The sequence below is a fragment of the Emys orbicularis genome, chromosome 9, assembly GCF_028017835.1.
Source record: "Emys orbicularis isolate rEmyOrb1 chromosome 9, rEmyOrb1.hap1, whole genome shotgun sequence".
Classification (NCBI taxonomy): Eukaryota; Metazoa; Chordata; order Testudines; family Emydidae; genus Emys; species Emys orbicularis.
This window is the reverse complement of record NC_088691.1, coordinates 13231521-13303609: the sequence shown is the minus strand read 5'-3', so window position 1 is coordinate 13303609 and position 72089 is coordinate 13231521. Positions and strand designations below refer to the sequence as shown.

At 44.0% G+C, this 72089-nt stretch overlaps 3 protein-coding genes across 3 annotated transcripts in view; 1 reads left to right on the top strand and 2 right to left on the bottom strand.

Moving 5' to 3' along the window:
• Positions 1-20776: 20776 nt before the first annotated feature.
• On the bottom strand, positions 20777-25024 carry SLC25A5 (solute carrier family 25 member 5). Its single transcript, XM_065410337.1, has 4 exons — positions 24843-25024; positions 22193-22679; positions 21919-22059; positions 20777-21174 (listed from the first exon to the last, which is right to left on the bottom strand). Exons 1-4 carry the CDS (start codon positions 24951-24953, stop codon positions 21017-21019), a joined length of 897 nt encoding a protein of 298 aa, XP_065266409.1. The 5' UTR covers positions 24954-25024; the 3' UTR covers positions 20777-21016.
• Positions 25025-28414: 3390 nt separating this feature from the next.
• On the bottom strand, positions 28415-52212 carry SLC25A43 (solute carrier family 25 member 43). Its single transcript, XM_065410904.1, has 5 exons — positions 51941-52212; positions 48169-48410; positions 46992-47164; positions 29865-29999; positions 28415-29093 (listed from the first exon to the last, which is right to left on the bottom strand). The coding sequence occupies exons 1-5, from the start codon at positions 52210-52212 to the stop codon at positions 28890-28892; spliced, it is 1026 nt and encodes a 341-aa protein (XP_065266976.1). The 3' UTR covers positions 28415-28889.
• Positions 52213-69099: 16887 nt separating this feature from the next.
• The window catches only part of LOC135883725 (A-kinase anchor protein 17B-like), a 14338-nt gene continuing 11348 nt past the window's right edge, over positions 69100-72089 (top strand). The window contains exon 1 of the mRNA XM_065410963.1: positions 69100-69867. Within this exon, the coding sequence (XP_065267035.1) occupies positions 69100-69867 (768 nt within the window). The remainder of the gene's footprint in view (positions 69868-72089) is intronic.

Below are 72089 nucleotides of genomic sequence, written 5' to 3'. Positions count from 1 at the left end.
AATCTGGTATCATTGCATGACAAAGCCTGGCAGCGTATGGTCCCGGTGTTTGCTGGCATTCAAGCAACATCCGTTCTTTATCTTGCTGTGTAATCCTCAGGAGAGTGATATCGCTCATTGTAACCTGGTTGAAATATGGGAATTTAATTAAGGGGACAGAGGTGGTCCTTCCTACTGGGCTGTTTGCCTGTGGCTGAAAAATCCTTCCCTGTAGTAAGCCAAGCGCGGGGGGGGGGGGGGGGGAGGGGGGAGTTTGGCGCCAAGCTTTTCACATGTGATCTCTAGCAGCAAAGCCACAGGCACTCAATAGTAAGAGGCAAAATGCGACCTTGCACAGAAATCACATGTGCTATGTAATGTGAATAGTGTTGTTCACCGTGAAAGAGTATAAGCATTGTTCTGTAAAATGTATCTTTTAAAAAAATTCTCCCCTTTTTTCCCTCCTTCCAGCAGCTGCAAATTTTTCAAGCCTCCCTCCTCCGTCCCGAAGGCTATCTCAGATAAGGGGTCGGAAAAAGAGGACGCGAGATGAGATGTTCGCAGAAATCATGGAATCCACCCGCAATGAAAGAGCTCATCTGAATGAGTGGAAGGACACGGTTTCAAAGTATAGGAAAGATGCCAGTGAACGTGAGGACAGGAGGGACCAACGTGAGGACAGGAGGGACCAACGTGAGAAGAGGAGAGATGCTCGAGATGAGAGGTGGCGGCAGGAAGATCAGAGGACGCAGGATGCAACGCTGGGGCTGCTGAGTGAGCAAACAGACATGCTCCAGCGTCTGGTGGAGCTTCAGGAACGGCAGCAGGATCACAGACTGGCGCTACAGCCCCTGTATAACCCCCCTCCCCCCTCAGCATGTTCCATAGCCTCCTCACCTAGACGTATAAGAACGCGGGGGGGCGGGGAGGCTCCGTGCACCCTCCCACTCCACCCCAGTGGACAGCCCAAGCAAAAGGCTGTCATTATTTTAACCTTTTTTTAGTGGCCTTTTCCTTCCCTCCGATCCTCCTCCCAACCCCCACCCGGGTTCTCTCCCTCTTTTTATAATCAATTAATAAAGAATAAATGATTTTTAAATGATAGTGACTTTATTTCCTTTGAAAGCAAGCTGTGATCAAAGGGGGAGGGTGGGTTCCTTACAGAGAATGAGTCAATAAAGGGGGCGAGTTTTCATGAAGGAGAAACAAACAGAAATTTCACACCATAGCCTGGCCAGTCATGAAACTGGTTTTCAAAGCTTCTCTGATGTGCAGCGCTTCCTGGTGTGCTCTTCTAATCGCCCTGGTGTCTGGCTGCACGTAATCAACAGCCAGGCGATTTGCCTCAGCCTCCCACCCCGCCATAAAGGTCTCCCCCTTACTTTCACAGAGATTGTGGAGCACACAGCAAGCAGAAATAACAATGGGGATATTGGTTTGGCTGAGGTCTGAGCGAGTCAGTAACGATCGCCAGCGACCTTTTAAACGGCCAAATGCACATTCTACCACCATTCTGCACTTGCTCAGCCTGTAGTTGAACAGCTCCTGACTCCTGTCCAGGCTGCCTGTGTATGGCTTCATGAGCCATGGCATTAAGGGGTAGGCTGGGTCCCCAAGGATAACTATTGGCATTTCAACATCCCCAACGGTTATTTTCTGGTCCGGGAAGTAAGTCCCTTGCTGCAACCGTTTAAACAGAGTAGTGTTCCTGAAGACGCGAGCGTCATGAACCCTTCCCGGCCAGCCCACGTTGATGTTGGTGAAACGTCCCCTGTGAGCCACCAGTGCTTGCAGCACCATTGAAAAGTAACCCTTGCGGTTTATGTACTGGGTACCCTGGTGCTCCGGTGCCAAGATAGGGATATGGGTTCCATCTATCGCCCCACCACAGTTAGGGAATCCCATTGCAGCAAAGCCATCCACTATGACTTGCACATTTCCCAGAGTCACTACCTTTCGTAGCAGCAGCTCAATGATTGCTTTGGCTACTTGCATGACAGCAGCCCCCACAGTAGATTTGCCCACTCCAAATTGATTCCCGACTGACCGGTAGCTGTCTGGCGTTGCAAGCTTCCACAGGGCTATCGCCACTCGCTTCTCAACTGTGAGGGCTGCTCTCATCCTGGTATTCAGGGCAGGGGAAAGCAAGTCACAAAGTTCCATGAAAGTGCCCTTACGCATGCGAAAGTTTCGCAGCCACTGGGAATCGTCCCACACCTGCAACACTATGCGGTCCCACCAGTCTGTGCTTGTTTCCCGGGCCCAGAATCGGCGTTCCACGGATAAAACCTGCCCCATCAACAACATGATCAAAATTCAAATTCTGTACATTCGGATTAATCCCGTAGTGTAGACATACCCCAACACAGGAAGGGAATAAGGCCTTGTCTACACTAGGATTTGTCTGGTATAGCTCATAGCATAACCTCTACAGCAGTGTAAGCGAAGTTATATCAGTATCACTGTCCCCACTAGGGGTTGTGCTGATGTAAGTGTGACGTTCCCCACACTAGTACAAAATGTGTGTCTGGACCAAGGAGAATCTGCCGGGGGGGGATCTAAGCTTATTGGCACCTCACCAAACAACCGCACGATCCCTCTCAATGAGCAGAGCCGCAGGGGACATTTCAGGTCAGGCATGTTTTAGGCAATGTCAGTGTAACTCCTCCTCCTGCCTGGCTGATCCAGGGACTTTCAGTGGAGGGGTTAAGGTTGTAATGCTGTTGGGAAGCCACTCCCCACTGGGGAGTCAGCATTCACAGCTGGGCGGAAGGAGGGGCCACTCCCTCCTCTTGCGTATGCAGCTCTGTTAATGTCCTCAGAGGAAGGATTTTGCAATGGGTGTTTCAATGAGACATTTGAAACGTCCCTGGTTGTCTCCAGCTGACAAGCCTGCCAAACCTCAGCTCAGACACAGGACAGCGACAGGGAGCCCTGAGCTCAGTCAGGACAGCTGCAGGTGTCTGAGAAAACTGTGGCTGAGCAAACCAACGCTTCTCATGCTTGTTAGTCTCTTTGTGCATGTTCAGGAGCCCCCAGGTGTGTGACATGTTGCAACGCCCACAAGAGGTCAGCAAGCCTTGCAAACACTGCGCCTGCGAGGAGTGGCTGAAATGACACACAGCTGACGGTGGAGCCCTAGCTAATATAGTGAACACTTCCTGACTTCACATATATCCCTAAAAGGAAATCCAGCTCTGCTAGCTCCCAGCTGTGACCTTCAGTCAGGTGACTTAGTAAAGATTGTGCTTTGCCTTTCCTGAAGGTCATTCCCAGAACATACAAGACAAATAGCTCCATTCTCCTTGCTCTGCACCTTTGATACATAATCAGCTCCGTCTATTGATAGAGTATATTTAGGGCCCTACCAAATTCACATTCCATTTTGGTCAATTTCACGGTCATAGGATTTTAAAAATCATAAATGTCATGATTTCAGCTATTTAAACCTGAATTTTCACGGTGTTGTAATTGTAGGGGTCCTGACCCAAACAGGAGTTGTAAGGGGGATTGCAGGGTTATTGTAGGGGAGGGTTGTGGTACTGATACCCTTACTTCTGTGCTGCTGCCGGCAGTGGCGGTGCTGTATTCAGAGCTGGGCAGCTGGAGAGCGGTGGCTGCTGGCCGGTCTCCCAGCTCTGAAGGCAGAGCCGCTGCCAGCAGCAGCACAGAAGTAAGGATGAGATGGGATGGTATTGCCACCTTTACTTCTGCACTGCTGCTGGCGGGGCGCTGCTCTCTGGCCGCCCAGCTCTGAAGGCAGCACAGAAGTAAGGGTGGCAATACCGCAACCCCCCTAAAATAATGTTGTGACCCCCCTCCCCCGCAACTCCCTTTTGGGTCAGGACCCCTAATTTGAGAAATTTCTCCTCCATTAAATCTATATAGTATAGGTTAAAAGCACACAAAAGATCAGATTTCATGGTGGGAGACCAGATTTCACAGTCCATGATGCGTTTTTCATGGCTGTGAATTAGTAGGGCCCTAAGTATATTGCTACTTTTATTTAAATCTCCAGGGTAAAATAATACACCTCTACCCCGATATAACACTGTCCTCGGGAGCCAAAAAATCTTATCGCATTCTATCGAACTTGCTTTGATCCGCCGGAGTGCGCAGTCCCACCCCCCGTAGCGCTGCTTTACCGCGTTATATCCGAATTCGTGTTATATCGGGTTGCGTTATATCGGGGTAGAGGTGTACTCCGCAACATAATAAATGCACAGTAACTCTTGGTGTATGCCAGTGTGAAAGGCTTTGAAACCAAACTGGAGCCATCAGCATATCAGACGTTACTTAATACTTTTTCCTCTAGAGAGACACCCGCTTACTGTGTCATGATGTGGCTTTATGCCTCCGGACCCCTATTTTAACTTGTCCATAGGAACATGGGAAGTGCCATATCAAATCAGACCAGTGGTCCATTTAATCCAATACTGTGGTCAGTAGCAGATGCCCCACATGAAGGTGCAAGAAACCTCAAAATCGTCAATTATGGAATAATCTGCCATAGTGCAAATTTCTTCTATTCCCCCCCCCACACCCACACCCACAGCCACACCCACACCTAGGAGTGGCGCCAGGGTTTTTGGCACCCTAGGCGGGGGTCCTTCCGCGTTCCCGGTCGTCGTCGGCAATTCTGCGGCAGGGGGGTCCTTCTGCGCTCCCGGTCTTCGGGGCACTTCGGCGGCGGGTCCCGGAGCGAGTGAAGGACCCGCTGCAGAATTGCCGCCGAAGACCCGGAGCGTGGAAGGACCCCCCGCCGCCGAATTGCCGCCAAGGGCGGCAAAATGCCGCTCCCCCCCCAAATCCTGGCGCCCTAGGCGGTCACCTAAATGGAAGCGCTGGCCCTGCTCACACCCACACCAGTTCCAGTTTGGTTTAATTCCTGAAGCTAGAGAGTTTGGATTGTTATTTGACCGACCTATCCATCTGTAGTTCTTAAAGAAAGGCCTACATGCCCGTTGAAAGGTAGGGTGAGATTTTCAAAAGGGCTCAGCCTAGGTTTAACTCTGCTCTCCCTGAAGCCAACACAAATTTTACCTTAACTTCAATGGAAGCACAGTTAGGCCCAGGCTGAGCTCTTAAAAATTCCACTGTATTGTTCAGGTGATCTTTAGTGATTAGCTTGTTCCTGGTAAGTTAAATCAGTCCTAGATAAAAAAAATTAAAAGTTATTTTAAAAATATATATATTTCAAAGAATACTTTCCCCAAAAATATTAATTTTAATTAATATATATGATTTTAAAGCTCTTTAATAATAAATATTAACGTCACTGTACAAGGAATTTCCCATTATGCCTCTACTTTCACGTTGTAAATGATAGATAATAGCTATTATTCACTATTAAGAATGTAAGTGTAGCCTCTGTTTAACGTCTGGATATGATTACATCCTACCCTGGAAAAGGAATACATTACATAATTGAATAGATCTTTTGACTCTCTATCTGCTATGAATGAGCCTAATACTTTTAATTGAGATGCAACCAAAAATCTGTCTTCTGACAAATGTCTGAGTTCCTAAATTTTTCTCAGAATGCAAAAAGGAGTGTGTGGGTCAGCCAAATTCCAGATTATTACAGTCCAGGAGATCATGTGCTTGCCTGATCATTTATTTTAATTGTACCCATTTGTATTTACACAAAGTATCACTTCTTTCTTTATATCAAACAGGGTTGGATTTAGGATAAACTGGTGATGTTACTTATTTTATCTTGTATTTCTGAGTATCACTGCTACCAGGAGAAGGCAATATTTATTTAGAAAAAATGTCTAGCTCCCTCAATATTATATCTGGACCAAGGCATTTGGACAGAGATCACTTTCTTCTCTGCTGGAAAGCTGGAGTGCACTTCGGGTAATATATTATTTACAAGTATGTGGCCTCATTAACTGAAGTAAGAGTTAATGCACTATAGACAGCACATTACTGCTTGTAAATCAAGATTGTTTGGACATAAGGTACTATGTAATTGGCTACCAAAGCTATGAGGTTTGTTCCAAGGTAATAATGGGCTATTCACATGATTTAAACAAAATAATGTATTGTAATAACTGGTGGTGCATGTATTCCACTGCCATCAACTGGATGGAATCAGAACCACGTTGCCATGTGTCATAGGCCCTTCTCTGCTAACAGATGATAAGAACTCCCCTTAGGGCCTTGTGTTTTAGGAACAGACAAGTCAGTGTTCCTTCCTGGTTTTGTTGTGAAGCTCCAAGCAGAGTGGATTGATTTAAATCAAAGCAATTTCAGTCACCAATGTTATCATGATTTTAATCAGCAAGCAGGAAACCTTGATTTTAAATCAATTTTAAACTTGTTTTGCCTTTGTACTTTTTAGTTGTTTTCCTAAAGAAAGGTTGACTCTCATTAGTTCGTAACTATTAAAACCTGGCCTTTAAACTAAATATACCTCCTACACTAAATTTGGTACTTCTTTTGCTAATCAGGAGAATACACATCAATACACATTTAAGTTATTATATAACTGACCTTACATTTATTCAGATTTTTAATTTTTATATTTTTAATTTACTATTGATATGTGTCAAGTTCTACCTGGATGGAAATTAAAATTAAATTTAAAAAGAGCATTTTACATTTTGTTTTATTTAAATAGAATTACCTTGAATGTGCTGAATACATAAGAAAAAATTATCAAAAAGTTTATCAAAACATGTTTTACATTTAAAATGATTTATTAAACAGAGGAAGTATTATGTGTAGTTAGTCACTTGTGAATTGACTGTTTCACCACGTCTGTCAGGATTTCAGAACTAGTAGATCTCATCCTCTCACACCCCATTTTTGTTTATAGACTGGAAGAGGAAAACAAGCTTTCCTGCTTTTTTAACACCCAATTGTTTTTTATTTTTAAACTCTGAATGAACTAGCCTTTGCACTGAACTAGTTGAATAAACTGAAAAGAAGAAAATATTCTCTCTGCGCCTGCCTGAGCGGCTACTGCTGTCAAAGTCTAGTTTAGCACATCAAACTCTGGTTCCAGTTGCTTAGCCAGTGATTTCGACCAGTTCAGTGGTTTGAGTTTCTTTAAAACGTCGCAGTGAACATGTATTGCTTAATATTATTTTTTAATTAATGTAATTATTTTAAACAGATTATAGTAAATGTAGGACTTACTTTAGGTTTTTCATAATTTAAAATTTTAATTTTAAATAAACCTGTATTTAAATTAAATTTAAAAAATCAATTTTAATTAAAAAAAACCTAAGATTTTTATCCACCCTGGTGTGATGTGCAACACAGGGATAAAATTGATGGCTATGGTTTGGTTACAATAACATTTGAATATTAGGGTCAGAAGCTTTCTACCAATCACATAAGATCAGGAAAGGCTTTAGATTGTTTTAATGTATTTGGTTTGAACTATGTGTATCTATACAAAACAGCTCCAGCTTTTTCATGGTGGGCTATCCTCGCTCACTGAGATGTTTAAACGTGCACCAGTATCCTCTTGCACAGGAAGGACTCTTCATTGTCTATAGCACAAATATGCAATGTTTGCTAAATCTTTGGGAAGTTCACATCCTGCTCCAACTCAAACAGTCATTTTGGGGAAAGCTCTGATCCTAAACAAAATCCCTGTGGATTAATCCTTTCTGGCAATATAGACATCTCCAGATTCCATCCCCAACCCCAAACACCCACACTTTCATCCATTCCCTGCTCTGACCACTGGAAATCATAAAGCTGAACCTGGTTTCCAGTTTAGGAATACAGGAATTGCCCTGCTGGATCTATCTAGGTGCATCCAGTCCAATACACGGTCTTTGGCAGTGACCAGCACCAGATGCTTCAGAGGAAAGTGTAAGTAACAACAGTAGCAGTTGTGGGGTAATCTGCCGTCCACATTAGGTCGCACCCTGATCTCTAATAGTCTGATATTGGCGTAAGTCTGAAGCATGAGATTTTATATCCCTGCCAACATTTCTATCATCATTAAGTATAACTCCAGTGACTTTTTTTATCCTTATAAATGTCCAATCTCTTTCTGAATCTTGCAAAATTCTTGGCCACAAATTTCCTGTGGCAATGAGTTCCACAGTCTTAGGGCTTATCTACATAGGGAAATTGACCGAAATAGCTATTTCAGAATAGCTTCCAGTGTGGACACTATTCCAGAGTAATTACTCCACTTTGGAAGTGCACTAATTATTCTGGAATAAAAGTGACTTTTATTGCAGAATGGGGTGTCTGCACAGGGAGCTATTCTGTAATTGCTATTCCAGTCAATTTCCTAAGGTAGACAATCCTGGAGTCTTAGGGCTGGTCTATACAAACATTTAGTGCACGGTAAACTGGGGTGTAAATCTATAGCACAATAGCCTGCATGCACTGTCTGGCCGTGTGGACCCTGCTACTATGCACTAAAAGTTCCATAGTGCCCTGTGATCAACTCTGCTTTGAAACAGGAGTCAATCAAAACAAACCACAGAACAGTTAGAGCACAGTAGCAGAGTCCACATGGCCAGTTAGTGTACAACAGGCTACTGCGCTGTAGATTTGCACCCCAGCCTACTGTGAATTCACTGGCCAAACCCTTAGCTTGCAGCACTTGTTTACATTTGTTACATTGTAACAAATAAAAAGTAAGGAGCCACATATGCTTAAGTCTTTGCACAGTCAGGGCCTATGTGTGAGTCACATGTGGAACAACTGTAGCTGTTTGATAGAGAGGGGATCTGATTACAACACAAAGAGAGGAGTGGGTCGCATTATGTTTGTGTGTGTGTTAATTTCTCTCATGGATTTCAGAGAAACATGATGTTGACTGATCTATCTTTGCCCAGCAGCATGGAAAATGCATCTAAAAGAATCTGACTACATTCGGTGCAGTAACCACTTCCTCTTAGACTTAATAGTGTCATATTTTAGATTGGCTACCTAAGCGGAAAAAAGCACCATTGTTAATATATTAATCAACCCCCTCTGCCCCCAAAGGGAACCTAATTACAAACACAAGGACCTGATGAGCCCTTTAAACTTCAACAAGAATCCTCAATGTTATGCAAATATGCCGACACCATACAGGCAGCAGGGACAGGGTACAGGACTCCCGACTGCTCAAGGACTGTGACACACCTGCTTTTTCTGGTCTAAACCTGCTGTGTAACTTGTAAACTAGGTGCTTTACAAGGCAGATTGCTCTAGCAAGTACAGGTGTCTCAGTGCCTGGACTGGTCTAAACGGAATGAGGCCAGCCATGTCACTCAGGCACTCTAAATAAACCAGTACAGTGGATTTGATTTAATAATACAGGTTAGGACAGACTTTGGTTGTTTTTTAAAAATTCTCTCTTTTTCTAAATGCAGTAAGACGTCACTCATTCACTCACTCACACTAAAGTCCAGAAGACACAATGTGGATTTCTGAATTAGAGAAACATGATCGGGAATTCAGTGATCCAGCCCCACTCGCTGTGGCTCATTAACTGATCGGGGAAAGTGTCATTTCCTTTTAGTTTTACATGCCTAACACAGCAGGGACTATTTTGTTCTCTAGGAAGGAACCTTAGTAACATGAGGCCTGGTTGCTGCACTTGGGTATTCCTCTTTACTGAGAAGTAGGTTGCTGGGTTTTTTGTTTGTGTTTTGGTGGATATGACTGGGTTTGTGGAATAGCTCATTGAGAGTTAATGAAGCTCTGATTTAAGTACTTATGTGTTTACTTAGAACTTTAAGAATGTAATTTCTATTAATCAAAGGGTGGATTATTCACCGGACAGATCCTACTCTGGGTGCTTAGATAGTGCACTAGACGGCTTACACTGTCCATATTTATCTTCCATTGTCCACAGTGAGGAGAGTCTTGCAGTTGAGGCACCGGACTGGGACTCTGGAGATCTCCGGTCAGGCCTTGGCTCTACCACACACTTTCTGTGTGAACATGGTTAAGTCCCTTAGGGTATGTCAACACAACACTGCTCCCTGCCTGGGTAGACAGACTGTTGGTAGCGGGGCTCCTGCTAGCATGCTCAAAATAGCTGCGTGGCTGTTATGGTACAGACAGGCTCAGGCTCAGACATAGGGGGTAGGCTGGGCTTGAGCTTAGGGGCCTAGCCCAAGCCTCCGCCAGTGCCTCAATGTTCACACCACTCTTTTTAGTGCACTAGTGCGAGCCCCGCTAGCATGAGTCTGTCTTTGTGGGCTGGGAGGCTCATTCACAGCTGCTGTGTAGACGTACCCTTAGCCCCAGTGATATTTACACTCCTAACTTCCATTGGTTTCAATGGAAATTAGGAACCTAAATAGCAATGAAGATCCGGGCCTTAATCTCTCTGTGCCCCAGTTGCCCATTGGTAAAACAGGCATGATAATACTTCCTTTTCCCCACCATTTGTCAGGTCTGTTTAGACGGTAAACTTTTCTGGGCAAGGACTGTTTCTCCTTGTCTAGCATCTAACACAAAGGATCTTTGATCTCAGTGAGGGTTTCTCAGTGCTACTATAATAATAATAACAAGCCTTGCTGAAGTTGGATGCAAACATCTCACTTATTTCTCTGACCCTCTTGTAGGCCGAAACAGAATGGCTTTGATTGAATAGAGGAACAGAACCCTTCAATCTTATATCTCAGCTCTTCACTTTGTTGCACACTACAAGCCTGTTTGAAAGGCAGGAGCGGCTCCAGGCACCAGCGCACCAAGCACGTGTCTGGGGCGGCAAGCCGCGGGGGGTGGCCTGCCGGTCGCTGTGGGGGCGGCAGTCAGGGAGCCTTCGGCGGCATGCCTGTGGGAGGTCCGCGAATCCCGCAGCTTTGGCGGCAATTCGGCGACGGGCACGCCGAAGCCGTGGGACCAGCGGACCTACCGCAGGTGCACCGCCGAAAGCCGCCTGACTGCCGTGCTTGGGGTGGCAAAATACATAGAGCCACCCCTGTTGAAAGGGCAACATTTGATTGTGGGTTGTTTGATTTGATTGTTGATTCTCTTGTGACAGTTCATGCACACAAAGCACTTCACGTTAATTAGCTCTGATGGTTTTTGTTTTGCAGGGGGACTCAGTCACTCTCTTTCTTTGTCAGGGGAATATCTGGCACAGCCACGCATTTTTAAAACTTATTTTCCCATTTTGTCTCTATCAAGTTTCTGTCTTTCCTAGGAGCGTGCTGACTTGCCGCAAACTAGCAAACATTGTTCTGTGTCTCTAGCTACCTGCCAACGAATAAGTTCAAGGTTAGCATATCTCCAGTAACAGCAGAGCTCACCAACACCTAAAGCAGAGCTGGGAGCTGCGGTGTTTGCATTGCTTGATGAATAAGAGTTTTGTGCACCAAACAACTGCAGAATTAGGTCTGCCACGGGAGCTGAGGGCGTTGGACACCATGTAGAGCCCTTCGTGAGGCCTCCACCTGTAGCAGGTGAAGCACAGAATGAGCTTAGGCCTTGGCCAATGCATAAAAGGAGCAATGGATATTCAGCTATGTTGTTTCAAAACATCGTCTCATTTTTCAGCCCTTGATATGGATATAATGTGAATATATAATAAAGGAAAACATCATGCTTTCAAAGGTCTGCCTCCAGCAGCCAGGATCTCCAGAACTTCATTCTCCTTCCCTACAGCTAGTATCAAGTGCCTTTATACCAATATAACTGCATCCACACTGGGGGGACTGTACCTCTTTTACCATAGGGCTATAGTTAAAGCAGTACAACTTGTGCGTGTAGACAAGGCCTTAGAGACCGAAGCTCCATCCCAGAGCCATTCTATCCTTCCTAGAAAAGGTGTGGCCTGATTCAGAGGCCAGTGAACTCAGAGGGAGACTTTTCATCAACCTCAGCTGGCTTTGGATCAGGCCCATGGTTCCTGAAAGGATTCCAGGTCAACAAATATCAGACCAGCTCCGGACACAGAAATCAATTCAAGTCAGTTTCAGTTATTTAGCATAAGTGGCACTTTCAGGCTCTCAAGGGGGCCATGTTTGGGGTGCAAGCACCACATTTATACTGGGTTTAGGCCTTGTGAAAACAGGGTGTTTACAAAATAAATTTTGAGCCAAATCTGAGTGACAGTCTCCCCTGAGATGGTGTATGAAACACATTCACTCAAACCGTGTTTCACTGCCACCCAGTTCAATGGGGTTTTATTTTCAACCCAGAACTCCGGGGCTAGCTGAGGGTTCAACTTTGCCACCTTTACTCATGTCAAGTCGTACCTTATTCCATGAGTAGAACCGGTGGCAATGACAAGGAATACACCCGGCACAGAAAACTTGCCCTGCCCCTAGGGCATATTAAGCAAGGGGCAGGAGGAACCATGGTTCGAATATTCTTATGCCCAATATTTCCCAGCTGCTGCAAGGTCCAAAAGGGCCACGGCAGCTGGAGCACACGTTAGGATAGCCCCCAAGTGTGCCATAAGAACGGCCACACTGGGTCAGACTTGGTCCATCTAGTCCAGTATCCTCTCTTCCGCCAGGGGCCAATGCTTCAGAGGGAATGAACAGAACAGGCAATAATAGTGATCCATCCCCTGTAGTCCACTCCCAGCTTCTGGCAAAGAGAGGCTAGGGACACTTAGAGCATGGGGTTGCATCCCCGCCCATCCTGGCTAATAGCCATTGATGGGCCTATCCTCCATGAACTTATCTAGTTCTTTTTTTGAATCCTGTTTTGGCCTTCACGACATCCCCGCGCAATGAGTTCCACAGGTTGACTGTGTGAAAAAGTACTTCCTTTTGGGTGCTTTAAACCTGCTGCCTATTCATTTCATTGGGTGACCCCTAGTTTGTGTGTTATGTGAAGGAGTAAATAACATTTCCTTATTCACTTTCTGCATACCAGTCAAGATTTTATAGACCTCTATTATATCCCCTCTTAGTCATCTCTTCTCCAAGGTGAAAAGTCAATTTTTTAAATCTCTCGCAGATGGAAGCTGTTCCATACCCCTAATAATTTTTGTTGCCCTTCTTTGTACCTTTTCCAATTCTAATATATCTTTTTTGAGAAGGGGTGACCTGATCTGCACTGGGTCTGAACTAGCCCCAGGTCACTTCAAGCTAGGCTCCCCTCTCCCTGTGCTGGGATGATCCCAGGGCATTTCAATGGGACGACTTGCAGAGTAAGGTAGTACTCAGCCAGAGTAAGGGAGACACAGTGCAGCCCTAGTGATGTCAATGAGATGACTCACAAGAGAAAGTTCTGAGCGCCCACAGTCTGACCTTAACTGTTTGACATGAACAAGAATGTTGCGTAATGAAGCCTGGCAGTTGTGGAATGAGAGTGTAAATCTAACAACAATATACAGGTGGTTTTGACATACCCAATTTGCTGAGTGAGCTGCGTGAGTATAGTGCTTGCCTGTCGTTTCTATGCCCTGCATCAGTGCAAGCAATTACAGCTGAGAAGTAACGTGGTGCCCAACACCCAGAACAACTCCTCTACTGCTGGGGGACTGGGTGTGTCTATGTAGCTACATAAACTTATGAGCAATCATGAGGCGGGGGTTTCAGGGTGATGAAAAAAGGTTTGGTTTTCACTTCTCCCCCTTCTCTTCCCTGCACCAGGTGGCTTGGCCCAGACAAGTCATTGGTTTGACCTCTCAGCAATTCCCAGTCAGGATGTGCGCGCCCGCTCTCTTAGCCTAAATTACTGAGATGGGTCCAAACTGCAAAGCGTGATCCTACATCCAAACTTCCCCAAAGCTGAGGGTTTAGGCTCCTCTTCCACCACTTCTAGAAAGTCCTTGGCTCTTTTAGTTTGTCCAACTGGGTGTTACTTTCCCAATCGAGCCCTGTCTTGCTTTGACAGTCACAATAACATAAAGCAGCAAAGGTGAAAGAATATTTTTAAACATCCAGATCAATACCATTTTTGACTGCTTGTGGTTTGTAATTTTTTCCCCATTCATTTGCTCAGTTGTGTTTGCTCCTGGCCATTGCTGATCCCTAGTCTAACAGCAAGAGCAAAGCAGAAAGACTAAAAAAGGAAAGGTGTGAAAATCTGCCATGAAATCTTAAGCCCTTTGCTTCAAAGCCCTTTTTTAAACAAGATGGTTTGAAATCTAGTTTACCCAGGGCCGGGTCCAGGGTTTTGGCCGCCCCCCAGCAGTCCCCCCCCCAAAAAAAAGCCGCGATCGCGATCTGCGGCAGGAGGTCCTTTGCTCCGAGCGGGAGTGAGGGACCATCCGCTGAATTGCCGCCGAATAGCTGGACGTGCCGCCCCTCTCCGGAGTGGCCGCCCCAAGCACCTGCTTGCCAGGCTGGTGCCTGGAGCCGGCCCTGCGTTTACCTAAGATGTATCTAAATGCTGACAGTTTCAAATACTAATTTGCTGCATTTATAAAATCAGTTGTGTGAATACTGTACAAATAAGGGCAGCAGATGGGGTCCCGGCGTAGATACTAAAGTGAGCAGAATTCCTAACACATTGGCCAGCAACACCTTTAACTGAGGAGAGACAGATGGTTTGATGCCTGATCCAAAGCCCAAGGAGGTCAATGGGAGTCCTTCCATTGAGTTCAATGGGCTTTGGATCAGGCCCTCAGTGGGCTACGCCGCCGGTGTGGCATAGATAAGCTCCCTGGTTCAAAGTCCAAGAAGGCTGAATCAGCACTTCATCCTCCCAGGGTGGGAACATGGAGTGCCAGGAGGTGTGAAGGGCTCTTTTCAAAAAGCCTTTTAAAACCAAAGTCCTGTCTGCACGGACTTTAAAGATCTTTGGACTCTTCTTGTAAGAGTTAAGATTTTCCCAGGGTACATCTACACTGCGATAACCTCCCCTTCCCAGGGGGTCTCAGACAGATCCAGAGCGCCAACCTGAGCCCAAATGTCCACACTGCAATTTTATAGTCCCACAGGCCCCAGTCAGCTGACCTGGGTCTGCCATGGCCATGCCGCAGGTCTTTTATTGCAGCGTAGACGTACCCTGAGTGTCTTTGTTAAAGAAATTCCCCTTTCCGTGGCACTGTTGTGCAGTGCGCTTCCTACTAGTATCTCCTCCAGAGGCTGCGTTTCAGTGCTGAAGATGTACACTGTATAGTGTAGATATGATCCATCACTTAGACCTGGACTGAACACTCTTGAATATTGGGAAAGCTGAGAGTTGGATCGGCACTTTGCAACTGGCCCAAATCTCTATAATGGGCCAAACCGAAACCGGGACCCAAACACTCTGCATTTTGGAAAAATTTGAATTTGAACGTCGCAATTCAAGCATATGGCTAGTATAAAAGTGAAACACTTTGGGATCCTAGGGGCAGTGCAAAGATCAAGCAATTTTAGCTAAAATCGGATCAGTAGATTATTTCCAGAGGACGAATGCTCTTGTGGATTGGGATTTAGCAGACGTTGGTTCAATTCCCAGCTCTGCCGCAGACTCCCTGGGTGACCTTGGTCAAGACACAATCTCTGTGACTCAGTTCCTCTTCTGTAAAACAGGGATAATAATCCTTCCTTTCTCCCACTCTTTTTCTGACTTGTCTATTTAGGCAGGAAACTCTTCAATTTAGGGACCGTGCTTTTGTACAGCCCCTAGCACAATGGGGCCTTGATCTTGGGTGTTACATTTAGGCACGACTATAGTACTACTAGTTATTAATTTTAATCACTCTAGCTTTAGCAACCTGGAGAAATGGTCTGCATCCTTCCAAAGACGATCACCAATTGAAACGTTATGCTTGGGCCTCATTCCTGCTACAAGGCTGCCTCTGATAGGAGGCTGCTTTATCTTCTCTGCCAATGGGATTGTATCCCAGTATAAATAACCTTCCGGCCACTTGCAAAAGTAAAGACCTTGTAAGGGACCACGCCATTAAAGAGCGGCCTGCTATGCACACGCACGTGTTGGCTACTCTCCAGCTTTCAGAATAAGCCAGTGAATTCACAGAACCAGAAAGTTCAATCCTATCTGCTTCCCAGACGATGTCTCATACTTAGAAGTAGCTGCCAGTGACTTGGGAGGGGGAGGGCGCGGACGACTTAAAACTGACCTCAATCTGTGGGCTGGTCTCTTATTAAATGTTGCAGCTCAACCCAACTGCAGAGAGGGGGACGGGGGACTGAGATTAGGGGCCTGCTACCACACAATTCATTCATGTTATGGTATTGTCAGTCCAGTTACATGGGGCTGGATTCCCTTTGCCAATTAGTGTCTTTAATTAGTGGCCTAAGCGCACTCACAATTACACTTCATTCATTCAGCCTTTACAAAGGGACAAGAACAGGCTTTCCTGGAGCTGGAGCGTTCTAGCCCTCAGGAAACTGAGGAGCTGGCAGAACCTACTAGATACATTGCACTACGCAAGCCACCTTGCATTCCTGAACCCCTAAGCAGACACTGCCGATCGCTCTAATTTCCAGAGTATCCACAGGGATCCAGACTGTGACCACTACATTCATTTCTTTATAGCTGAGGCCTGCTTGTCGAACCTGAAACGAGAGTCTCTGTAGTTACTGTGGCACCTGGCCTCATCAGCAAAATTCATGCCTGTTGCTAGGACTGAGACTGGCCAACTCAGTTCCCCTCATTAGTAGAGGGGGAATAACACCCCCCAACCTAGCGCACAGAGATGATGTGCGTCCCACTGAGTTGTGCTGAATGGAGCTGCAAAACTGGAATTGTTTTTCAAACTTCCCCAGTGTTCAAATACAGTGTTCGACAGTTAAGGCCAAGTGCAAAGTTTGGCTCAGTCCATTCCCACTCTTTGGGGAACGTTTGGATCCACAGTCACGGTTCGGACTGTTATAGAAAGAGGGGCCAGTTGCACAGAGGTCAGCTGCAGTTTTGGTCTTGAATCATTGCTCTCTATTGGTTAATATTTGTAAAGTGCTATAGCTATTGTGATTAGAAAAGGTCCCAAACAGAGGCAGTGCTAGCCCACTGGGGGCCCTAAACAGGAATATTTTTGCCCCCTCCCCAACATACTAAAAAAGCAAATATCTTCCCCCCCTCCCAACCGTCCCTTGAGCTGCTCAGTCTGCTTATGCCTAGCACTGGCTCTGGTCCCCAACCCGAGCGCTAGATCCAGCCCATCCCCTGGCGTCTGGGGGACTTTGGCCCTGACTCTGAACTTTGTGACTAAGGCCCATCTCCAGTGAGCAGGCTGGCAATGCATTGCCCCTTGCATTCCTACACCCTTCTGCTACATGGACTTCAGACCAGCATGGCTGACGTGACACAGGTGTGGGGCTGGCAACACTTGGTCAAATGAGAAAGTAAAGTCCAGCCACACTGAGCTAGCACTGGAGGTAACGATGCCTGGGCTAGCTGGGCTCTTATGGGAGGAAAGCGAGATCTGGCTGAACTCTTAGGAAGGGCTGGCTCTCCTTTAGCTCACAGCTATTCCAAGCATTTAGCACCACTATCAGCCACCCAGAGCCACGGGCAAATATTTAATATGATCCTGTGTGTAGCCTTTCTGCGTCAACACGTCTTTAGCAGAGGATTTACAGCGGCTGGGCTGCCAGGGGGTTGTCTCCATGCCAGTGAGGAGGACGTTGGGAGCCGTAGCTCTGCCTAAGAGCTCATTTGTACAGTAACTGGTTGGCAGCGTGCACAGGGAATCCTTAACGTCAAGCAGCAGCTGAGCCTGGACCAGACAGAGCCGCCACGGACACGAGAGAGGAAATAAGACATTGTCAATATGCCGGAGGAGGAGGTTTTATGTCAAGACCACCATCATAACAGACACCCTTTAGGTAATGTGCCTTAGGGCATCAGTCTGGGACCCAGGAACCTGGGTTCAAATCCTGACTCCACCACTCGGTTGCTGGTCACTTTGGGCAAGTCTTTTCCTTTTCCCGAGGGTCTGTTTTCCCCATAATGACACTGACCTCCTCTGTAGCATGCTTGAGATCTCGTGCTGAAAGTGCTTGCCTAGAGCTAAGTATTACTAATACCTAATTAATTTCAGCAACGAGGCCAATGACTGGAGACTGAATTCCCTCTCAGAAGGGATTCTCTCTCCCAGTTCAGGTTGAAGTATATGGGGAGAATGATGTAAGGAAACTTGCAATACTACTGCCTATGCTTTCCGTTGGTGAGTAAAGAGAACATTTACATTGCTAATCTGGGCCATGTTCCACTGGGCGCCAACACTTGAAAAAGGCATGTTACAGAAATGCCATGAAGTATGCACAAAGATTTCTATCATGTACCCAATGCTTTTAACTGGTGTTCTTGAGACAGAGTTTTCTTAGCTTGATTAAATCCCCCACCACCACACAGACCAAGCTCATTGCATAGAATGGATTGCTCCACCTTGGAGTGGTTTGTGAAAGTGGAATGAGACTGGGGAAAAAAAAGGATCAAATTCTCTTCTCCGTGACACGGGTTCAACCCCACCAGATGGCCCATTCACCTCTACTAGATGAGGACTCCACGGCAAATGTACCAACATTCTCATTTTTACAGTCAGCATTTCTTAGGACTCAGCTCTTGAGCCTAGCACAAGTCAGTCTAGGCACCATCCTGCCCTGCTAGAAACAGGCCCATCAGCAGATCTCCCGCAGCAACACCACTTGCAAAAGTAGATTCAGTACTCACCCTCATCCTACGCCGCCGTGATTTCACAGCCTCACGTTCCCACCTCTCCCACTACAGGGGGCTATTGGGAGGAGAGAAGTACCAGTGGGCATGGACTATGTAATTACTGAATCCATGTGTGGCACACGAGTTCTCCCCCCAAATAGCTGACCTAGAGCTGCCTGAGTGGGATGAAGCATTACCATATGTTGAGGGAAAGGGAAATGCTGTCTCTCAGTGTAACTCATACCCCTAGCAGCCACTTGACTTTTAAATACCAGGCCACAATAAGCACAAGTTGCTGACTCTGCTCCTGTGGGTGAACTGATTTGTAAATGACCTTCATCCGTTATATACAGGTTGGGAGGGAGAGGGTCACAGTGAAAGAATGGAAAGGCTACGTAAAAAAAACCCAGCAAAGGCTCTTGGGCAGGTAATCTGGGAAATGCAGAGGTGCCTGCTCCCTGGTAGTTCATTTAGTTCCCTGGTGCCATTGTATAATCAATTACCCAAAGTTCATTCTCCATCAACTTCTTTGACATTCAACCGGTCTTGCTGGACTAGAAGCAAAATGCTCTGCACCGCCATAGCACGGGAAGGCTGCTGTACACAGTCACTCAGAAGCATCACCTGAGGGTGGAAGCCCTGGCAAGTAATAGCAGGCTGGTAGGAGATGATATGCCAAGTGCGAATTCAGAGTGCCAGTCATGCATAGCCAAATAGTGCCTGCCCTTAGATTACAGCTATAATTAATGAGGCTGTGTCCTCTATAATTCAGAATTAATTTTCAACAGTAAAAATGACTATTGGCACTTTGCAAGGCAGCTGTAGGGCTGTTTGATTGAGTCACACCACTTCAGTTTGATGATTGAGACAAACGGCTCTAACAACTGATTGAGTTAGAGACAGAGGCTTAGAAGGGTGGTTTAGGAAAGGGCCTGGAGTGACCTTCCCTCCTTGAAGTCAGATTTAGGGATGGGAGAACCACCTTCCTGCATTTGATCAGGATAGATGCACCAAGTATCCCACTGCCCTATATTAATGTAAGCTACACCTGCACATCTAGGTGGGGCAATACCATAGCTGCATTTCCCTTGTGGTTGTAAGGGATGAGGTAGAGGTTATGTAGTACCAAACAAGGTCCAATGGCTGTTGAGTTGTAGGTAGGCTATGTAACCCAAAGAAAGCTAGCTCATGTTTAACAGGGCTGGTCTTCATTGCAGTTAACCCAGACTGACCCCTAACCCAGCTCTCCTCCACACACAAAAACCTCTCCCTCACATGGGGTGGTGTTTTCTACTTAAGCACACTGCTCACACTTTTGGGGGGGAGGAGGGGGGAAGAAGAGAGAATGTCACTAGACCAACTCCCTTCTGTGGGCATAGCTCTCCATTGCCTTCCCATAACTCCTCCTGGTTGCCCAAGTTCTCCCCCAATTCACAGGGAATAAGAGTGGCTCAGTTTACTGCAGCACTAAGCAGAGGATCATCCCCCCACAAGTCCTAGTGCCTCACCTGAGCCTGGATACACTTCAGTGGACACGCTTGGGTAAAGCCTTGCTGAGTGGCTGCTCACAGCTGGGCAAGACAACCATCCTGGGTGCTCACAATCAGGTGTGAATCACTCTAGTTAACTCTGCAGGGAGGACATACCCATACCTGACTGTTTTGTTTTTGTTCTTAAATATGGAGTCAGTAGTTTTCAGCCACTTCCTTGAAATTCTTACAGAGAGCCTAGTTTTCCAAGTGAGTTACTCCCTCATGCCATTGCATACCTGTCACTGGGAGTTCTGGCTACATCAGACATGGGTTAAACCATTTCTGGCTCCTCTTATCTGCCTAGAGAGTGGCTAGTTTAAAGCTCAAGCTTTCACTAGCACCAGTGGGCAGGGGGGCACAGGCAGGTACTGCTGGCCTCTTATCACTTAACAGCTACCGTATCTATACAGGCACTGGAGCTCCATAGAGATTTGAATTAAGATGCCAGTGCAGACAAGGTCTGTACATATTAGGGATTGTTCAGAAAGTTGTGGTTTCGAAGGAGATTGTGGCTTTAAAGGAAACAGTCATAGTTAGGTAGCATCCCTTCCCCTCCCTCTCAAGAGGGTACATCAAGAAATATGCCCTGTTTCCTAGTAGCACAAGCATTAGAAATTTAGATTTACCTGGACTATGACATCCCCTTAGACCCCCTCAAAGTGCTACTGTGTCGTTACTATGCTTCTTCCAGCATTTCCCCCAGTGCAGCTGAGACAGAGTTTACTGAGAAGAGGTAAAGCAAGTACAACACTAGTAGAGTTGGTTCTGGATTTTTTTTTTTTTTTTTTTATTTCCTCAGACTTGTTATTTAAACAGGAGTGCCTGAAATAAAAACATTTGAGTCCCATCATCAGGGGAATGACTTGATAAAGACAGAGGTCAGGTGAGCATGACAGCTGTCCTTTGCCAAACAGTATGGATACCAGTTGTAATTGATACAGTTTTGACAGTCCATGAATGGTCAGAGTAAGTTACATAATACAACATGCCAGTTCACACGAGGAAGTAACTTAAGTATACTTCTTGATTTCATCGTACAATACTAAGACAAAAGCACCACCCATTCCTCTGAGTACATTGGACCATGCACCCTTGAAGAACGCCTTGGACCCTTCATCACGGGCAATCTTTCGCCAGCAGTCAATTGTACCAGAGTACATGATGTCAGCTGTGGAAAGTACAGAGATTGTTAGTGAGAGGAGTCTCATGGCCAAGCTCCTCGTCCAGGTCAGTAGTGGCTCAGAAAGGCTGCCAGCTTTGAATGACTACACTTGCACCACTAACGGCATCTCAGGTCTATACTGAGATGTAATAGGCAAGAATTTGAGTTTTACTGTCTATAGCAACTGCACTAACATCTCAAGTGCTTGGGTTTAGCAGCTGCATAAAGGCAAGTCTTCACTGCAAATTACCCCAGGAGATATGCTGCTCTCCCATCCTCATGGCTTATACTAGAAGCACCACCATCTGCCGGGAGTTCTTCTGCAGCTTGTTTATATTCAACAAATAGAGTGTCTGGATGTATTCTAGCAAAAGGGCTGCAGGGTCTCATGGAGCAAGGAACTCTAGCTCTAATCTTGGTCCAGCCAGTGATTTGCAGCACACTCTGGGAATGATGGACTATTTCTCCTATAAATGGAGAGCATACATCTCACCAGAGCATTGAGAGGACTTATACTCTGAGTGGTACAACTGCTAAAGCAATAGACAATCTGGCTAGCCAGGGCATCAACATCCATTTACAAGATCCCTCTTCTGAACCATGAAGTCCTGCCTGCCCAAACCCTTCTGATCCCATGGGCCTTGGAACACAGTTGTAGAGTTCTCTGCACCCATCTTGCATCTCTGGACAGAAATGTTTCTTTGGGAATGCTCACCCCCATTATGTTCTACATGGGCATTAGATACATACTTGCTTTACGCCCTGACTGCATCATCATACGACGACGGACAGTATCAAATGGATAGGAGGTCAAACCAGCAACAGCAGTAACTGTCTGAGCAATCATCCAGCTGATAAAGATGTGGGTGTTCTTTGGGTCAGGAAGCATTCCTATGGGAGGGAGGAGATGTTATAACACCAAAGTAAATCTGTTTTTGCATTAGAATCTAGAGTTCCTTCTAAAAGCCTTAATATTGTTGTCTAGCTTCTTATGCGTTTTAAGAAGTTAGTTCAAAGGACCTACCCTTCGCAGTGTCATAGATGCCAAAATAGGCAGCTCTGTAGATAATGATACCCTGAACCGATACATTGAAGCCTTGGTACAGGCCCTTAAGACCATCAGACTTGAAGATCTTGACCAGGCAGTCACCAAGACCCTTGAATTCTCTGTCGGCTCCAGCTTTACCCACATCAGCTGCCAGACGGGTACGGGCAAAGTCAAGAGGGTAGACAAAACACAGAGATGTAGCACCAGCAGCACCACCAGATGCCAGGTTACCAGCAAAGTAACGCCAGAACTGGGTTCTTTTATCAACGCCACCCAGAAAGATCTGCTTGTATTTGTCTTTGAAAGCGAAGTTGAGGGCCTGAGTAGGGAAGTATCTGATCACATTAGCCAGGTTGCCACGCCAGAAGGACAGGGCACCCTGCTCTTTGGGGATACGGACAACACAGTCAATGATGCCCTTGTATTGCTGGTCTACTGCAATCTGCTTGCTTGCATGCTGCACCTGTAAAACAGTAAAACAAGCTGGATTAATATCATTGTGCTGATAAAGTTACAAGCCTGAATATCTGGATTTATGGCGTTTCATGGTTTTCACTTGGTAGAAATGTTTGCTTTAATTTGCATTTAATAATTAGCATCTGATTCCAGGGTCTGGATAGACTGTCTTCCCCTACAGAGGGGAAGTAAATTTGAAGGATATCCGTTTAGACTAAAAACGCTGAAACCTTGTTATGAAATGAAATAAGCCTGGTCCTATGAAGCTAGAGGAATTATAAATGAAAGTGTGACAGATTTGGTAGTGAAAACATGAATTACTAGTAAACTAGACTGAGGATAAGATTAAGTGTGGCTCTCTTAAATTTGGTGGAGACAAGCTAGAGTGAGTTTATTGTTGAACTTTGCTTGTTATAACTAGGTGTGGAAGGATTATATTTGTACCAGTAAACAATGATTTCACTGCACCCCCCCCTAACAATCACAACTTACAGATAAGGCAACATAAGAAAAATGCTGCTTGAGACCTCACAGTTTGCGTTAAGGATGTTTACTCAAGGATATCCTAACAGTTGGTGTTCATGGTTATAAGGCTTTAACTTTTTGAATCTCATTGGCTACTGTCATTAAATAATTGTCTGACCTCCCATAATTTCCCTACAACTGCAAAAAGCATTTTTATCAATACAAGATTGATCAATATTATTGGTCAAAAATCATAAATAAAAATTAAGTTTGCCAAGCCTAGTTACACCAGAGTGTCATGAAAGTCCCAGGCTGCTTCAGTGAGAAACGTCACTGTCCTCAAAGCAGATGTCAGTGCAATAGACTCCTGGAATGAGGAGATGGTAAGTGCTGAATTCCAAGGTTATCACCTGCCATTCACTTGACCCAGAAACAGGAAGTGCTATTGTCTTAGGGTGGGGTGGTAATAATGACCTTTCTGGCTCCATTTAGAAGTGGTAGGATTTTCTAGAGCAGCCCTCCTCCGTACACTTGTCAAACTTTCATTAGAATGATGTGACAATAAGGAGGATTACCTACTGGGGGACAGTCAGAAAGAACATCTTTAGAGCAGAACTGCACGTGAATTTCTTTTCAAAAGCAAAATATGCTTTGCTACGTTGGATTTTTCCATATTACCTAAAAGGCAGCAATTTACCGTGATCCAGCCCAGATCAGAGTTGCATGGGCTGTCTACTTTGGAGCAACGCTAAGTTAGTAGCCTGCCTTTATCTTTTTGGGGATGTGGGGTCGTGTGGCCTAGAAGGTCACCGGGCTTCTCTATGTACCAGCTTCTTTGCTGTCCTGAGGCTGGGTATTGTGCCTGCTGGGCTCTGCGCGCTGGTTTTACCGCATGATGCTTGGAAGCGGAGAGTCAATGGAGGCTCACTCGGGGGTCCGAGTCCCCACGGCTGGGCCAGGGGGCGCAGCTGGGCCCAGAGCACGAGGACGATGCAGCCTCAAGAAGCCTCCAGCCCGGAGGGAAGGAGCCGGGGCGGAGGCTGCTCTAAGCCTCCCTCCGCGCGGAGCCGGCCCCGGCACCGATTGCATAAGCGGAACTAGCTGGCTCCGGCAGCCGATCGAGGCAGGCGGGTGGTTTCCGGCTCTGCCCGGCTTCTCTGCGCCTGAGGACCCCACAGGGGCTGGGGAGGGAGAGGCCCCAGCTCGCTCTAAGCCCCGCACACCGGGCCCGATGGGGCCCAGCCGCCCGCAGGGCCAAGGAGACCGTCTCCTTGGGCAGGGCGAGGCCGGCCGGGGGGCAGCGGAGCCTCGCCCCAGGCACAGACCGGGTGGCGGGGGGGTCGTGCTGGCTGCAGCGGCCCGGCCCCCTCGCCCAAGCCGAGGCGGCCCCTGCCCCGGGATGCCCGGGCCTTCCCTCTCCTTGCAGCGACCTTGGGAGGCGGATCAGCGCGCCGGCATCTCCTTGGCTCGCGGATGCACCACGCGGCCACGTCCCAGCTCCAGACAAAGCCGCGGCGGCGTCCCGTCCACACACCCCGGCCACAGGATTTCCCCGAGCCCAGGGCACTCGGGGCCCGCCCACCTGCACCAAGCCCTGGCGGGAGCCGGGCACGAGCCCATTCATCCCCCTGGGCGAGCCCCCAGCGCCCCGCGCATGCAAGCCCTGCCGCCCCGGGGCACGTCCCATGGCCGCCCCCAAACCCACCTGCAGAAGCAGCTTCACTCTCTCGATGGGGGCGACGGCTGTTTTGGAGATGGCAGCGGCCACTCCGCCGGCCAGGAAATCCTTGGCGAAGGACAGGGCGGCATCGGCCATGGCGACGGGGACAGGTTAATAAATTAGAACCAGGGAGCAAGGAGCAGCTGCTGGGGGACCCGCGGGCTCTGAGGCCGAGCTGCTGAAATGGCCGGTTTATATACAACCCCCGGGCTCCAGCGAGCGGGGGTGAGGCTCGCGGAGCGACGCACGGCAGCTTCCCACCCCGCTGATTGGCTTGGAGCAGGAGGGCTGGGCCGGGGAGGGACCGGCTGGGAGTGGGGGGGGCCTTGGGTGTCACCTCCCCCCACGTGACGCTGTGGGGCCTGCCAATGGCTATGTGGGTCGGAGGGGTCTCCAGCATCACGGGGCGTGGGGGGCCTGGCAGGGCAAGGCTGGGCTCTGGGTTTCAGTGCGTGACGCCAAGCGAGAGACTGTTCCTAGGCAACCCCCGGGGAAATACAGAGCGGAGTGCATCTGCCAACGCTGGATCAGCCTCTGACACCATCGCCATGGAAACAGGGTTGGGCCTGGGAGCACCCCCACAAAACTCAGCATCAGACCTGAGTCACTGATCACAGGCGCCTGGGGGGCAGAGAGATGGGTGGGCACCGAGGTGCACATGTTGTGGCGGATGCTTCCCAGAATCATGGTCACCTCAGAGTTCTCCAGTTTTGGGGGGGAGGGCAGAGGTAGAACAGCCCACTTTAAATCTTAATCTCATCCATGGCCCTTCCAGTGAAGGTCTGTTCCCTGCATATTTTTTTCAGTGCCTTTGTCCAGTCCACTTTTTGTTACATCACACTCAAGCCATCAAACGTGGTACCTGAATTTAATCTCCAGGGTTAAGAATTTCTACAAAATTGTAAAAAAAACCCCATCTCATAAACAGGAAATAATACAAAGATATGAATGAACAAGACTAGCAAATAATACCATCAGTTCTTCCCCTCACAGCTGATCAGGAGAAACTTTAAGGCTTCATTCCACACATACGCATTACGGGAATATATGAGGTGAGCTTTCATGTCTTTCATAAAACCGTAATTTCTTGACAGAAAGCTTAGGAAAACTGATTTTGCCCAGAGTCACAGAGGCTTAGGATACAGTGCCAGTTTAACTATTCAGACAAGGGGTCCATGGCCAAAAGCCTGCCAGTGACTAGACAATAAAATAAGTATCAGCTTTAGGATTATAATTCAACTGAACAACTGATGGGGTGAAGAACAAAGATAATTGTGCCTGTGGGGTGTGAGTGTGTGATTCTAATATGCAGTTAGTGGAGTGAGCAGTCAGCATGGGGGAACTGAATGGTCATCAGCCGGGATGTTAATACAAGGGATCAAGATCTCGGTTTTAGATGTTCCCTAATATCTTTGTTAGTGTAGGGTGCTAAGCCTGGACCTCTATCCAAATTTCACCTCAGTTACATTCTGCCTACCTGTTTCCTCTCCATTTTCATGATATTCTTCACTTCTTATATGCTATTGGACACTCTTATACAGGTCTAGCATTCTATACAAACAGTGCTTCATTTCAGTGCTGTGTGAAATACTCCTGGCATAGTCTTTAGGGGTGGTGTATGGCTTAGTGTTTGGGGTCATACTTTATAAATGATTAACAAATATAACTATGTTACAATATAGATGGTTATAAGCACATCAGAAGGTGTTAAAGATGGTTACAAGTAACTGATTGACTTGCTAGACTATCAACTGATCATTTATGAAAACAATTCATCATTTATTAACCCTCTACATTTTGTTTATAAATGGAACATTAATATAAAGGACAAGCCTATTGGTGACCTAAAAAGGATATTAAGAATCTGGTTGCTCCCCCTGTCATCTACAAGTGAATAACAACATGTAGGTATTGCACAGTGTACAGCTTTGAGTTTTGCTGAAATTAATATAATTGTTTATGAAAGTATTTCCCTTCAGGTAGGAGGAATCAGATCAAGATTATTCTAGGAAAATGAAATTGGTAGAAAGTGCTAAGGTAGCAGAACCCATCAACAACAGTTAGGATGGAACAGTCCTAGGGCCTAGTCAAGTCTGCCAAGCACGTCAACCAGCTTTTCATCAAAAATATGAGATAGATTAGTCTATCTCGGTTAACTTTGGGCAGCCTTTCTAGGCTCGGCTCTTCTTAACACAGTCTGACTGTCTACTCTGCTTCTTCTGATACATCTCTTTATTAGCAACTGCATGCATAAAAGTATCTATTAAAAATATTACCATTCTAAGCTAAGGGAATACAGTGTGCTGGATTCATCAGTGGATTGGGAAGCAAGAAAGGACAAATTCCAATCCCAGCTCTTCCAGTGTCTTGGTGTGCGGTCTTTAGTAAAGCCCTGAATCTTTCTGGATCAAATTCAGCTCTGGTATAATTGGAAGCAACTGCAGTGGAAAACACCAGCTTACAGCAGGGCTGAACTTGGACAAAGAAGACAGGGAGAGCCATTTGTTAAATGGGGTCATTAATACTTAGCTGATACAGGGCTGCTGTAAGACTTTACTCATCATTGTAAAGTGTTCTGCTCTCAAGGGCTTTATTCCTTACATCTAAGATTGAATTTAACCACCACCTTCTACCCATTGCTTCTTTACAATTCCCCAGGTGAGCAAAGGTTTCTCTCTCTGTCAGGGAGGATAGCTCATTGCCACTGACTACCCTTTGCCTCACAGAGCCTGAGTGATAAACACTGCAATGAGGGCATCTGGAATCAGGGATGCTGTGCCAGATACAACTGGGTGTCACAATGCTGCATAGAGAAATTTTATACTTTCCCTGGAAGAATCAGGATCCCAGCAACCATTTCTTACTGATCTGAGGGTTGGCCCCTGAATGACACTTATCGGAGCTGGGAATAAACTAGTCCTCATGCTGTAGCATTCCATAGTGTTTTATATCTGTGAGGTCCCCTCCTCAGAAAAGCATGACAATGCATTGACTTATAGGTCACAGCAGGTAAAGGGGACCACCCCTGTTTGTGTCTGTAAAGAGATGGTGAGGTTAAGTAGCGTTCTAAGCTCTGACCATAAAACTGTCATCTCTGAAAATTAATTTAATATAAAATACACCTTTAAAAATATTGACAAACATATAAGGGTGTTAACACTGAAATATCTAACGCGTTTGGTATCTGTATTTTTCACACAGTAGTAGGTAGAGTTAGTCATAACAAAATGAACACAGCATATAAACAGTCTTGTTTTTTCCCCAAAGCGGAAATAATTCAGATACTTGCAGAAATATACTAGGGTGGGCAAAGAGATCATCATTTCAGTGCTGTTTCACATATTACTATTCTTTCTTGGGCAAAAGTATCTTTGCAGCATGTTTTCATCTTTCTTTGCAACTGGGGACACAGAAAATTATTCAGTTCTCAAATAAGTTTTACAAAAGCTGAAAACAAGAATTAGGAGGACAACAATGTGAATTATGTGGGGACAAATATTGCATATCCAGAATGCCAAGTCTATATTGTATCAGTAACAGACAGATTTCAGTAGAAATTCGTACACAGTATATATTTTATTCTATTTTTAACCATATATCTATTCTGAATTCTATGTGTTCAGTGCTCTCAAGTGTTACAAATGTTTTTAAACTTCCCTAATATTTTTAAATAAATCATAATTCATGATCATGGCTCACATCACTTATTCTCTGCAAGTGGTTTTAGCATTAAAAAGCTATTCAGCATTGAAAAATCCCCAAATGAGTAGATTTCAAGTTCCAGTATTGTAGTAGTTTCAAAATGTGTGTGTCCTTCAGATAAGCTTGAATTGATTGTATCAATTCACTACATGAGTTACAAGGTTTATTCATATTTGACATGGGGGTTTCAATCCCAGGGAAGGCCATACAGTAAACTGAGGTGTTGCTACCTCTAGTGCAATGTGTCTTCCTTTTTGCTACGCTTTCTTCAGGTTGTGGACTTGGCAGAGAATGACTGCAACATACATTTGTTTAATGGACTTTCCAATGTCAATTTTCAAGAGTTGGCTTCGGCGGCTCAAAATTTCCTCTTCGGAGAAACTTTAATTCTTGCAACTCTTGTGGTTGTAAACTCTGGTCCACTCCAGGAATTAGCTTGTAGCTTAAGGGAGATTCAATATAACCATTTCTGTAAAGACAGACCCGCTTGCAGAACTCAAAGGTGCTAAACATAACACCATAGTATGGGACAATCTGGGGGGGCAAAAAAAAGATTGAAATCAGTTATTAATTTAGAGTCACTATCAATATTCTCTACTCAGTTACAAAGCTAGGATTTATAGGACTTCATTGTTGATTTGGCCTCATCAGGCCAATTGAGAATTTGACCCTAAATTAGTTGTGTCATTCTACAGGTACCAGACTGAGTTAAGACTTGATTTATTATATGCACAACCCAATTATAGCAAATTATTGTGAGGAAATGGGCTTGTGCTGAACTTTAAAACACCACAGTGTTTAAAACAGTTAAGATTTGTTTGAACAGGAAATTGGGGATACATTTTGTATGTGGCAGAAACGCGTCCTTTCTTTTGTCCCAAGCAGAGTCAATGAAGCTATGCTGACTTACAATAGCTGAAATTCTGGCTCTTTATGTTTAGCCATTTTCCCTGCTCTCTCTCTCTCTCTCTCTCTGTTATTTCCCAAGTGTGTTTGAATAAACTTCCATCAAAAGGCTCTGCCACTTCCTCGAATGCTTTTGATGAGGATGGTGTCATATGAAAGTCAGCAACTTGCAGATGGCCATTAAGACCAAACCAATATAGCTCAAACAGCTATATTGTAACCCGAGTACGGGCAAACCTCTACCGTTGCTGTCACAAACTGTCTAATCAACACGCTGTTCATAAGGCGAGGAGAAGAGGGACATCATGTGTGTTACAGTCCCAACCACCAATTAGTTGTTGGTCATGTGTCTCAGATCGTATTTAAATACAGACTGATCAGAATGGAGGAAATCCGCACCTTGAGCAGATTGGCTGTGAGTCCACACCAGAGTCCGAGCACGCCCTTGGTCTTTACAGTTTGCCTAAAACAGTCAACCATGCCAGTAAAATGGACATCAACCCCTCCATAATGGGGAAGGCAAGGACTCTGAGCCTGTTCAAACAAAAACCACAACAGGTTAATTATTTTTAATTGAGTTGATTTGTTTGTTTAATTCCTTCACTTCTACAGGTGTTCAACACTTAAATGCTGAAGCAGGAGGCCTGTGTCTATTTACCATGCTTTAGTCAATTATATTTCAAAGAATTAACAATTCTGCCTGAGGTCTTATTGAAAGGTAACCAATGGGGAGGGGAGGGGAAATATTTGAAATGTAGAGTATAGGAGAAGTCTACTATTAATTCTGTGCTGCATTGTACATGGTGTCACTTGAGTAACACATCCAAGCCACTTCCAAACACAGTAAGATTTAAACCATCAAAATACAAAGTCACATGAGAACATGATATTATGTCATAATCTACCAGACCAGTGTGCACTTAGTTCACATGGAACAAAAGTGCAATGGGTCATTCTGAGCAGCAAAATCCTTTCACCATTAATCTCTCACTGTGTTAGAACAGTTAGGATGGCCTGATCTTCAGTAATCTGATCCTCATCCATCTGTATGGACACAGATGGAAGTCTACTTTGCATGTGCCAATCAGGGATTTGTTCATACATATGACAAGACAGACTCTTTTCCAGACAAGTGATTCAGGCATGTGATTGCACATACCGGTCTGATCACTGAAGATCAGTAATTTTATATTAGTGGCAGTGATCTTATATTAGCGGGAGTTTAACTGTTAATTTATTGGTGAATATTGATATAATTCTCTTACATTTCCCCAGTGATCTATAACAGCAAGTGGTGTAATACTCCTTCTTAGTTTGGCTGAAAAACCCACAGCTTCCTCAAGGTGATAAGCCTGTAACAACCTTTTCTATCAAACTGACAACTGGTGATGTTTTCTAGATGCATCTGCTCTAGAATGTCAATCGTTTGGCAGCCCTGGTCTAGCTGGTAAAAAATGGAAACATACTGAAGACTAAAATCATTCCTGGTGTACGTGGGTGCGGTTAAATTGGTTTTAACAGAGTTGTGTCCCCTAATGCCATAGGTGAATTTGACCCTAACGTTTTAGAAGACACAAAAAATACTTAGCATATTTTTATCCTTAATATGCCCCCCTCTTCCCAGCAGATGGTGGTGGTGGGGATTAAACTCTGGTCTCCTAGAACTCACGTGTGTTCTAACCATTAGGCTAAAAGTTATACGGTGGGTGGGGGCAGCAGCAGCTCCTCTCTGGACGTTTTGTGTGGAGTGAGGCAGGTGCCTAACTCATTCCCACAGGAAACGCCTTAGGTGCCTAAACCAGGTGACTCCAGGCAGCTGATTCCCATTTGTGGCTAGGTGCCTAAGTCTGGGGTGCAGGGAGGCACCTGTCTCCATGACAGGGATTAGCACCTCCCTCCCCTCGTTGTTGAGATCTTCCTTGGCTAGCTTCGGTTGCTCCCTGCCTAGTGCACTGGCTTTTGTGGGTCACATTCTAAGGCTCCAGTCTCTCCCCATTCATTGTACAGGAGCACAGGCACCTACTTCTCTTTGGGGAATCACAGTGGTGATCCTGTGATTTTTCTGGGCACCTAAAAAGTTAGGTACTGTGACACTCAGCATTGCAATGCCTAAACCCCTTTGTGGCTCTGGGCCCAGATTCCTTAGGTCAAAGTGCAATCAGTGCATGGTAACTGGGTGGGATTTTTGAAAGCACCCAAGAGAGTTATGAACACAAGTCATTCAGGCACTTTTGAAAATCCCACCCCAGTCACTAAAAACCCGGGATGGATTTGACACATGCTTCTGCTTTCCAAAGTGACAGGGATACTTTGAAACAGATTCCAAAAGCCCAGGAAACTGTGGACAAGTAGTGGAAAAGGGACAACTAGCTAAAATATTTGAGGAAGATGACAATTCTGCTAAACATATGCATCCTTTCCTTCCCAACGTGCAGGGGAGGACTTGCAAGAATTAAGTGCATCAGTTTAGCTTAATCGCTTTAGCCATTATGTACACTGCAAAGGCACATATCAAAGGGTGGCACTTTTGTGTACAATACAAATGTAGGGTACGATGTACTTCAGATTTAAATAAGATTTGGTAAGCAGTAAAACTACTCTGGCGAATGTTAAAAAATGGTATGTCTCAAAGAACCAGATTTCTAATTTGCCTACAGCCTCTAATCTCTAAAATGATTTATTGAGAGATTATTTATAGTAACATTAACCATTGTAAAAAACATTATAAAGACTTTTAACTGTGGTGCAAGGTTCATACCCCCACCTTTCTGGCTTACTGGAGCCATAAAAACAGTTTTTCAAGCCCTTAGACACAGTACTTGAGAACCAAAAGAATCTCAAAGGAAGTGTCAGACTAAAAACAATGTCACAACTTAAATCAAAGTCATTTCATCCAGTAGTTCAAGTTAAAAAATTAAGTTTTGAAAAAGGATTTTACAAAGCTAGAAAATATTATTAAAACACAAACACTATTTTTAATGAATCTGTGAACTCAGGGGTTGCAGCCTATGACTGGAGAATTGCAAATATAGTACCTGTTTTTAAGAAAGGAAAAGAAAGTGATCCGGGCAACTACTGGGCCGTTAGTTTGACCTCACTGTATGCAAGGTCTTAGAACAAATTTTGAAAGAGAAAGTAATTAAGGACAGAGGTAAAGAGTTCCTCAGTGACCCCTCTTAGGACCAATCTTATTTAACATTTTCATTAATGTCCTTGGCACAAAAAGTGGGGGTATGCTAATAAAATCTGCAGCTGACAAAAAGCTGGGAGGTATTGTCAATACACAGGAGGACTGGAATATCATACAAGAAGATTTGGATGACGTTGAAAACTGGAGGAATAGAAATGGGATGAAATTTAATAGTGCAAAGTGCAAGGTCATGCATTTAGGGACTAACAACAAGAATTTTTGCTATAAGCTGGGGACATATCAGTTGGAAGTAACAGGAAGAGAAGACAGATTTGGGTGTATTGGCTGATCACAGGATGACTCTGAGCCATCAGTGTGATGTGGCCATGAAAAAGGCTAATGCAATCCTAGGATGCATCAGGCGAGGTATTTCCAGTAGAGATAGGGAAGTGTTACTACAATTATACAAGGCACTGGTGAGACCTCATCTGGAATATTGCGTGCAATTCTGGTCTCCCATGTTTAAGAAAAGATGAATTCAAACTGGAACAGGTGCAGAGAAGGGCTAGGAGGATAATCACAGGAATGGAGAACCTACCTTACAAGAGGAGACTTAAGGAGCTTGACTTGTTTAGCCTAATAAAATGAAGGATGAGGGGAGATATGATCACTCCTCTCCCTCCCTACATCAGAGGGATAAACAATGGGGAGGGAGAGGAGTTATTTAAGTTAAGGGCCAATAGTGGCACAAGAACAAATGGATATAAACTGGCCAACAGTAAGGTTAGGCTTGAAATTAGACAAAGGTTTCTAACCATCAGAGGAGAAATAACAGGAGTACTTGTGGCACCTTAGAGACTAACAAATTTATTAGAGCATAAGCTTTCGTGGGCTACAACCCACTTCTTCGGATGCATAAAGAGTGAACCATATATTGAGGAGATATATATACACACACATACAGAGAGCATGAACAGGTGGGAGTTGTCTTACCAACTCTGAGAGGCCAATTAAGTAAGAGAAAAAAAACTTTTGAAGTGATAATCAAGATGGTTCAGTACAGACAGTTTGATAAGAAGCAAGTCTACTCATCAGAGGAGAGTAGTTCTGGAACAGCCTTCCAAAGGGAGCAGTGGGGGCAAACAAACGTAACCTGGTTCAAGCCTGAGCATGACAAGTTTATAGAGGTGATGATATGGTGAGATTGGCAACAATGGCATATGGCCCATCAGCAACTGCTATTAGCAAATATCTCCCATGGCTGGAGACGTGACACTAGATGGGGAGGGCTCTCAGTTACTACAGAGAATTCTTTCCCAGATGTCTGGCTGGTGGGTCTCACCCACATGCTTAGGGTCTAATTGATCGGCATATTTGAGGTCGAGAAGGAATTTTCTCCCAGGTCAGATTGGCAGAGACCCTGGGGTTGGTTTTTTTTGCCTTCCTCTGCAGCATGGGGCACGGGTCACTTGCTGGTTTGAACTAGTGTAAATGGTGGATTCTCTGTAACTTGAAGTCTTTAAATCAGGGTTTGAGGACTTCAGTAACTCAGCCAGAGGTTATGGGTCTATTACAGGAGTGGGTGGGTGAGGTTTTGTGGACTGCGATGTGAAGGAGGTCAGACTAGATGACCATGATAGTCTCTCTGGCCTTAAAGTCTATGAACCTAAATGAAAACGTTGGTTTGGTTATCAGGTGATGCTGGAGGATTTACACATCCCTACAACTGCACTAGCGCAGGAGAGCTAAAAATGAAACTAACTGAACAGCTCAGACTAGTTTCACTGGCCAAGCTCTGCAGAAACCTAACCTGGTTTATATAACGGGGAGAAGTGGTTAATTGCTTATTCAAAAGAACACACCGACAGAGTATACTTTTTATGGGTAGCATAACACATCACAAAGCAACTTTTACTCCTTTCTTTTGATAGAGCTTGGGTCTTTAGGTTGCTAAACTGATACCCATTTGGAACAGACCAAAGGGGCAAGACTTTCCTACTAGCTGAATCGACAGCCAATTGCGACCGGACATCGGCATCACCAATGAGGACCAGAAGATCATCATGGTGGACGTCACAGTGCCCTTCAAGAACAGGACCCCGGCTTACCTGTCCCCTGGTAACCCTTAGCTCTCAAAGTGTCGGTGGAGAAATACGCCCCTCTGGCTGATACCTTGAGAGCTAAGGGTTACCAGGTACAGATAGATGCGCTGATCATCGGAGCCCTGGGCGCATGGGACCCCAGTAACGAGCGAATGTTGTGGGAATGTGGAATCGGTCAATGCTACACTCGGCTGATGCGGCAACTCATGGTGTCGGACGCCAGAGGGACATCTACACAGAACACGTCACCAGACATCAGCAATACCAGGAGGGATGAGCTGGTGAGCCGATGAGAAGCGCAGTGGGGAAAATAACTGAAACACTTTCTGTGACATGTCATTCCATATTCTTTATGAAAATATGCTTATGATATGAATATGACATAACTGAGATATACTTTATACATGTGATATATCATTGAAAAGGTTAGGATTTACTGAATGAGATTATCCAGTTTGTATGCCTGTATCATTTCTGTATCTGAAATTAGGAATATGGACTATGTATCTGTATTTCAACTATGCTACTTTTGGTGACGCCCACTGCTAACACTTCAGGTACAACAATGAAAAAGCCAGGCAGAGTGGATAGCCCATCAGCGAGGACAATGGACTGTGAAAAGCTTGGCCTTCCTGTGAACTCTTCATACTGCCACTGACTTATGGACGCTGATACTAAAACATTACCTGGGACTTCTTGTAACTTTCCACTGTAAGGGAAGGGGGGTGGGATGGGCAGGGCCGGCTTTAGACCGATTCAGGCGATTCCCCTGAATCGGGCCCAGCTGCCTTTGCCGTCCCGGTCCTTTTAATAGCCGCAGGAGCCCCGCCGCTTCCCCAGGGCTCCGGCAGCTATTTAAAGGTCCGGGGCGGTAGAAGCAGGGGAACCCCGGGCCCTTTAAATAGCCCCCAGAGCCCTGAGGTAGCGGGGGGTTCCAGCGGCTATTTAAAGGGCCAGGGCTCCAGCTGCCTCTGCCACCCCGGTCTTTTAGATAGCTGCGGGAGCCCCGCTGCTTCCCCAGGGCTCCGGCAGCTATTTAAAGGGCCGGGGCGGTAGAAGCAGGGGAGCCCCTGCCCGCGGCCAGCCCCTGCTGCACCCCCTGCCCACACCAGCCCCGCACCCCGTGCCCTGCCCGCAGCGGCAGCCAGCCCCTGCTGCACCCCCTGCCCTGCCCACAGCCAGCCCGTCTCCAGCCAGCCCCGCACTCCCTGCCCGCAGCCAGTCCCTGCTGCACCCCGTCCGCACCAGCCCCACACCCCCTGCCCTGCCCACAGCCAGCCCGTCTCCAGCCAGCCCCGCACCCCCTGCCCTGCCTCCAGCCCCGCACCCCCTGCCCTGCCCGCAGCCCCGCACCCCCTGCCCTGCCCGCACCAGCCTGTCTCCAGCCAGCCCTGCACCCCCTGCTCTGCCTCCAGCCAGCAGTGTAGGTAATATATAATTTTGTTATTATTTATATAGTTATGGAAAGTAAATAATGAAATGAAAGGGTTTTTTTTAGTCATCCTTGCCGGGGCCCCGACGAAAATGTTCGAATTGGGCCCCGCACTTCCTAAAGCCGGCCCTGGGGATGGGGAGTCAAGTTTGGGAAACAACGAATCCCGCCTTATGTAAATCCTATTTAAGGGTGGGGAAGAAGGCAAACAGGACTCCTCCTCTCCATGGCCTGTTTGTCCAAGAAGAAAAACTGCAAAAAGGGAAGACAAGGGGGGAGTCCAGACTGAGACAGGGGTCCAGTTTGAAAAGGAATACAACTGGAACTCTGAACCACAGAAACTTTGCAAACTGCCCGCAACAATATCTAGGATGAGAAATACTATTTGTAACCAATTTCTTTAGTGAAACTAGCTTAGCTTGCATGTTTGATTTCATTTGCTTAGTAATCAGCTTTGTTCTGTTTGTTACCCCTTTTACCACTTAAAATCTGCCCTTTATAGTTAATAAAATTTGTTTTGTTTATTATTAAACCCCGTTTCTGTCATTTCTAATGGGGAGGGGGAAGAGGGGCAAGAAGTGTGAACACCTTTCTCCACATTGAGGGAGGGGGCGAATTTCATAATATATCTTCTGGTCTGCACTCCAAGGGAGGTGGACATCTGATTGTTGGAGCAAGTCCCTTAAGCTGAGTCTTCCCCGAACTGATCTGCAGCTGAGTGTGGCTCTGCCTGTGTGTGTATTAGAGGTGATTTTAATAGCCTGGCTCAGCAAGACAGGGTAAAGGGGGTCCATGCTGGCAGAACAGGTAGACTCAGTGGCATCTCAGCAGTTCAGGTGGCTTCACAAGGGATCCAACCTGTCACACTTTCCTCATGGATTGTATTTTCCAAACGGACAACCTACCGTACATTCTCAATTACTGAGGGACAATCTTCACGCATTGATATATTTTGCTTTCCATAACCAACTCTCTGTACAACTTTTCATGAGTGATGTACCTGAGTATTCGGATTCTAAATCTCTAAACTGTATTGTTAAACTTATTCACCTAAATTTGGGTTATTGCTGCTTATACACTATATGTATCTTATCCACAAATATAGTTTGTTTTTAAAGTCATAACCTAAGCACTATACCGAGATGTACAGACACTCTTTTCTTAACGTCTGTACTATATTTATATTTATTTAACATTGGCTTTAATACATTTTTTAAAATCTATTCTACTTTGTATGTTCCTTACGTTTCTGTGAAAGAAGAGAGGTATTGTATGGAAGGGGCTGTGCTGATGATAAAGAAAGAAATTCAAGTTGCTCATCTGCATTCCTTAGGTTTGTGATGGATGCAGTGGGTACTTTCAGTGTTAAATCTATTAAATGCAAGACTGGTTCTACTCCCTATCTCCCAAGTACAAAACAATCTTTTAGTCTCCAGCGGTCTTTGAGTCACTCACTCACCAAAGCACGCACTCATATAACTCAGACTACCCTAAATTTGATAGTCTAAGACCAGGAGACCGCAGGATTTATTTTTTAAAAGGTGAAGTATCATGGCAAAATTCTTCCCCAACAGAGTACAGTAAATGTGCAGTAAATTTGCAGACCCTACAAACACCATCCCATCTATGGCCTGTAATGCCAGGCTAAGGTCAAAAGGCAACTTTAGGGAGTGATCTTGCAGACCTTACAGGACAAAATGCTTAATTATTTCTCTTTGTTCCCCCAGCCCGGCATTTCTCATCCCCTGGGACCAGGACCTTTGGTTCACACACTGATTTCAATGGGAATTCTGCTTAAGGATGAACAAATTGAGCCTTTCAAGGGTAAATCATGTTACCCCACGAGGGACAAAGATGAGACCTTTTAGACCAGATTTGCTGACAAGGTGGCAGGGCCTCTGGTTTGTGTGCCTGCAGGCACACAACTGCATACAATTTTGCACCAGCCATTTAGGACACGTAGATTTCCACGTATCTGATTTGCTGGCGTTATCACATATTTAAGTGACCTACACTACATCTATGAATTTTATACCCACAAACTACAGGCACAAAAATGGAGGCCAGCTTGAAAATATGGCCCTAAATTCAGGCTCTTCTTACTTTCCTATGGGATAAAATGTATGTTAGTATGAAACTCTGTTTTGGAGATTCATACCACACACCTAGAAGGTAAAGTACTGTATGACCCGGGGAGGGTGAAAGATCAGTTAACAATATATTCCTGTAGTAATGGGGATTTAGGATTTTGATCACTAAATATAGTAATCTCTCTTATTGATACAAATGTATACACATTCAAAAGATCACAACTAAAAAACAACTCAGCAGTGAAGGAAAGCAACTTATGATAAAGCTCAGCAGTTCATTTCACTTAATCTGGAATCTAAAATAAGAACGGTGAAGTCTTTTAAGGCTGGGTTAATAGGGACACTTGCAGCAGCAAGTTGTAATCATAGTTGAAAGGAAACGGACGGCCAAATCCTGCAGTCCCCACTCAGGCAATACTCCCACCAAAGTCAATGGAAATTTTCATTCAATGAGGACTAAAGGATTTGGGCCTGAAAGAATATTGTTACCCAGAGATGGCAAACAATTTCAAAATGCAAATAAAGAACCAGTATTAAGAACGTGTGAGCAATTTTACACAGCACGGACCAAATTACAACCTACAATATTGCGGACAGATTAACCGTGGACCAGAACATACAGTAAGCCCACACAGGGCATTCAGACATGTGGAAAGGTAATCTGCTGTGAGGTAACAGCAGTCAATTGTCTCCAGAGCAATAGATGAGAACAGCTGACCTTCAGCTGCCTGCACTCTAGAAACACTTTGTCCTCTTCTCCTTAGGTGGAGGAAAAAACCCCCTGATTTGGGGTCAAACTCTGCCTCTCTTGCTGAAATCAATGGGACAGCTCCAGTGAGCAAAGCAAGCAGAATTTGGCCTCTAGCACAGCATTAAATAGGTTAGGATCAGGGCTTTTGTATTCTGTGGCTTCTGCCTTTGCAGTGGAATGCATTCCTTGCTGCTGAGACTAAGTTTTCATTAAAAAGAAAAAGTTTGCTTTTGCTTCTATGCTCATGATTATGAAGATACCCTTGAAATGAGGATGGAGGTGTTGCCTATAGAGTCAGTGCAATCCCCTTGTATACACACTCATTTTGGTTTTGGAGTGCCTTATATTGATTTAGCTCAAAGTGGTAAGAAATTGACACAAGCTAAAGCACTGTTTGCATGCAAAGTTGCACTGGTTTATTTAAACTGGTGCAAACCCCTGTGCAGACAATCTTGGGCCCAAATCCTGCAAACATGCATGGTTAACTTCACGTATGGTGACTTGTCCCATTGATTTCAGTTGAGCTACTCTCTGTATGCAAAAGTAAGTATTTGCGTAAGTCTTGACAGGACTGGGGCATTATTTTGGTTTAAGCGGGGCAGGGGCCTATTGCAGTTTAGTTTATGGTGATTAGCAACAGACTGAAGCTAAAGTGAAAGAGAAGGTTTAAACCAATAGAAGAGAGTGTCCACACAGCCTTTTGCACAGTTATCAGTTTAAAATTACACATGGTTAAAGAAGTGCAAGTCTGCGTATACATAAACCCATGATTGATATAAGGCTCTCTTAATTGATTTAACAGTGTCCACACACACAGCACTGATTTCATTACTTCAGTTTCCAAACAGTCCCTCTCTTGGTTAAATTCCAGCACGGGTAAATACATTCCATTCAGTCTGCCTCCTGCAGTTTCAATCAGATACAATAAGTTTAATTTCCTGTCCCAAAAAACCATGGAGCAGTGCTGCTGAATGACAAACAAACAGCTGCCTCAGTACACCTCAGAAGTGGCTGCATTTCACTGGTGGGTAAGTGAGGCCTATAGATGCCTCATCTTCCACAGAGAGATGTTTATTTAGCTTAATTCGCTAAGCAGTTTGAGATCCTTATTTATTACTCCTAGCATCCTGCCTCCTTGGAGAAAAGAGGTTATAGAAGAGTAAAGTAGTAGTAGTTATTACCAACCAGATCAGGACTATTAAATCTGTTCAGTTCCAGGGGAGGCTTCACAAGACTGAGGAAGGGTCAGCTATGACCAGTCCTACTGCTAATTATTTTTATTGCCTTTTCATGTAAGGGGAAAAAAAACCCTCAAATCAACAACAAAACCTACTGTACTACAAAATGTTAACACCACAGTTTTACGATGACAACCATATGGATAGTCCGTCTCCAGGCGTCTCTCCCCTGCTTTGGGGTTTCTGAGAGAAATGCCTCTAAGTGGTTGGGCCAGAGAAAAGCCTAGAGCTTTGGCAGAAGGAAAGTCTCACATTTCACTGAGGCAAGAATTGCGCCCCAACTGGCCAACAGTGTTCCAGGGACTGTAGTTCCTAAGGCAATAGGGCTCATGTATCTTGCTCTTTAACAACCTCAGAGACTGAGCTGTATTAAGTATGTTAATTGCCAAATAAATAAATAAAAAGTTGACATGGCCAGTAGCTGGAAGTGATTGCAAAGAAAAAGCCCATAGAAAACAAATGGACTCTGATGTGACCCATTTGGAAACACTCCCCTCCTAGTCAGGCTAGTCATGAGTTCAGGTCTCACTCCAGGATTTGGGCTCATACCTAATACTAACACTACAGTACCAGAGAGGGAGTTTGGGATGGTGATAGGAATCAGAAGTTAGAAAATACAAATTAGTTGATTAGTCCCATTGCTTTGCAAACATACAAGGTAGGGAAGAAGAGAAATGCTGCATTGATGGAGGTATTGTCCTTCTCATGAAATAAGACAACAAATATGTTCCTGATGCACTGAAATCATCTGATCTACACCCAGGATGAGTTTGACCTTTTAAGCACAGATCCTTTCTGCTTGTCCGGAAGTGACAGAGCATGTTGGAAGTTCTCAGAGTACTTTTGAATCTCTCTCTTCATCTATGCAGAAGCAGAACACCACACTTTGATGCCAATTAAAAAATATGTAAACAGATTAAACTATGCAGATTCGGGTGGATTATACAAATAAATAGTTTTGGGGTTGAATTAACAGGACAAATAGAGACATGGTCCCTTTCACAATAAAACCCAGAGTATTTAAAATGTATTGTGTACTAACAATGGATGTCCATTATACAAAGTACAGTGTTTATAGTATTGCTCCTTATTATCTACACTGTGTAATATACCACTCTACTCATTCAAATAGTTTCATCTTTAAAAGGTTCCAAGGCACCGGCACATAAGGTGTAAAATAATAAACAGCTTTTGTGCAAAAGGTCCTAAAGCACGTATGCTTTTTAGATGTCATGTGAATCACATGACCCAGAAGTTTTTAAAATAAATTGGCTCATGATTCAAATAACTTTCATATCCCCAGCTGGCAGGAAAACCAAATCTTGTAAATAGCAGGGATGCTATAGTACAAGAGGACTCAGAGATTGGACTTAAAGCACTGGGAAACATCCCACTGCCTAAGCTCTCTCTGTACAAAAATTACTCACACTTAGGCGGTGTTGGAATGTAACTATCTGACAAACCCTAATTTCAATGGCTCACATGGAGAATGCTTTTTATAACAAAAGACTATTGGATCCCATTTCCTTGTCCAGGCTTTGCTTATAACCCAGCTCTAAGAGTTGTGTTAGGGCCTTGTGTGCTAAATGTCAGCCTAACTAGGGAGCTATTTTAACAAACAACAAAAGTATTATATGCAAGTTCTTTATTGACTTCAGATTACTGTGCTCCATGGGCTCTAAACTGGGTTTAATGAATGGTCAGCCAATCCTATAATGCAGTATGGCCCTTACTAAAGGTTTCAAAATCTGCTACTGCAAATTCACAGTAGTTAATCACTTTCTATTAATAAAAAAAATTACATTTGCATAGCACCTTTTATCCCAATGCACTTTACAAACTGATACAGGGCGCTGGAACAATTTGTATAGTGGGGATGCTGAGAGCCATTGATCCAAACTGTAAATCCTGTATACGATGGAAACCGCTTCAAACCAGGGGGTGCTGCCACTCCCCCATTACCCCTGGTTCCAGCACCTATGAACTGATATATATAATGTTTTCACCTCCCAGCTCATAGAACTACACCCAATATTAATGCAATTCCCCACTGAAAAACAGCCACTTCCAGCCCATAGCAACCCTGCACAACTGTTTAGGACAGGAAGTGAAGAACATCATATCCATTTGTTTTTGATTGCTCCAAAAAGGACAGTTACAGTCCACTGAATACATAACCTGGTGTTAAAATGGTATGGAAGCATCTTCACATGATGCACTCCAACATGCTACATTCCTGTGAGAGGTTTCTTCATAACACATGGAATGGTGTGCAATCAATGCCACATATATATATAAACTGAATCCTACAATAGCTGTAAGGAATGGACTCTGTTAGGCTTAGTCTTCTACACTAGAGAAGGTTTGCTGGTCTAGCTATATCAGCAAACCCTCCTAGCTGGCTGAAGGTAACAGCAGAAAGAGATCATCTTGAATTCATTTTAATAAAGGTGCAAGGTTCTCTGGTGCAGTATTAGATATTCATCTGGGAAATTGGATTTTGGTTTAAACAACTCCTCAATATCTTTCATGCTACTGATGGAAGATGAGAGTACCAGTAATTGGCAATTTTTATTTGGATTTGAATTAGCTTAGAAATGTTAAGAGAGTCCTAAGGAAGCAATTAAAAAAAACCTCAACAGCCCTTCTCCTCCTTTAACATTTCCTTTTAATATTTGCAAACAAACATTGCATCATTGTGCTAGTGCATGACAGCCTAATAAAGACATTAATTAGAAATTGGCTACAAATAAAAATGAAACTGATTAGACTATTTTCATTGTTCAAACTGAGCGAAATCCAAAAAATAAGTGAAAAAGTAAGAAATAATTTTGAGGTTTAATATCTATGGTGTTATATGCAACACAAATTTATTTAATATATACAATTTTTAAACCTAAAGTGACCCCTATAATGCCAATGGAACACAAATCAGCTATGCAAAATTTCATTACATTTTAATGTGAAAATTTTAGTGAGGTTTTCAGCAAATACTTGGATTCAAACAAAGATTTCACAGTACATGTTAAAAATATCAACTCAACACCCACTAAGTTTTTCTTCTAAACTTCGAATAAAAGTAATCCAGCTATTTCCTTTTTCAGTCATTAGGTTTGTATCCTGTCTTCCAATACCTTGTGCACTATGATGGGCTATGATAAAGGCCATCTCATACTGGAGGGAAGGATCTAGTCTTAGGTTCTCTTTCACCTAAGCAATAATTTACTTATTTCTTCTAAAAGTTGATAGCACAGAAAGTGTTACTGAGAAATTCCCCTCTGACTAACCCCATCCTCTAGATTCACAATATAAGCCATATGTTCCATGCCAAAACATGCATACTGTACCTCTCAATTCTCTAACATGCCAATCAGGAGCGAAATGAAAAAAAGGAAGACAAAGGGATAAAATTAGGATAATCACAATAGAGAGAGAGGGCTCACACATTCAAAATGACTAATTAGAATTAGTTTTTAATTAAAAAAATCAAAAAGCATTTGACTATATTTAGGATCAAATATAGCAACTTTAAAAAAAAAAAGCTAAACATGGTAACTATAACACTGAGGGTGAAGTGGGGAAGGGGAGAGCCCTGGTTACAGGAACAAGTTTGACAGAGTAAATCACCACCAAAATATAAAATAATGCAGAGTCCGATCCTGTTCCATTGAAGTCAGTGACAAAACTCCTACTGACATCAGTGGAGCAGGATCTGGCTGTAGATATGTAACACTGGAAAGGATGGATCAACTGTGATCAAAGGATGACTGTGATAACTGTTAGTAGTACTTAGTCCTTACATAGTGGTATGTCTCTTCAAAGCACTGTGCATACAACTCCTAACTGAGGAAGTATTATTCAGACATGGAAATAGATGGAGTTCAAGTGATTTGCCCAAGGCTGTCTAGTAAGTCAGTTACAGAGCTGGGATTAGAACTCAAGTGTTCCTAGGTCACAGTCCTAGTCTCACTTCCTTGGATCAGTGCTGCAGTTCCAGACCACTGCTGTATTAGTGGGGTCTAGGCCTTGTGGGGGATCTTCCTGATGGTTGTCCAGTTCTCTCTCTCGGGGGATCTGAGAGAGCCTTGAGACTCCCCAATTTCCCCTGCCCAACACCAGTATTGAGCCACTGGATCTCCCCTTGGGCAGGAAGACTGGTGAGACTCCTTTAGCAGCCTGCTAGTTTCATTCCTTAAGTCCATCAGAGGGACTCCTTGTGGCCCCAAGTCCGCCCCAGAGCTCTCAGCTCCTCCTCACCCAGCAAGCAAGAGTCCAGGTCTGTGAAATGAACCAGAGTTTCCCCATGTGCCACTGCAGAGCATGCTAGCCTACTGGGGTAGCTAAACATTTCAGTACATCACATGTTTCTTTTCCCCAGTGAGTAGGCTCACCAGATGGAAACAGATCAGAAGAGACAGTTGGGACAGAATCATGGTTACGAAAGGTATTAGCTCCTCCCCTCCGCCCCCCCATTGTTTTCCCCACAGTACCTCTGGGATGTTCCATTTTCCCACTCCCCTTTCTAGGTCCCACCTTGTCACTGCCCTTCTGATGCGGATATCATCACGGCTACTCTGCACTCCCTAACGCACTGACTCCCCTCTGTATTGGGGAGATAATTCCTCCTTCAGAGCGCTCCCAGGATCCAGTCCACATCCCATTGAAGGCAATGGGAGCCTTTCCATTTGCTTCAGCAAGAGGAGATTCAGGCCGTCAGCAGGCGAGATCAGTGGAACTGATCCCCCACAAGGCTGGGCAACATGCTTACGCTAACTTTTAGAAACAACTTCGTAGACTGCTTCAACCCAGCTTCAGCCAGCCCCCAGGGTCAGCCAGGCTTTTTACTTGGCAGTTTGAGCAAGTTCAACCACTCCTACTTAAAATAACAAATCAGGATTGGTTGAATTCATATGTATCCTCCTGCCTTCCCCGCAGTTTGTTAGTAAAGTGTTATGGGGAGCTGGGGGGTCTTTAAGCTAAAAAAAAAAAAAAAAAAAAAAGGCACCTTAAAACTGTAAGGCACTTGACAAGTATATAAATTGCAGCAAAGGTGAAAACAAATAACTGTAGAACAGAGAAAATATTTATATTTTTGATCAATTTCTTCTTTCCGGTCATTTTTTTTTTTTTAAATACATTTATTTGCTGGAAGTGTAAGACAGTTCTCTACAGAGATAGGGCTAGGTGACCAAACAGCAAATGTGAAAAATCGGGACAGGGGGTGGGGGGGGGTAATAGGAGCCTAATAAAAAAAAGACCCAAAAATCGGGACTGTCCTTATAAAATCGGGACATCTGGTCACCTAGATAGGGCAATAAACCCAGAGTTTCTCAACATTCTATACAGAAGTACCCAACAGAGAGCAGCTGGCATTTATCTATTAAAAAAAACTGGTGAAACAGCACAACCTAGTGGCTGAAAAGAAATGCTTTTTTTGCTTCCCCAACTGTACTGCTCCAGAGGAGCAAACTATAAATGGACCTTTTTAACATAAGACCAGAAGCCTGAGAATTTTCCTTCTCACTAGCTATGAAAACTTAATGCACAAGTTACTGGGGCACTGAAATGTAGGTGGTTATGGCTAACGAGAAAAGCATGAGAATATGACCTGGTCCCTGCCTAATTCTCTATGGACTGTGCTAGCTATGAACGTATGTAGGTAGGAACTCCAACACGGGGAACAATACAAGCAACTCAAGTGGTGAAACAAGCCAACTGTTTCACATGAGTATGGAGAGGGAAAAAAAAGAAGGCAAAGGTCTGGATTCAGGACAGAACGGTAGGGAAAAATCAGATTTCACACTATTTTGGGGAACTGTGTTACAATGGTCCTAAAAACAATACGGGAATTGAAATCCCACTTTGAACTGAGGGGGAACTAGTTTTCCTTATTAAACTATTTGGCAGAAGCATGAGTTTAGTAGATCTGAGGAGAGAACCAAAAGGAAGGGCTATTCCCACTACTGAACGTTCATCATACTAGTCCCAAAGTTTGTGCTCATGTAGGGTATCAGACACAGGGTGCATCTACACTGCAAAAAAACCATGCAGCAGCGAGTCTCAGAGCCCAGGTTAACTGACTTGGCTTATGGGGCTTGCGCTACGGGGCTAAAAATAGGGTTTCAGAGCCGGGCTTCAGCCCGGCCAGGGTATGTCTACAGTGCTATTTTTAGCCCCATAGCGTGAACCCGAGTCAGCTGATGTGGGCTCCGAAACTTGGCACTGTGGGTCTTTTTTGCAATGTACAAGTACCCTGGGAGCCTTAGAAATGAAGCCCCATGTTTACTTTTTGAATAAAGAAGCAGTGAACACTTCCACTTCAATAGGCCTGAACCCTGACTCAAAGGGGCCTCCCCAGGTAGTCTCCATCCCTTTTGTTTGGCTTCCATCCTGAGATTGTCAATAAGGCTACCAATTATGATGGGAGCATTTATGATGTGGATACCTGCACACCAAGAGCAGGATATCAGCTCATTTGACATAGGCCAAGCAGCCACCAGATGATGACATGTCTGCTACTCTGATGATGGTGATGAAGTTTTAATGAAAATAAGGTAACATCAAGAAATATTGTTGATCTCATGATACCACTTAAACTGGTCTTAACAAAACCTAAGCCAAAAAATTCTCGGCCATTACTGCCAGGAATAATTAAACCCCTCTAAGGATTCACTCTTCGTAAAAAAGAATCAATCAACAGGCTAATGTCTGGCCCCAAACTCCTGAAACTAACACTGACAATATGACCACCACCAAAATGGTAACAATAACGATGCGCCGTACCTGCATTTTCCTCTTTACGGTCTCAAAGGGGAAGGAGAGTGTCTGTGCTACCCCAGCTGCTAGGCAGCCATTTATGAAGTTCTGAAGAGGAGAGAAGCGAAAGCTGGGCTCTTGCCAAATTTTATTCAGATTGATGTAAACAAAGAATGAGCCAGCAGAAAATGGGATAGCGCCTATAAAGCAAACCAGACAGAAAAGATTCATGTGAGCATACAACACAGTATAATGAGAACTACATGCTTCCTCCTAGCCTTGTCTAAATGCCAGGGACTGTAAGCCAGTTTAAACCCTGCTTTACTCACTTAGATCAGACTTAAATATCTAAAAACCTTTACTTGTTAGATATTCATTTATCAAGGGGATTTCTTGCTTATTTAAAGCTCAGGTTTTAGGGTCCAAATATGGCATTAGGTATTTACGTTTACAACAGGGCTTGTATATGGTGTTGGTGTCTCTTACTATTCTGGTCTCGAGAAAGGTCAATCTTTTGTTCCACTCTTCACACAACTGGGTTGCACTTTAGCCCAAATTGATGAGTGACATTCTTCTCTCTTGCCTGGCATACGATTTCTGTTTTCTGCTGTCACTAATTTAAAGTTTTGCTTGTAAGCTGTTAGTGCTCATTGATTCTGACAAAAAACAATTTATGTAAACATTTACGGTATATTAAAATGTGGTATTCTGCAAAGCTACAGAGTAGAGAGTCAATAAATATTTTACAAAATAAATAAAAATGCCACATCTGCCTCAAGTAAAGAGGAATGCCACTGCTTTGACTCACCTTTCAGGAGTACCATATTACACCCACAGTGCACTATGGGTACACATCATTTTTCTTAAGTAAAGTAAAGGAGGAATAGGCTGCCTCTAAATGCAACCAGGTAATCCAGAAAAGCTAGGCAAGTGTATCTTCTCAAATTCTCTTAGCCACACCCATCAAAGATAATGGCAGCACTTGCTCATAATTTAGAGACAACTCAGCTACAGCAGAAATAACAAAATTGTGAAACAAGTTGTGAGCTATAGTGCTTTATACATCTAGATGTCCTCTACAGAGTCATTTTACTGCTTGCACATTTAAAATGAACTGGGAAAACTTACAGGTGCGTCATATTGATGTTTCAATACATAATGTACAGTAAAGCTAAAAAAAGACTCTTTCCCATTATTAGATTACCTAATACAGTCAGCGAAACACCGCGATAAAGTGCAAGGAATCCTTCTTGATGATAAATTATGTAAAAAGCATGAAGAATCCCTTTGTAAGATGGCTCCAACCGGTTCTGCACTATGAGTCGCGTTTTTACCACATCGGTAGGGTAAGTCACTATGGTTGCAACCGTGCCAGCCAGGCTTCCGGCCATGATGGCACTCCACTGGGAAATGTGGCCCAAGTCATCCATAAAGAGCATGACAAACCTAGAAGAGACAGATAAAAGAGGAACTATTAATTATGACTCAATAAAAATCAGGCATAAAAATGAAGATAGTTCTTGATGTAATTGTTCTTCTGCCCATCAGCTTATTTGATAATAAATAATACTTAGAATTTCAATGATGCATTTCATCCAAGGGTCTCAAAGCACATTACAAATCCTGAGCAAGCCTCAAAACCTCCATGAAGCAGGTAATAACAATTGTAAACAGGGGGTAAACATGGGCACAGAGGTCAGAATGACTTGCCCTATGGTCACAAAGCAATTCAGTGACTGACTCTCAGTCCCCAGATATAACCACTAACCAATACTCTTTCAATTTTCTTGGCTAGGAAGCACCAGCTCAAGAAAAACTATGAAAACTGTGAAGGGATGTCACACTGTAGTAGTTCAAAGGACCGCTGGTTTGCTTTTCAAAAGAATTCTGGTTTAAACACAGGTCAGTAAATGAGAACCCTAATGAGAAGCAGCACCTCAGTCCCTCCTAGTCTCTGCCTGTGGCACATAATACTCTGGTCTCCTGTGGGCTGGAATACTGTGGTTTAATTTTGGTGGTTGGGTTTAGTATGCGGGTGCTGGGTGGTGTTTAGTGGCCTGTGATATCCTGGAGGTCAGATAATCTGGTGATCCCTTCTGGCCTTAAATCCTAGTACTCTGTATTTACATCTACCAAGACGAAAGTTACTATAACTCAAAACACTACTGCACAGACTTAATATGCTAAAGGAGTTGACTCACTGTTTCAGTTATCAACAGGAGATGAGATGTGACTACTTCTCTCTACCAGTGTTTCCAATATATGGGCTACTCCAGTAGAAGTTATAGAAAAAATATGCAGAAATCTTCATTACAATGCTGAGAGCAGCAGAACATCCCTTGTTTCATTGTCTCAGGGTTAGAAGGGCTTCTCTTGCTCAGGGGGAAGACTCACGCTCAGGCACTACATTGTGTCAAGGATTAAGTCTAGGTTTGAGTTTGCTATTAAAACATCAACATTGGCATGTTTTGTATTTTTCCCAACTCACTGATAGCGTCCTGGAGTCTTCAAGGGTAGTCTGTGATTCTGGCATTTGTGATTCAGAGGACAGACTAAGGACTTACTCCAGTGCACACATTACTCAAATCAAATTAGAAATGAGCATGATGGATATCATGCAAGCAGCAGGAAGTGAGCAAAGGAGAAGTCAGAGGGGAGTCAGAGCCTAGGGAGCAGCTCAGAAGGGCAGGGAGGGGTGTGTGTGTGTGTGTGTGTGTGTGTAATTAAATTCCATCCTTTCCCATCAAGCTACCGTTCCCTGGCTCAAAACATTCAATAACTTTCTAGCCAGACCATGTCCTTTTTGGACTAAATATTATTAGTTTTTATCTCTGTCTGCTGTTTTGCCTCTGCGCATGGTATTCCCCTCCTAGGAATCTCACAAATAAACCACAAGCTTAATGCATTAGAGGGGGAGTGTGTGAGTAATTGTACTTCTTTTTGTCTAGCAGCTCCTCTCCACTTGTAGCAATTGACAGGGATCTGCTGGGCAAATGAGAAGAGAAAGAAAACTGTCCATCCTCTCCCCGAGCAGCTTACTGACCCAGCGAATAGTGGGTGCATTGTTTCAAGTAACATTCAGTCAGTCCATCTAAGATTCACAGAATTGTTACAAAGCAGGAGGACCAAATAAAGCTGCTTGAGTCCAAATCTTGGTGCTCCACTAACGCATCTTCATCATGAACTGCACATCCAGAGCAATGATGATTCACTCACTGCCAGGTGCAGGACAAGCCCATTACAAACAGTGGATGGCGTCAGTGTGGGTCGAGTCCCCTGTGGCGTGCCTGATTGGACAGCAGGAAAGTGAGCCCACTCCTTTTCCTTCCCCTCCCATCCGGTTTGGGAAGCCAATGAACTGGAATAACCCCATCCTCCCAACCATGCAGAAGCATACATCCTGCACCCAGCTGACCTCAATAAACCAACTGGCAAAAAGCAAAAAATCCACCCAACCTTCAAACAAACAGGCCCACTGCTTCAGAGACAACTGGAGGCTTTGCAACAGACAACTGACTGCAGACTGCCTGACAGAAAAGGAAATCCTAATAAATCATGCATTTCTGCTGAGTAATGTTGACAGAACTACTTCATATTGGCAAACACTCCTCTCTCTCTGCAGCATTATTGCCTCTAGTGGCTGTTTCTTATTAAAAAAGGGAGTTTTAACATGTAATGTTGTACAGTAGTTTTAAAGACTCTGTGCATAAAGATTAGAGATCACCATTAGGCTAGCATTACAGCTATAAAAATGAAGGCTCTTAGTTATGAGTCTGGTAAAATTAAAAAGAATGTTCTTATTCATTTTTGTATATAGGCTCATTTAATACAGATTTGTGAAAAACTAAAACTAAATACAATTAACAGTGCTTAAGGAACAGATGCTAACTGCAACCCACTGTGACCTTATTTAAAAAAAAAGTCCCAGTAAATCACATAGTGAATGGAACATTTACAGGATTGTCAAACTGTGATAATTTGAAAGATATACGACTTTGTACATGTTTGTATGGGAACACTAAAAGCTACTGCAATAATTGAAAGAGCAAAATTATCTCAAGAAGGAGAGAACTTTGAACTTCCTTAAAGGGACACAGTCAATTTGAAATCTAGCCAATTAAAAACAAAACTTAAAAACAACAGACTATGGTTTGGTTTGAGTTTTACAGTCATAATTTTCCCTTTTTAAAAAATGTGTATCCTTCCCCTGCTGCTGTACTAGAGACAATCACAAACAGGGGAAACTGACTACAACATTGAGGCCTAGAGTGGGAGTATACAGGGAACAGAGAAACTGACAACACACCAAGCACTGTCCAGCCAAGTGAACTGAAAAAAAATAAATAAAAAAAAAAATAAAGTGGAGCCACATCTTTTTTCCTAATCTCTTTCAATTACAGGAAATGTAGGTGTTACTGAGTGCACTTAGCCAAGAGAGAGGACATATTTTCAAGCAGAAGTGGGAGTTTTAATATGAGGGGTCTCTGATGTTAATCTAAAACGAGAAAAATCTCCTTTCCAAATGAGATCTGCCAGGTCAGCACATGCTAAATTGTAGAAAAACGCAAGGAAACAGGTATCATATTAAGTCAAACTGGAAAAAGTCTACTTGCTGACTTGGGAGACGTGAGGTTTCCTTTGACAAATACCCATGATCAAACTCATCGTAAAGGGTGGGCCAGTCTGGATGGGTAAATCTCCAGATGATTTAAATCCGGATCTCAACTCGGTCGGCAGAGTAAACATGGCAGGAGGTCCCAGTCCTCAGCCTCCGAAATGGTTAATCTGAGACGTAACAGAGCAACTTCTGCTGCCTGTACCCTGGGAGCTGGGAAACCCCTTTGCAGGAGCAAAGCAGATCCTGGCAGCGCCCATAGCCCCCCACCCCGCTGGGGCACCAGGCTGCCCATCCCAATTGCCCCGACCGAAACCCCTTGGCAGCAGGCGGGCCGAGCCTGGCAGCGCCCCGCGCTTACCTGCGGTAGGAGGCGAGCTGCAGGGCGCTGTAGGGGAAGAGGCGCAGGCAGGCGGTGAGGTTCCCCTTCCACAGGGCCCCGATGCCCTCGGCCTGGCAGACGCTGCGGCCCGCCTGCCAGAGCCCCCGCCAGGGCGGGGAGGTGCCCACCTGGGCCAGGACGGTGAGCAGCTCCAGCGGGGCGGTCAGGCTGAGGCTCAGCGCCCCGGCCAGCCCGGCACAGCCTAGCCGCTGGCAGCCGGTCACCCGGCCGTCCCGCTTCCAGGTGGCCATGGCCCCGGGCTGCCCCTACCGCCTGCCCGGCTGCATGGTGCCCAGGCCGGGCAGCTGCGGGCTCCCTCCGCCTCCTCCGGGGACTGGGAGCCAGAGCGGCGCGCGGCGGCCAGGCCTCTGTGCGGGCCCCGGGAGGCGGTGCCCCACTGCCGGGCGGGGCTGTCCCTCCACCGGGCTGGGCGGGCCCCGGAGCTGCCAGCATCGTCCCGCCCCCCAGCCCTTCCCCTTGCCCTTTATTGTTACCGAGGGGCGCCGAGGCTCCTGCCCGCACCACGCAGGGAGTCCCAGTCCCCACTGGGCTGGAACTGCCGCCGGGAAGCCCCTGGCCGGCCTGGTAACGCAGGAGCTAGGAAGGGACAAGCACGTGGAGATTTAGAGTTTGAGGCCAGGCCTAGGGGAGAGTTAGCTGGTGTCTGAACTCCAGCCTATCGTCTCCATTATTAATGGCACTTTATGCGGGGCCTGTATTTTGTTCTGTATCCAGCCTGTCAAATACCGCCTCCCTCCGGTAAGGATCTCGTTTGCAGCCAGGGTAGGAGGTGATGCTGTCCAGGCCGGATGGAGGGGGAGGATGCCCTGGTACCCGGACTGCTGAAGGAAGACGGTAGTTCTAGCAAAGCTATTCTTAGCTCTGCCCCACTGCCTTTACTTTTAGCAGAAACATCCCTCCTTCAGTGGTCTCTGTAGCGCACAGCCAGGGGGGATCTACTTCTATGATCTTTGCTATGAATATACAATTACTTCTCATCCCAGTTGAGATGTCCCCTCTCCTGCTCTGGTTTTGGCTCTGGGGTTTGCCTTATCCTGCAGCTTTATGAGGTTTGCCTCTATCTGATCAATAGATCACTGCTTTGGATCTCTCCTATGCCTTAGCATAGTGATTTCCTGCTGTTGCTTCATTCTGTCTCTTTAGGATTATTTCTTGTCATTGGGTTTATTTTGCATGGGATAGCAGGGAGTATAGAAGCAGGCATGGTCATTGCTGTGACTGTGATAGGAAGCACAGATGAAACTGAGTTTCCATCACCATTTAATCCCTGGATTAGTCCCTTTTAAAACAAAATGTCCTTGTCCTTTATCTGATGAGTCAGGGACACAGGAGTTTGTTATATAAATCAGATTATTCTGAATCTAGAAAATCTGCCATTGTATAAAAATCATTTGAATAAACTTTGGAAAATTGTATTTAGCGACAAATTCAGGCTAACTGAGGACTGGATTGCTCCAGACAACACAGCCCCAAATTTACCCACCTACTTCCAGAAGTGGGATTGGAACACTGGGCTGGATCAGCCTATCCACTCAATCTGCCCATAGTCTGCTATTGCTTGTATTTAATGTTATGTTATGTAATGTTAATGTATTTGCATTTATATAACACTTTACAAAGATTAGTTAATTAAGCCTCACAATGTCTCCAAGTTGTTATTAAATTGGTTTATTCACTTTCATAGCTGTGTTTAGCACTCATCTCCATGGCATCTGGACATCTTACCTTATTCAAACATATCTCTACAATTAAACAATACCTCCTACATACAGTAGGCAAATGCTACACTGTTAGACCAAATTATATCTCTTCAAAGACCTTTTAAAAGGTTCAATTAGCCTGCATAAGAAAAGGCACCTTACAGAGCATGCTGAAGCCTTCCAATCACTGGCTCTGGGTGAACTGTGAGAAAATGCAAGCTCAACATGGGAGGGTCTCTTCTAAGAAAGCTTTGGTGCTGGGCCTAGAGACTATTATCCAGAAATTGACAGAAAAAAAATAGGAGTAGAAGCTATTTCTTGAATAATTGGGTTCCAACAATATGTTTTATATATCATAACCAGAACCCTGGATGTTACTCAGAAGGGAATGGCTACCCCATGCAGAGCTCTGAGCACAGATGTACATTCCTTGCAAATGCGTAAGAATCAAACAGCAACATTATGTAGGAATCCGAACTTCCAAGAGGCATTTCTGTGATGTAGTCACATGTTGGATCTGGTTCAAATATGTCCTGTCCTGGGTTTTGCTTTCTTGTTAACTTGTCCACCAAGAAACATAAACTTCAGTTTAAGATTTTTCCTGAAAATAGGGTTTTTTCCCTGAAAACCTAGGGGTTTTCTATTAAAAACAAAAACAAAAAAACCCCAACCAACCAACCAAAAAAAACCAAAAGAACAAAAAAAACCCCCCAACCATTCTGCCCCCCATCCCAAGTTCCTTCTGCCAGCGAGAGAACTGAAACCCTTTTGTCTTGAGGCTTTTATACACCTGTTCCGGCTGCAAGGGAGAGTCAGCAGAAGACCTCTGCCTTTTTATGCAGCTTGCTAGCACCTGCCAACCTGTTACATGTGATCTGCATCCAGCAAAGGTATGAATAACTGTCAAAGACCACATCAGAGAGGAAGGTAGTTGGAAAGGGGAATATGGAAAGGGGAGATGCAGCACCATCCATCCATACAAATGTAATCCCAACCCAACTAGCATTAATTCAGTCTTGTCTAGATTGTCTGAAAGCAAATAGCTAAAACTGAATCTAACTCATTCTCTGGGAAATTAGAGAAACTATGAAATCTGGATCTGATGTGAGGAAAATGTAGAGTGGAGTATCATTAGAACTAGCACATACACATTGATATAGGGAACTACTGATCAGAGCTTTGCGTGGCCCCAGGTGTGACAACAGTGGATGAGCAGTTATTCATACAACCCAGTGGGATCTCTCACCAAGAGAAAAAAGGAGCCACAAATCAGCTCAGTCTACCCTTGTAGGGAAGATATGATTAAAGAGAATTTGGCTGGTCTTTTTTCTCTTGTATGCATATAAAGGGACTGTAGAAATAAAAGTAATATTTTTAAAATGGACTTACCTGTGTGTCACTAACAATATCTGAGGTTATTGAACCTGAGCGAATTTTAAAAATTGAATTTAATTTTCACCATTCTGCAGTTTCAGCTTGAACAATGAAGCGACACTCATCCATTTCATGTTCAGTTCATATCCATTTTGACGTTCTGTCTTTCACAGGCTAGCATAGTACCATGATGACTGTGGTTTCAACACTACAGTGATCTTTACAATCAGAAAGGACTGGTTTCTTTCTATTTCCTAACATTATGAAGTATCAGTATTCATATCAGAACTCTAAAAAAATAATTTTGGGGGCCTAAACTACTTGATAATGTTATCTTCAAAAAAACTTTAGAAATACTCAATTGAGCATTGAGTAAAAACTATATTGACAATAGCTTTTCCATGTCGTAGCCAAAGCCTGTATTTCTCTTTTTACTTTGTTTTGTATTATATAGAACCATGTGTGTTATTTATTAAATGTATCTCTTGTGCCGCTTCTAAGGGTATGCAGGGTTGTGAGGCACATCACCACCTGCCCTTAGCATAAGGAAGTCTTATCTGTACCTACTGTGGGTCAGCTCCTTGAAACCACCAGCCTCTGGCACCACAAACACTATCTCTGAGGCCTCTGCAGGCCTTGCTCCTTTTGTACAGATTAGCCACAGGCACACACCAATGGCACAATCCGAGTGTTCTCTGTACCATTCAGACCTTTATCCACTGAACTCTCATAGATTAACCAGGCCTGCTGTTCCCAAAAGAACAATACACACCAGCTTGTAAGATTCAACTCAGAACGACCACTGTACTTAACACAGTGCACGTGCGCACACACACACATCATCATCATCATCAAAGAACAGAGAGATAGTGAGTAAGAATATTGGAAACAAATGGTTACATCCAATACAAAATCATAACGCTCTTTCTAGAGACTAAACATAACTAACAAGTTAAGCTTCTTTAGACAGGAGATTAGCTCACCCAAAGTTCTTTCCAGTGTTTTCAGCTTGCCTGATTCAGACCTTTTTTCATGGAGCAATCTTGCTGTCCATTTTCTTCCACTTGGAGCGAAGGACCTTCCGCCGAATTGCCGCCGCAGATCGTGATCGTGGCTTTTTTTTTTTTTTTTTTTTTGCCGCTTGGGGCGGCAAAAACCCTGGAGCCGGCCCTGGCTGATCTCACTGAAATCAAGAGGAGTTATGTGCTCAGGTGCTTTCGAAAATTCTACTAGTCGCCTATCTACATCTTTAGGCACCTAAATGCTTTTAAAAATCTGGTCCCTCTGCTTCTTCATCTTTCTCTGCTGCCTTTCCCCTAACCTTCTACAGAAGGCGTAGGCCTTGTGTACATGCACAAGTTGCATCCCTTCAACTTACATTGATTTTAAACCAATTTAGTTAAACTGGTGCAAACCCCTGTGTAGACACTCTTATGTTCATTTAACAGTGGTTTATTGGGTTTTAAACTGTTCCTAATTGATTTAAGCTAAACTAAAAGAAGACTGGACCTAAAGTAGGTGTGTCTACACGGGCTTCTGCACTAGTTTAACTAAATTGATTTTAAATCACACCTTAAATTAAACTGGTGTGATTTTCTCATGTAGAATCTCATCTTTTACATTTTTAGGAGCATAGGAATTATCAAACTGGATCAGCTCTGAGGTCCATCTAGTCTAGTGCCCTGTCTCTAACAGTGCCCAATATTATACACTTAAGAGGAAAGTGTAAGAACCCTGAAATAGGCAGATATAAAATAATCTGACCCCCATATTAGGTCTCATCCTGATCTCTAGTAGTCAGATATTGGCTTAAACCAGAGGTAGTCAATTATTTTTTGTCAAGGTCCAAATTTCTTGATCAAGGTCCAGACTCCAGAGAAAATAATAAGTAAATAAAAAGATGTCAGGGTCCGTTCAAAAGCGTAGGGCGGTTGAGATTTGGCCCACAGGCCACCCATTGACTACATGGATTAAACCCTGAAGTTAAATATCCCTTTCAAAATTATTGGCAATAATGATTATATGGGGATAACAAGAATATCGAGTTATATGTTCAATCCCTTTCTGAATCCTACTAATTCTCGACCTCAACAATTTCCTGTGGCAGAGAGTTTTGCACTATTATGCATTGTGTGAAAAAGTATTTTCTTTTATCAGTGTTAAATTTGCCACTTTTAAATTTCATGGATTGGCCCCTTGTTCTCATGAGACTGCTGCCAGAGTAATAATAATAATAATTAATAATTAATGGAGATACCTATCTCCTAGAACTGGAAGGGACCTTGAAAGGTCATCGAGTCCAGCCCCCTGCCTTCACTAGCAGGACCAAGTACTGATTTTGCCCCAGATCCCTAAGTGGCCCCCTCAAGGATTGAACTCACAACCCTGGGTTTAGCAGGCCAATGCTCAAACCACTGAGCTATCCCTCCCCCCCCCCCCCCAGAGTACCTCCCTCTGCCATTCCAGTAGGTCCATGTCTACCTTTGCCAGAGTAGCTATGTCTTCCAATTATGGTAGTTCATTCACCATCATCAGAATAACTTTGCCATCCTGCTTCTGCAATATGACTGGCCCTGGGAGAAAGTACATCCTGCAACTGCAAGGAGACTGCAATTCCCAGTAGCCTACTCAGTGGAACATGTGGCTTAAAATGGATGTAGTTTTCATGAAATTACATGTGTGAGAGCCTGTTCTGATGTTTGCATGGGGCTCTGTGTGAACGTGCCCAGCTCTGTCAAGCTCTGGTAGAGGTGATCTTTAATATCACTTTTTTTTGGCATGGATTTCTTTGTGCTAAACAAGTCTGAACTTTTATGTCAAGCACCACTCTAGAAAAATATATTCTCAGCCACAGTATGCTCCTATAATGGTGGACCCCATTGATCTGTAGATAAGAAAAGTACAGGTATTAGTGGCAAAGAGGTCAGTTGTGTTAAAGGCAAAATAATCAGGATTTAAACCTCTATTTACTATTGGTTGATTAATTATTACAGAATCACTGCTGTAGTAGTGAGAGAAAAAGTAAAATTGTTACACCCTACACGAAACTCCCAGAGTCTGAAAGGCTAATATTAGCATCATTTTCTTATCTCTTTATCTCCTTCTCACACTGTAGTCTCTGGGTTTGTAAGAAATATTTTTGCAGAGTGGCAAAAACCATTTTCTTTCTCTATTGGTCAAAACATCAGAACTTCTTGGATTGTTGCACTGTGTCCAGAGAAGCAGCAGGTTCTGAACCAATTTATTTAAATGAAAAAAAACCCATATATCTGCAACGTATTATCAAGTTCCAGCCTTCCAATGTTTTTGAAATACTGTAAAATATGAAGGAAAAATTCTGAACATGAAGCTTGGAAATTCTGGCGTTGAAATTTAACCTGTTTTAACATCAAAATGTAAATAATTCTTTTTTTGCACTTTTCATTGCACAATACATTCCCCTAAGAAGTCTTGCATATAATAGCGAGACCTGTGACTACAGAGAAATAGTATCTCCCATTAGGGGTGGGAGGAAAACAAGAATGTTTGCAACTATTAACTATCCATATATATTTTAGTGATTGGGTTTTGAAGAGCAGAAGAAATACAGTGAAAACAGTCTTCAGCATCCATTCAAAGGCTCTACTAAACTTACTTGCCTCATTGACTTTTAAAAGATAAACCAAACAGTACTGGAAAATTTGGGGAATACTTTAAACTGTTCATTTAAGAGAAGGAGGCATCTGTTGGAGGTGGTCCTTTGTGCAGGTTTCACTTTATAGTACTTTCTGTATGATACATATAGGTAGCATGTTTTACCTGAGTATATCTGTAACTTGCATTCACTAGTGCCTAAAAAATAAGTGAGATAAAGAAAGCATATATTAATCCTTGCATATACATTGTTTAGACTAAACCACTGTATTCTTAGGAGAGGGATGTGATTAAATGTCTTTGTCACAAGGAAAAAGATTATTGATTTCACAGTGAAACCCTGTAATCCTGTAACTGAGCATTCACAAAGAACATATTTTTTTTGTCCTTTATAAGATATGTACTTGATATTCATAGAGTGAAGAACAAATGAAAGAAGATCACCTGAGCAGGAATGGGACAGGAACAGAGGAGGTGGCGGGTAGTGTTTAACTGCAAAGTACATTGCAGGAGAAGAGCAACAAACTAAGAATGGGTAGATGTGATCGGACCTGAAAAATCAATTATTTCCTTTTATTTTTACAACAGGGTAAGGCTGTGAACAATTTAACAATGGTAAGAACGATTATACTGCTCCTTTCCACTTCTACAGCACCTTCTGGTTGAAGAGCTCAACACATTTGAAAAAACATAAAGGAAATTAGCCTCCCACTGCCTCGGCGAGGCAGGAAATGATGATCTTTTAGAGATGAGGAAATCAAGGCACACAGCTCCAACTTTTACCCTAACCTGCATCCCTCTGGGATACACAAACCAGGCCAGAATGTGACCCATGGGCAATAACTGACATCACTGGAGAGATGAATCGGGCCTTCCCTCACTTGCCCAAGGCCCCCCACGAAACCTAGGGCACAGTCAGAGACTAGAAGGCCAGAAAGGTCATTAGCTCAGGCCAGGGAATTTGTTCCAGCTCGCCCGGGGCAGAACCCCGGGCCGTGGCTTCATCTCACTACGGGGGCTGCGCAAAGCCCGATCCCGGCGGGTCTCCATGGTTCCCGCTGCTTCTCGCGCCTGACCACCCTGGGCCCCTTGTTTCACTGGCGTCAGCCGGCAGCCCGGCCCGGCGCGGGGCGCCTTCCCTGGGGACACCGGAGCCCCCAGGTTAGTGGCGGACGGGGGGGGGGGGGGGCAGGAGCGAGCTCCCCGCTCCGGCCCGCGGCCCCTCTCGGCGGCTGGCTCCGGCGTGCGCCGCGCTCCGCCCCGAGCGGGGGGCGAACCCGGAAGTGCATGTGGCCGATGGGGGCAGGCGGAGCGGCGGCCTGAGGGGTAAGAGCGACCGCTCCGGGGGCACCGGGCCGCCGCTTCCCGCCCGACCCGAGCGCGGCGCGGTTGGGCCCGGTGGGGCGGGGCCGCCAACTGTGGCAAGCGCTGGGCTGGGGGCGGGTTGGGATCAGGGAGCTGGCTGGGGGCGGGTTGGGGTTAAGGGGGGGCTGGGGGGCAGTGGGCTGGCTGGAGCTGGGGGCGGGCTGGGGGTGAAAGGGGGGCAGGGAGCTGGCTGGGGGCGGGTTGGGGTTAAGGGGGGCTGGGGGACAGGGAGCTGGCTGGGGGTGAAGGGGGGACTGGGGGGCAGTGGGCTGGCTGGGGGTGAAAGGGGGGCAGGGAGCTGGCTGGGGGTGGGTTGGGGTTAAGGGGGGGCTGGGGGGCAGTGGGCTGGCTGGAGCTGGGGGCGGGCTGGGGGTAAAAGGGGGGCAGGGAGCTGGCTGGGGGCGGGTTGGGGTTAAGGGGGGCTGGGGGACAGGGAGCTGGCTGGGGGTGAAGGGGGGACTGGGGGGCAGTGGGCTGGCTGGGGGTGAAAGGGGGTCAGGGAGCTGGCTGGGGTGAGGGCCAGGTGCTGTCAGCAGAAGGGTGGGTGGTTGGGGGATGCACCCATCAGGCGTTAATGGAGAAAAGGGACTAACTCTGGGAGGGTTAAGGACAGAAATTGCTGAGTCAAAGGTGTGCTTTGAGCTGTCTGGAGCAGGACACATTTCCCAGCCTGGTTAAGTGAACTGGCTGGGGAGCCTTCCTGTGGACAGGCCCCTGGCTGCAGACACCGTTTTCAACTCCATGTGGTGCAGGCATGCTTGGTTAGATCAGCAGCATTTGAGGACGTGGTGCTGAAATCAATCTCTGTCACAAGCAGCCCATAGCTACTAACACTTCCAGTGCTGCTAGCACTAGTTCATTCAAAACAGAGCTAGCAGTGGTGGGAAATAGGCCAACAATGTCCCTTGTTTAGACAAGATTTAAGGTAAAAATTCCAAGGAATATAGGGCTGGATCCTGCTCCCACTGACTCAGTGAGAATCCTGCCCATGACTTCAGGTGGAGTAATAATAGACCCATAAATGGCTGGAAAATGATCTCCTATGCTACTTAACTTTCAATGGTAGTTTGACTCTAGCAGATAATCTCCCTCCTCTGCCCTTTGGCCACTAGCTCAGTGTCTGCTCTGGTGATGATCTCTTGATATGCATTTGCCTTCAGAAACTGAAAGATGAGGGTAGGTGTCTAGTGGTGAAAGCAGAGGTAGTCCCTATATTCTGTGAGCTATCCTTATGAGTAACCTTTTATTCTTGTTTGCCCTAGTATCTTTTTTTTTTTTTTAATTGAATTGAATTTTAGTGCTTGTGAAATGTTCTGGTGTGATGGCACTGGATTGTGAAACCCACAATTACTCACAGGCCACGTAGAGCAAGCTGCTTACCAATCTCCCTGTCCAGGAGGGACCACCTATGGGACAAGAAGGGACTCAAGTCTCCATGACCCATTCTATCCCTGATGTCTCTGCTGAGCTTGCCTCTAGGGTGCCGTTTATGTTGTGACACTTGTCTAATAGCTCGTAACTGTGACGATTTAATTAATTTCATATATTACCAACGGTCAGGAGTCTGACTTCTATTCCCTGCTAACCCGAGCTGGATTTGAACAAGTGTCCTGTTGGATCAAAGTATTGTTGTGATCTTGTGACAATTCCAGTTAATGGGATCTATTTTTTCTAGGGCTGCCAAGTGATTAAAAAAAATTAATCGCGATTAATCGCTCTGTTAAACAATAATAGAATACCATTTATTTTAATTTTTTTAAATTTTGTTCTACATTTTCAAATATATTGATTTCAATTACAACACAGAATACAAAGTGTACAGTGCTCACTTCATATTTATTTTTGATTACAAGTATTTGCACTGTAAAAAAACAAATAGTATTTTTCAGTTCACCTAATACAAGTACTGCAGTGCAATCTCTTTATCACGAAAGTTGAACTTATAAATGTAGAATTATACACAAAAAAACTGCATTCAAAAATAAAACAATGTAAAACTTTAGAGCCTGCAAGTCTACTCAGTCCTACTTCTTGTTCAGCCAATTGCTCAGACAAACACGTTTGTTTACATTTGCAGGAGATAGTGCTGCCTGCTTCTTGTTTACTGTGTCACCTGAAAGTGAGAACAGGCGTTCTCATGGCACTGTTGTAGCCAGCGTCACAAGATATTTATATGCCAGATGTGCTACAGATTCGTATGTCTCTTCATGCTTCAACCACCATTCCAGAGGACATGCGTCCATGCTGATGACGGGTTCTGCTCAATAAGAATCCAAAGCAGTTCAGACTGATGCATGTTCATTTTCATTATCTGAGTCACATGCCACCAGCAGAAGGTTGATTTTTCTTTTTTGGTGCTTTGGGTTCTGTAGTTTCTGCATCAGAGTGTTGCTCTTTTAAGACTTCTGAACGCATGCTCCACACCTTGTCCCTCTCAGATTTTGGAAGGCACTTCAGATTCTTAAACCTTGGGCTGAGTGCTGTAGCTATCTTTAGAAATCTCACATTGGTACCTTCTTTGTGTTTTGTCAAATCTGCAGTGAAAGTGTTCTTAAAATGAACAACATGTGCTGGGTCATCATCTGAGGCTGCTAAACATGAAATATATGGTAGAATGTGGATAAAACAGAGCAGGGGATATACAATTCTCCCTCAAGGAGTTCAGTCACAAATTTAATTAACGCATTATTTATTAACGAGTGTCATCAGCATGGAACCATGTCCTCTGGAATGGTGGCTGAAGCATGAAGTGGCATACAAATGTTTAGCATATCTGGCATGTAAATACCTTGCAATGCCGGCTACAAAAGTGCCATGTAAATGCCTCTTCTCACTTTCTGGTGACATTGTAAATAAGAAGAGGGCGGCATTATCTCCTGTAAATGTAAACACACTTGTTTGTCTTAGTGATTGGACTTGTAGCCTCTGAAGTTTTACATTTTTTTTTTGAGTGCAGTTATCTAACAACAACAAATGTAGCTTTTTAAGTTGCACTTTCACGATAAAGACAAATTGCACCACAGTAGTTGTATGAGGTGAATTGAAAAATACTATTTCTTTTGTTTATCATTTTTACACTGCAAATATTTGTAATATTTGATTTCAATTACAACACAGAATATAACATATACCTCTACCCCGATATAACGCTGTCCTCGGGAGCCAAAATATCTTACCGCGTTATAGGTGAAACCGTGTTATATTGAACTTGCTTTCATCCGCCGGAGTGTGCAGCCCCGCCCCTCCGGAGCGTTGCTTTACCGTGTTATATCCGAATTTGTGTTATATCGGGTCGCATTATATTGGGGTAGAGGTGTATATGAAAATGTAGAGAAACATCAAAAATATTTAGTTTCAATTGATATTCTATTGTTTAACAGTGCAATTAAAACTGCAATTAGTCACGATTAATTTTTTAATTGGAATTAATTTTTGAGTTAATCGCGTGAGATAACTGTGATTAATCGACAGTCCTCCTTTTTTTCCTATCCAATAATGTCCAACATTAAGTGCCTTTAGTGGAATACTCATCAGTCATGTGGACAGAAGTAATTTTAGCCTCTGGTACCGTTTACAGTTATCTAACTTTTCTTAGAGCAACTTGTATGGACTGTCCCTGTTTCTTGAAACTCTGTCATCATTGAGACCTCTTGTCTAAAACAGTTCATCAAATGAATGCTCCTGGCAACTCCAGTGCCCTAGATGAACTCCTTGTGCTGTTGGAGGAGGGAATTATTTTGACTTGTGCCATGACTGCCACTTACTAAATGTAGTTTTCTTGTAGTACCCATCTCCATAGTATCTAAACCATATCTAAAAACATGACTTACTATTAAAAACAACCCCATCAGCTGGGAGTCTATATGCACTAGCAACAACCTGGAACACTTTAGGTATATACTAAAAAAACACATTGAAAGTTGAAGTCATAATCTTTGAGACCCTATTTTTGCCACTCCTTGTGGTCGACTGGCTTTCCCCATTCCTCTTCAGGATTGCACTTTTTAGCAGCTTTCTCAATGGCGTGCTCCAGAATAGGTATTGATTTCTCCCCAATCATCTCTCAAAAGAGGTCAGAAGGCTCTTTCCTGAATGGACACAAAACAATGACCTTGCTTCACAACAATCTGAAATTCAAACAGTCTCATTAAGAATTCGGAGATAAATCAAACTAAAACCAAGGAGACAGCACATGTACAGTACATCTAGCCCTGTACAAAGCAAGAATTAAGCTCACTAGGTACAATTTGTGCTGCTACAGTGAAATATGTAAGAACTTCTATTTCTAGGCTGTGCGTCCTTCCTCTCCTTATTGCAAGGGCAGCCTGTGGGTAAGGCAGCTTCTCCCCCTCTCAAGGGCTGCCTTCTTCCTCTTGTCCTTTAAGATCCACGAAGATACTTAGGTGTTTAAGTATCAGGTATAGGCACCTAAATCCCTGTTTTGGCTCCAGCGTGACCCACAAAATTCCTGCCAAACCCTGTAGGCGCCTAAACTCACTCAGCGCTGAAATTGTCAAGGACAAAGTTCCCTAGGCACCAAGTTTCTGCTTCTGGGTATCCACTCTGCTGCCTCCCTCTAGGCAGCCAGACTCCTGTCTTCTGCCTAAACCCCACAGTGATTCACAAACCAGGGGAAGATAGGTGACCAAATGCTTAAATCACATGAAGGGCCTGATCCAGTTGGTGTACTCGGAGGCCTCCTACTGAACCAGATCCTCTTCAGTGGAGGTGGTGCTGCTGCTACCCACCTTATTACTTTGAGCCTAGTGGTTAGAGCACTCACTGGGGATGTGGGAGACTGAGGTTCAATTCCCTCCTCTCTACCGGAGAGGGAGAAAGAACTTGAACAGCGTCTCCCACCTCTCAGAAGAATGCTTGATCCACTGGTCTATGGGATATTCTGATGTGGGCGTTCTCCTGTTGAAGCTATTCCACTGTGGTTAAATAATGAAAGCATGACTAGGCCAGGGGAAATGGATCTTGCGTCTCCCACCTCCGAGATGGATGCCCTAACCACCAAACTGCAAGTTCATTTTCACTCTGTCTGAATGACTGTTTAAGTCAAATAAGCATCAGAATATCCCATAGCTCAGTGGTTAGACCACTCAGAGGTGGGAGCCAGATATATAAAAACCTTATTTTGTGTAGTGTCAGAAAGGGCAACATAACACCACTTAGGTCTTGCTTAGCACTTTTCATCAAAGTACCTTACAAAGGTGAGTAAGTATCATTATTCCCCCCCTCCCCCATGGATGAAGCAACTTACCCTGCAGCAAAACTAGGAGTAGAACCCAGGTCAACTGAGGTTCAGTGTAGTGCTCTAGCCTCTGGCCCACACTATCTTCCTGCAGCAGTATTTTATAGTTGGTATTGGTGCAGGCTAGGACCCTGATGGAAGAGCCAGGCTTGTTTGTCCATTGGTATATTTGGATGATTATCCAAAAGCGATATAGTTTTTCTATACTACCTAAAAGAAATAGTATTAGACCTGATTTACAGAGGTACTGAGAACTCAACTTCCAGTAAAATAGGCCAATTAGGCCTATTCTAAACTTAAAAGTTTTGCTTGTATAGTTATATCAGTATACCCTTCTAGTGAAAATGCAGCTTATACCATCAAAAAAGTTCTTTTGATAGTATGGCTTATAGCAGGGGTGGCCAACCTGAGGCTGAGAAGGAGCCAGAATTTACCAATGTACTTTGCCAAAGAGCCACAGTAATATGTCAGCAGCCCTCACCCCCAGCGCCTCCCATCTGCCGGCAGCTCTCACCAATCAGCGCCTACTCCCCCCACCCACCGCAATTAGCTGTTTCACGTGTGCAGGAGGCTGGGGGCAGGGGAGGGAGTGAGGGCATGCAAGGCTTGGGGGAAGGGGTGGAATGGGGGCAGAGCTTGGGGCAGAGCAGGGGGTTGAGCAGTGAACACCCCCCCACCACATTGGAAAGTTAGCATCTATAGCTACAGCCCCCGGAATCAGTGCCTAGGTAAGGAGCCGCATATTAACCTCTGAAGAGTCACATGCAGCTCCGGAGCCACAGGTTGGCCACCCCTGGCTTATAGCAATTCAGTGAACAAAATAAGGTGTACTTGCAAAAGCACTTTTATGCCGGTATAGAAATGTCATGGAACACCTCTAATTGACATTGCTATGCTGTCAGAAGATTCTAGTGTAGACATGGCCTTACTTTTCTAAGGTTTTATTGACCATATTGTTGCAATTTGTGGAAAAACGGCTCATGGATATGCACTGGACTGTTCTAGATTAGATGGCCAGCTGCACTCCACACCTTAGTCTTGTGGAAATTTACATTTTGTGCCAAGGTGAGATGTAGCAAAACGACAGAAAATAGTAGTTTATCTCAAAGAACATTGGACCAATATAGCTGTGAACAGCATCAACAGTGTTTACTTTTTGCGGTAGTTGTGGTTTACGCAATAAATACCTTGGCTCTTCTAACAAGAATGGGATTCACCCTTACCCGTATAATGTACCAAAACTATATACATTTTTAATTTCAGAGATGAATTCCAATACAGGCAGCTTTGCCTGACAAAGCTTTGGTCAGTTCTGATCTGGCGCAGTTCCTCAATAGCAGCAATGCAGTGCTCCAGCCTCTGTTCTAGCTGCTGCTCCATGAGAATACTGATCTTTTTACCTGCAAGATCAGGCCCTCATGCTAACGTCTTCTCTAAGAGAGCACGCAAGACCTGTTTCTTGTTGGTACTTGTTGGATTCACTAGGCCGTTTCTTGCACTGAAGTCCACATCATCTTCAAAATACACACACACTGACTGGAGGCAAAGAGGCATTCCAAGAATAATGGCTGTATGGAAGTGCTCTGCTCTCTTTCGGGTGTTTTGAATATTGTTTAAACTGTACAGTCTCTTTAGCCCCTCTGTGTGTATATCTTTCTCTTGGTTTGAGCTGTATCTCTGATAAGATAATAGCTGAGAAAAAAAAAATGTTTTCCAATTGCAGCAAGACCTATGGACCTGTATATGTGATCAGGTGCTGGCATTTGTTGTAAGGCAGTGTTTCCCAAACTTGGGACGCCGCTTGTGTAGGAAAAGCCCCCTGGCGGGCCGGGCCGGTTTGTTTACCTGCCACGTCCGCAGGTCCGGCCGATTGTGGCTCCCACTGGCTGCGGTTCACTGCTCCAGGCCAATGGGAGCTGCTGGAAGCGGCAGCCAGTACGTCCCTTGGTATTGATGCATGATTTCTTCACATTTGCTACATTTATGGACGTCTTAAAATATCATTCCTCAGAGTCCAATCCAACCTTTCCTGTTTGTATTAACCTCATTCTGAGATCCAAGGTTAATTTTTTATTAACAGTGGCCCCAGTCTTGAGCCCACTGTATTAATGATTTCTACACCAATCTCTTCACTCCAGGCAGTGTTTTGTTGTTAAAGGGTGCTTTTGCATTGTTTCAAGCCTAATCTTCCCAACTGGCTAAGATTGTGTGGTTTATCTGGTAAATTTGGTTGGATTAAGATCTAGAGCTTGACTAACAGCATTTCTTTCTTGTCATAGATAGGTTCTATCAATATTACATTTCCTAATTTAGGAATATTCTATAAAAATCCATCTGTATATAAATGTCCAGTCTCCGGAATACTCTCATGAATTCAATTAGGATAACATATTTTGTGCTGTTAATATTGATTTCTGGATTCATCCACATGGATGATTTTATATATTCATACAAGCTAAATTGCAAGCATTTAGACAATATGAGATTGATTTTCCCTGTGTGAATAGATTGTATTACAGTGTATTGAGCTGAGAGCTATCTCTAATGGTACAGGTTTTAGACATTTCTTCTCAGTCCTTAACCAGTCACACATTTCACTGGTATTATTTCTTAGCCAATATAAGGTTTGTGTGTTAGTACAAGCATTGTGATATAAGTCATTAGGCAAACGATATCTTTTCCTCACTTCTTGCTTCAGGATGTTTAGATAGTTGTAAAGAGATAATTAGCATTTCCAGTTTTATTTTTAAGATAAATTATAGATTAAAAAAAGTTTTAGGCTGATTTAGCGGTTGGTTTAACCAGCAGTAAATTAACCTATTATTTCCCCTCTGTGAGAAGAGAAGATCCAGTTAGATAAGGAAAGAACTGAAGACAAACTAGTCTGTACAAACATGTCAGAACCCCGGCCTTGATGGCATCTCGGTGGAATTCCACAAAGGTTACAAGAACAGTTAACAACCAGTTATTATACATTTATGAATCAGCAGTGAAGGATAATTTATTAGCACAGAGTGTAAGAACTCATCTTATCTCACTGATTCCGATGTTTGAAAAGGATGCTGAATGATGGATGAACAATCACCGGACTTCCCTAATAAAGATTGCAAAATCCTAGCTGAGGTGCTTGCTAACATATTTCAGTCAAATCTGGTAAAACTTGTCCATTGGAAACAAGGCCATTTAAGAACAGGCTATCCAGCAATTGTGTCAGATTGCTCTTAGATTGATTAATTTATACATGGCCATAATATATAGAGCAAATTATTATTTAGTAATTTATCTAACCTAGTACAAGTAATGACTGCATTTTTCTTTTAACTGGAAAAGAATATTGGTGTTAGGAATGTATTTAACTTCATTTTTGTTTGGTTACTGTTTTTAATCCTTCCTGTGCTGTTGGTACACAGATGTGGGAGAATGTATTCCAGGGGTTTTGTCTTGACTTACTGATCTCTCTTGAGGCTATGACAGGCATGTTGCTGTAGAATGTTGACTCTTGTTTTTATATTAGTTTGATGATAGAAAATCTGGAGTTAGCATCTTTTGATGATACATCTTACTAGGTATATTTATTCAAACACAATTTATTTGCATTATAATTTAAATTATAGACTAGTATAAATGTACAGTATAATTTTTCTTAATAATTTCGTCTGAATGTTAAATGAAATTATATCTCAAGATAGTCACTTAAATTTTGCACTAGAGGATATTTTTACCCTTTTTACTCCATGTCTTTTAGCTTAACATGGTTTTAATTATTTTTCTAAAGGGTATTGGACACAATGACAATCACTGTAGTGTATGATAACTCTGAAGCTATGGAGCTCTGTGCTTCTCAGGATCTGTATCTTAAACCAGTAGCAAAACTGACTATCAATGTGGTGTTTCCAGAACACACAGAATCTACCCGAGCTTTCTCTAAGTGGGAAGTGATGGACAAGCTGAAGAACATGATTTGTCCAGACCAATTTACTACTGTTAGGGTTTCAAAGAGCACTAAGGATTTCATTCGATTTGAGGGAGAGGCAGAAACTAAAAGGTTGATCCTCACACTTAAGGAAAAACTGCATGGAAAGGTAATAAAACTGAATGGTTTTAAAGATGACTTGAAGGTGATGGCCACCGAGGCACAAGCTGACTTTCCAACTCCACAAGAGTGGGCATCTTACCTGAATAAAAGAGAGATTACGAATGAAGATCTTACTGAGCAAACCGCTGATATTCCTGATTGCATCTATTTTGAAGGTTTGCCATGTAAATGGTTTGCACTAAAGGGCTCAAATAGTGAAAAGCCGAGTGAAGATGTTTTAAGAGTGGTGTTCAAAAGCTTTGGAAAGATCAAGAACATAGATATCCCTATGCTTGATCCTTATAGAGAAGAAATGGTGGGAGGAAATTTAAATAACTTCCTTTTTGGAGGTCTACAGACATTTGAAGCTTTTGTGCAGTACCAAGAGTACACGGCTTTTGTGAAAGCTATGGAGTCACTTAGGGGAATGAAGCTGATGTTTAAAGGGGATGATGGAAAAGCTCTGGCATGTAACATGAAGGTAAGCATCACTGGCTATATCTTTTGATACTGCCAATGCTATCTTTGCCCAAATACACTACCATAAAGACTTCTATAGTAGTCAAATATCAGAAATGGTACAGCAGAAAAGTATAAAATTCCCTGGCCCAACCAAGACTTATCTGCTGAGACTGCCATGAAGATCATTACTGCTATTTGAAATCTTAATTAAAAAAAAAAAAAGACAAATTGGGAACTTTTTGCTCGCCAGTGTAAACATTTAAGTGATGGATACTTGAGGTGGGAATTTAGACCTGGAGCACGGCTGTTTGGGAGAGGGAATAGATGGATGGCTCTCGCAGCTATTCATCCTCATAGTTCCCCACCTAGCAAATAAAGCTGTGGCTTTTTTGGTGGGCCGTTCTCACTGAGTTAAGGCTCACAGATGAGCCAGCCACAAGGCTGTCTCTTCAGAAGCAGCATTCACTCTGGTTTGTTTGCATCAAGATTTTGGTTTGTATGGATTTGCTGCTTGGGTGACTATTGTTGACCTCTCAATCCAGATTTTAGTGAAGATTTTAATCCTTCAGTATGACTGACCTGGAAAAAGAATTTGCTTGTTGATTTCCTGAAACATTTTTCTCCACTGGTAAAATAAAAGTGAAAAGTTATTAAGTTTATGAATCAATTGGATGAACACTGGAGCTGAGAGGGATGCAGTCAAGGCCTGGAAGAGCTGTTCTGAAGACATTGTTTTCTACATTGGTAAACCCCAAGCAGTGTCAGCAATAGCCTTCCTTTCTGCCTTTTTTACAAAAAATGTTCATAGTCACTTTGAACCTGTACTAGCAGGATGTATCCTTGCTTCTCGTGGCACTTTGCTTTGATTAAGGTGGATATAGTGAACAGTTTTGGAGGACGGATTTGTTTGGGGCATACCCTGTGTTATGCTGTGAAAGGAAATTGGAGATCTGCATGCGTACAAAAGTTCATAGCTGCTTAGCAGCGTTCATCTAAAAGTCGGATTTAGTCATTGAGATAAGCCTGGTTCCAAGTATTTTGCTCAGCACAAAGTATGTAAATTATCTATGATTCTTGAATATGTAGCAGTCATTACACAATGGTTTAGAAATCATGCTCCAAATGACTTGGTTTCCCAGCTTGGATAAAGTGCTGTTTGCATGGATGTTTTCTTTTAATGTGCCCACATTGAGTTAAACAGTTCTCAACAGACAGCCTCCCCTGCTGTACCAACCAGCCAACTGTAATCCACTGATTGCCTGTAGTCAGGCAAATGCTTGACCAAGAAATTGTGGCTCATACAGTGCACTGAAAATAAGTAAACTCTGGCAATCTGTCAGAGAGAGGGAATTCTACAGCTAGGAACTCTCCACTGAAAATGCCCAAAACTGAACATCTACAGGCTGTCAAAGGCGTATTGTCACAGTTTATGAGCCTCTAATGGCACAGGGTAAGGTGACATTTGGAGTAATGCTTATAGTAACATTTGAGAACAGGAGATAGCTATTAGTGTGAATTCTGCAGGTCATATTCCAGTCTGCTCAACTAAAAAGCAGCAGAAAGAAACACTCATATTTCAAATATAATTGTGCAGAAATAGATTAGAGACTTTCTAAGTTGTATAGGCTGTTTGTGTTTTATTTGTGTAAATAAGGTGACCCAGTAGATTGACAAGTTTGTGGTCTTTTTTAGGGCTGTTGATTAATCGCAGTTAACTCACGTGATTAACTCAAAAAAATTAATCATGATTAATTGCAGATTTAATCGCACTGTTAAACAATAGAATACCAATTGACATTTATTAAATATTTTGGATGTTTTTCTATATTTTCATATATATTGTATTCTGTGTTGTAATTGAAATCAACGTATATTATTTTTGATTCCAAATATTTGCACTGTAAAAATGATAAACAAAAGAAATAATATTTTTCAATTCACCTCATACAAGTACTGTAGTGCAATCTCTTTGTCGTGAAAGTGCAATTTACAAATGTACACTTTTTTTGTTACATAACTGCACTCAAAAACAAAACAATGTAAAACTTTAGAGCCTACAAGTCCACTCAGTCCTACTTCTTGTTCGGCCAATCGCTTAGACAAGCAAGTTTGTTTACATTTACAGGAGATAATGCTGCACTCTTCTTATTTACGTCACCAGAAAATGAGAATAGGCATTTGCATGGCACTTTAGTAGCTGGCATTGCAAGGTATTTACGTGCCACATATGCTAAACATTCG

Coding starts and splice junctions, on each gene's coding strand:
- SLC25A5 (XM_065410337.1), bottom strand. CDS start 24,953: ATGGCCGATGCCGCCCTGTCCTTCGCCAAGGATTTCCTGGCCGGCGGA. Junction 22,060..22,192: donor CATCTATGACACTGCGAAGG/GTAGGTCCTTTG, acceptor TCCCTCCCATAG/GAATGCTTCCTGACCCAAAG. Junction 21,175..21,918: donor GCAGTCAGGGCGTAAAGCAA/GTATGTATCTAA, acceptor TACTTTCCACAG/CTGACATCATGTACTCTGGT.
- SLC25A43 (XM_065410904.1), bottom strand. CDS start 52,212: ATGGCCACCTGGAAGCGGGACGGCCGGGTGACCGGCTGCCAGCGGCTA. Junction 47,165..48,168: donor TGTTTCGCTGACTGTATTAG/GTAATCTAATAA, acceptor TTTGCTTTATAG/GCGCTATCCCATTTTCTGCT. Junction 30,000..46,991: donor CCGTAAAGAGGAAAATGCAG/GTACGGCGCATC, acceptor TTGTTTGAACAG/GCTCAGAGTCCTTGCCTTCC.